At 41.4% G+C, this 71,571-nt stretch overlaps 1 protein-coding gene and 1 pseudogene across 8 annotated transcripts; one reads left to right on the top strand and one right to left on the bottom strand.

The window, feature by feature from the left end:
* Positions 1-46,571: 46,571 nt before the first annotated feature.
* On the bottom strand, positions 46,572-70,309 carry LOC138922832 (disks large-associated protein 5-like). Of its 8 annotated transcripts, none has more exons than XR_011435958.1 (10): positions 68,924-70,307; positions 67,599-67,676; positions 65,642-65,913; positions 64,790-64,905; positions 64,246-64,369; positions 61,030-61,187; positions 55,740-55,832; positions 50,579-50,795; positions 47,849-48,030; positions 46,572-47,204 (listed from the first exon to the last, which is right to left on the bottom strand). XR_011435958.1 is itself a non-coding variant. In XM_070259191.1 (10 exons), exons 5-10 carry the CDS (start codon positions 64,286-64,288, stop codon positions 47,160-47,162), a joined length of 603 nt encoding a protein of 200 aa, XP_070115292.1. In that variant the 5' UTR covers positions 64,289-64,369; positions 64,790-64,905; positions 65,642-65,913; positions 67,599-67,676; positions 68,924-70,305; the 3' UTR covers positions 46,572-47,159. The 8 variants fall into 8 exon arrangements, 7 of the variants coding, with proteins under 7 accessions (XP_070115292.1, XP_070115291.1, XP_070115293.1 ...); XM_070259191.1 differs by lacking the exon at positions 47,849-48,030 and adding an exon at positions 49,144-49,190 and having other exon boundaries at positions 68,924-70,305; XM_070259190.1 differs by lacking the exon at positions 47,849-48,030 and adding an exon at positions 49,144-49,193 and having other exon boundaries at positions 68,924-70,303.
* Positions 50,791-56,121, top strand: LOC138922833 (PWWP domain-containing protein 2A-like; annotated as a pseudogene).
* Positions 70,310-71,571: the final 1,262 nt, after the last annotated feature.

Genomic DNA, 71,571 nt, shown 5'->3' with positions numbered 1-71,571 from the left:
GGCCTTTTGCCAAAGCAGTGAGTCAGCGACCTAAACCTGCGCAAGCGTCCCACAATAATGACCTTTCCCTTACACATCTGTTCATAACAGGTTCCTTCATAATGTTTCAAACTCCCAAGGTCCCAGGCTTGCTCCTTTTGAGGAGCTGATAAAACATTCTTGCTTGCAAGCAATGTTTTTCCTGGGGCCTTTTGAGTTTACCAGGCAGAACATTCTGTTTGCAGAAAAGTCCAGCCAGTCTTGTGGATGCCTCTCGTGCAAGAACAACCACATTTCATGCCAGGTTTCCTTCAGTTGCACTTGTAAATGGGATTGTATTCTTGAGTTCTCTTTCTGTTAGTTCATTATTAGAGTATAGAAATGCAACTGATTTTTATAAGTTGATTTTGTACCCTGCAGCTTTGCTGTAGTTCTTCATTATTTCTAGTAGTTTTCCAGTGGATTCTTTAGGATTTTCTATATATAAAATCATGTCATCTGTAAACACTGAGTTTCACTTCTTCATTGCCAGCTTGGATTGCTTTTCTTTCTTTTTCTTGCTTCTTGCTTAATTGCTCTTGCCAAAATATCCAGTACTACATTGAATATTAGTGGAGATTGTCTTCTTCCTGTTCTTAGAGGATTGGTTTTCAGTTTTTCCTTGTTGAGTATGATGTTGGCTGTCAGTTTGTCATATATGGCCTTTATTATGTTGAGGTACTTTACTTCTGTACCCATTTTGGTGAGAGTTTTTATCATAAATGGCTCTTGGATCTTGTCAAATGCTTTCTCTGTGTCTGTTGAGATGATCATATAGTTTTTATTCCTCCTGTTGTTAATGTGGTTTATCACATTGATTGATTCGCAGATGTTGAAGCATCTGTGCATCCCTGTATAAATCCCATTTGATCATGGTGTATGATGCTTTTAATGTATTGCTGCATTCAGGTTGCCACTGTTTTGTCGAGGACTTTTTGCATGTATGTTCATCAGTGATACTGGCCTCTAATTTTCCTTCTTTGTGTTTTCCTCATCTGGCTTTGGGATCAGGGTGACAGTGGCCTTGTAGAATGTGTTAGGAAGTGTTCCATCTTCTTGAATTTTTTGGAAAAGTTTGAGAAGGATAGGCACTGACTCTTCTTTGAATGTTTCCTAGAATTCTCCAGAGAAGCCATTTGGTCCTGGACTTTTGTTTTCTGGGAGGCTTTTGATTACTGTTTTAGTCTCTTTGCTTGTGATTGGTCTATTCAGATCCTCTGTTTGTTCTTGACTTAGTTTTGGGAGGTTGTAGGAGTCTAAGAATTTATCCATTTCTTCTAGATTGTCCCATTTGTTGACATACTGTTTTTCACAGTCTTCTCTTATAATCCTTTGCATTTCTGTGGTATTCGTTGTAATTTCTCTTCTTTCATTTCTAATTATATTTACTTGAGCCTTTTTCCTTTTTTCCTTAGTGAGTCTGGCTAAGGGTTTGTGAATTTTGCTTATCTTCTCAAAGAACCAGCTGTTAGTTTCATTGATCCTTTCTACTGTTTTTCTGATTTCAGTTTCATTTTTTTCTGAACTTAGTTTTTATTATTTTCTTCTTTCTGCTGACTTTGGACTTTGTTCTTCATTTTCTCTGTTTAAGATTGCTTATGGGAGATTTTTCTTGTTTACATGGTGGACCTGGATTGCTGTGAATTTCCCTCTCAAGACCTCTTTTGCTGCATCCCATATGACTTGGTATGATGTGTTTTCATTTTTATTTGTCTCCAGATATTCTTTTGATTTTTCCTTTGATTTCTTCAGTGATCCATTGGTTGTTCAGTAGCATGTTGTTTAGTGTCCACATATTCATGGCTTGCCCAGCTTTTTTCTTGTAGTTGACTCCTAGTTTCATAGAATACAGTTGGAAAAGATGCTTGATATGATTTCAGTCTTCTTGAGTTCTTGAGGCTTGCCTTGTTTCCCAACATATGGTCTGTCTTTGAGAATGTTCCACGTGCACTTGGGAACAATGTGTATTCTGCAGTTTTTGGATGGAATGTTCTATACATATCTATTAAGTCCCTCTGCTCTAGTTTTTCATTTATATCCCATGTTTCCTTGGTGACTTTATGTCTGTATGATCTATCCATTGATGTAAGTAGGGTGTTAAGGGCCCCTACTATTATTGTTTTGCTGTTAATATCTCTGTTTAGGTCAGTCAGTAGTTACTTTGTGTACTTTGGTGCTCCTGTGTTAGGTGCATATACTTAAAAGTGTAGTGTCCCTTTTATTATTATATACTGCCTCTGTTGTCTCTGATTGCGTTTTTTATCTTGAAGTCTACTTTATCTGATACAAGTATGGCAAGACCTGCTTTCTTTTGTTTTCCCTTAACTTGGAGTATTGTCTTCCATCCCTTCTAAGCCTGTATTTGTCTTTAGAGCTGAGGTGTTTCCTGGAGGCAGCATATTGTTGGGTCTTGTTTTTTTAATCCATCCAGCCACTCTGTGTTTTTTGATTGGAGAATTCAATCCACTTGCATTTATAATGATTATTGACACATGAGGGCTTAATGCTGCCATTTTATCACTTGTTTTCTGGTTGTTCTGTATTTCCCTTGTTTCTCAATCCGGTGTATTTCTGACTGTGAATTAAGTTTGGTGACTCTCTATGAGGGTTTTCTCAGTTTTGTCTTTATTTATCATTCGTGTCTCCGTTCTGAGTTTTTGTTTAGTAGTTATCGTGAGGTTTGTATAAAAGATCTTGTAGATGAAATAGTCCATTTTCTGATAGCCTCTTATTTTCTTAGTCTGAGCAGGTTCCATCTCTTCCTTCTTCCCTGAGTTATTGTTGTCACAACTTAATCCATTTTGTGAGTTTTGGTTAAAATGAAGTGATTATAGTTATTTTTGATGTTTTCCTTCCCTTTTTCTTTAACGTTATAATTGTTTGCTAACCTGTTGTGATAGAGAGTTGTAATATTCTGTTTTTGTCTGTCTATCTCCTCGCTCAAGGCTTGGTTAACCCTTTTTTTTGAGGTATGAGGGCCTTCGTGATCATTTCTTTTATGGGAGGTTTTGTGGCAATGAACTCCTTCAGCTTTTATTTATCTGGAAAAGTTTTTATTTCTCCAACATATCTGAAGGATATTTTTGCTGGGTAGAGTATTCTCGGCTGAAAGTTTTTGTCTTTCAGAATTTTGAATATATCATTCTGCTCTCTCCTAGCCTCTAAGGTTTCTGCTGAGAAATCTGAAGCCTGATAGGGGTTCTGTTGTAGGTTATTTTCTTCTGCTTTGCTGCCCTTAATACTTTTGGTCTTTGACTTTTGCCAGTTTTACTAATACATGCCTTGGAGAAAGTCTTTTTATGTTGATGTAATTAAGAGTTCTATTGACTTCATTTACTTGTAATTCCAGCTCCTTCCCTGGCTTTGGGAAGTTCTCAGCTATTATTTCTTTGAACAAGCTCTCTGCTCCTTTCTCCCTCTGGAATACCTATTATCCTTATGTTACGTTTTGTAATTGAGTTGGATATTTTTTCATTTGTTTTTAGTCTTACTTCTATCACCTCATCCTCCTGAAGCATTTGCATGTTTCTTTCTTCTGAATTGCTAATTTTGTCCTCCATAATATCAGCTCTGTTTAAAGACTCCAAATTTTTCTTTATCTTATTCATTGTGTTTTTCATTGCCAGCATTTCTGATTTTTTTTTCTATATCTCATTGAGTTTTTTTGTGATAGTTATTTTGAATTGTCCGTCAGTTAGATTGTAATTTTCTGTGGCTTCAGGATTGATTTCTGGGTCATTTACTTTCTGGTCTGTAGTGGTAATATATCTCTTCATACTATTTGATGGGGTGGATTTGTGCTGTTGCATAGTGGTAGTATCTAGTCACAGCTTCCACTTCCCACCACTGGAGGGCCGGGCAGAACCTGTGTATTCTGAGCCCACTGCAATCCCTGGCAGGTGTGCTTGTCCTTTGGAAGTTGTGCTGACAGGGCCCATCTGCATTTGCCCACTGGCCACCGCTGCTTTACACACATAGGTGTGCAGGCGCTCTGGTGAGAGTCCCTTGCTCTGGCTGAGCTGATGTGCCAGGCAGGAGAAGGCCGCTTTCTTTTGCTGCGTGATCCTGGGGGTGCTCCTGCTCTGTACTTGCTCTCTGCCCTTCTGGGCTGCTCAGCTTGGGGAAGACGCCCCCGTGATTGCTAAGCCTCCTCTGTGTGGAGCGTTGCCACAGGCTGGGAGACACCTCTGAGATTGAATGCGTTCCCCTGGAGGGCTGCCCTTTCCCCCTCTCTTCTCTCAGAGCCATGCATGGTGTTATGCTCTAGATTGCTGCCGTTCGAGGGGGGACAGGAGATCCCCTTACCTCCTTCCACTGCCTCCTGTGTGGTCCAGCACCTTCATCTTCAGACATATGGCTGTGTGGATCTCTCAGACATCTCTTGTATTGTGTCAGTTTCCTCTGTTGGTTTATGAGTGCCCTTTTCATTGTATCTTAGTGGGGGAGAGTGCCTCACTCTGCCATGATGCTGATGTCACTCCTTTGTTTCTTATTAGAATTGCCAAATTGCTCTCCATAATGACTTTATTAATTTACACTTCCACTGGCAGTTTGAGAATTTTCTTGTTCTGCAGTTCTTTATTGTGGCCAGTGTGTTTTTGTAGACACCTATAACTTAACACTGAAGTTTTTAACAGCGCAGACAAGCATTGGTAATTCTTTAAGTGAAGATAAAATAAGTGTCACCATATTTTTCTCAGTGAATCTTTTGTAATAGTTAATACGCATAGCCCTTTTTTTTGTGGTACTTATGATCTGAATAAATAAAAATTGATTTTAAAATTTACCAGCTGTGCTATATATCCTATTAGTAGGCAGCTGCAATTCTTACAATGAAAGCATATCCCTCTTTAAGTGCTGTTAGCTTGAAAAAAATCTTATGGCATCTTTACATGATGGAATACTATGCTGCCACTAAAAATTATGTTTTAGAAGAATATTTAATGATGCAGGAAAATATTTACAGTATATTAACGGACAGGAAAGGTTACAAACCAGTAGAGTAACCATTCAGTTTTGTTAAAACCAAATGTGTGTTAACATTTTCCCCTACGATTATCTCTGGATGGTGGGATTATAGATGACATTCTGTTTTGTACTTCACACTTTTCTTTATATTTCACTTTCACTAGTGGATTTATCATCAGGGAAGAAGGATGTGGTGGAGAGTCCTTAGTAACAATATGCTACAACTTCCACACCTGGACTATTGTTATAGAAAAGATAAGTGAGTAAATGAGCTGTAATTGTTTTCATTTTCAAAGACAAATTAATGCTTTTCTTTTATTAAATATCAGGCTTTCCTTAAGATGCAAATGGAACCAAGCTATATTATTGTTTACCCGTTGTTTTTCCAGTATTAGAGGAATATTTCAAAGAATATCTCATCAATTATTTAGGGATTGTCATTTAACTTAAGTAAGAGGTCTATTTGCATTTGGTATTTTCTCTTCTCGGGGAAAGGAAATAGAGGAAAATCGATTAATCTCCAATCCTTTGGAATACAATTCAAATAGTTTGAGCTCTCCTCTCAACTTGCTTTCATTTGGAATTACATGATATAGCGATAGATTTGGGTTCAAATCCAATTCTCTTGCTTTGTAACTTTGGGTGACTTTGGAAAGTGGGTTTTTCATCTGTGCAATGGAGACAATAACACCTAAATGAAAATCTTTATAAGATGTTTAGCATAGTGTAAGCTCTTAACAAAATTGACTCGCTTTCTTTTTTTTTTTTGAGGAAGATTAGCCCTGAGCTAACATCCGTGCCCATCTTCCTCTACTTTGTATGTGGGACGTCTACCACAGCCTGTCTTGCCAAACAGTGCCATGTCTACACCTGGGATCCGAATCGGTGAACCCTGGGCCTCTGAAGCAGAATGTGCACACTCAACTGCTGTGCCAATGGGCCGCACCCCCCCTTTCTTTTTCTTAAGATTTTATTTTTCCTTTTTCTCCCCAAAGCCCCCTGGTACATAGTTGTGTATTTTTACTTGTGGGTCCTTCTAGTTGTGGCATGTGGGATGCCGCCTCAGCATGGCTTGATGAGCAGTGTGCCATGTCTGTGCCCAAGATTCGAACCAGTAAAACCCTGGGCCACCAAAGCAGAGCCCGTGAACTTAACCACTAAGCCACGGGGCCAGCCCCTTGACTTGCCTTTTTTGCTCCTTTTCTGTTTTTTGGAGTGGATTTACTTAATAGTTGGAGGGAGAATTGATTAGGTATGAATTCTATGAAAAGAGCTATGAATAGCTGTGATGTACATATCCCAAAGTATGGAAGTTACCATATAAGTTGATTCTGATTTTTCATACCTTCCTCCTCAGGTGTCTATCACCTGGAGTATCGAGTTCACTACATTCTAAAGACGAGCTAAACACTGTTTTTTCGAAGATGATCTAATGTGTTTATACGTCTTTTGCCTCTGGCGTGATGGTTTTATTGCTTGTGTAAAAAAGTTAATATTATTTCAGAGCTTAATTAATATTTTTCAAAACTCTAGTTAGCACTTGTGTTGCAGATTTTATCTGATTCAGTTTTTATTGATTAGGGAAATAAGCTTTGTTTTTATCTGGAGAGATTTGCTTTTTAGCACTCTCTCAAAATTGAGTAGTAGTCCACAAATTAAATGATTACCATAGTAGCTTGTGGATGGGCTTAGTTATGACACTAAATATTTAGCTATAGAATAGGAACATGTGACTTTTGTTTTCTCTCAGGAAATCTAGATTTTGGTTTTCTCCACTTTTTTCTTTACCAAAAGAGAAATAAGGCTTTTATTTAAACTGGGTTTAAGTACTCTTTGTATGACAATATATAGGGATATAAATTCACTCTGAATCAAGTTCTAGAGGAAAATAGATTTTGTTACAATGAGTAGAAGTAAAATTGTATTTCTGCTTCATTTGAGGGTAGTTTGTCTTTTAACTTACTTAAATCTAAATTCATTCCCTTTGAGCTAAAATAAACTTCATCCTGTTAAAAACCTCCTAAAGGTTTCCTTTTTTGAAAGAATTTAGTATGCTTTTGTAGAAAATAAAGGCAGTAATACTTGTTTACTTTTTGTGTTAAAGTGAATAGAATGTATTGAATTTAGGTAGATTTGCCTTGAATGGAATGGTAAATCTAAGCTTTGCAAATATTTACCAGCTTCAAGTGATCTACATTTTCCCTTGACTTTATGTAAAACCATTACACCTTTCTCTTTTGATACAGGAAACATTTGTGGTTCAGTGTTTGCTTTTCCAAGGTATTCTTTCAGGAAATTCCTGACCCTCTAGCAAATTTTGGTTCTTAAAATGGAGGTTAGCAGTTGTTGGAAATAAGGTAAAGAGTTTTAACCCTAAAGGAAGCTATATAAAAATTAGATGTAGTCAAAGATTTAAAAAGCATTAGGTAATTCATAGTTATAGGGATGGACCCCCCTTTCTTCCCTAGATTACTCCTGGGCTACTTAACAGCCTTTTTTCACTATTAGATTGTGAGTTCCTTGAGGTGAGGTCTTAATATGTTTTTTATTCCAATACCAAGTGTCCAGAATAGATTCAGCATTTGGTAAATATTGTAAAATGACTAAGTGAATCTAACTCCTCATGAATAAGACGTGAAATCTGACTGGTTAACTGGGGTTAAAACCCTTATCAATTCGGGAAGAGTTTAAATGGAAGTTTTCCAGGCAACAGATATTTGTGAAGGTGACCTGAATTGCCTTTGCTTTGTAATTTTAATGCTACATGGTTACTTTAAAGGATTTTCAAAAAAGCATCAGCCATTAGAAAGTTATATCTATTAGTCTTGTTTCCTTATTATATTGTTACTCCTAGATTATGACTCATCTTTCCCCTGAGGCATCAGCCTGCTAAAGCAGACCCATATGACTTTTTCATGTGTTAAACCAGACTGGAAAATTCGAAACTCAGGATCTTTGGCCATTTCTGAATCTCTTTTATTAATCATAATGGAATTATAAGAAAACCATTTAATAGTTAAAGAAGATAGGCTATTTGCATTCTGGGAGTGGTATTAATTTTAGTTTTCTGAGATCGGTGCCATCAGCTGAAAAGAAATGAATGAGGAAGTTTAACCAGAGGGACAAGGAATGGGTTGTAGTTTTGGGTGGTCAGACGAGAATTAGGTTTTACGTACAGGGCAAGATGCTCAACTATCAGAATGAGTACACACAGACTAGGAACTCTAGTTGTCTTGAAGTAGGAGAATTAGAGCTGATGTTGGACAGGTTTGTTGGGTTGTATTCTACTCCTCATCTATCAGAATTGCAGAACTTACTGATTTTCTCTTGTTTCTTCTTAGTTGAGTCCTCTCTTTATGCTAATCTTCATGTAACTTTAATGGTTAGGCACGGCGTACAGAATTAGTTTGCTTCTGATCAACTCATTATGAATTCTTCCGTTTACTTCTGCAAAGTCTTAAGATGGCTTCTACAAAATGTAGAACCGCTATTCTGAGTTTTTACTCAAATGAGTTAGATCCAAGGTTTTATGAAAAAAAGGATCGCCTCCTTTTTGTTTTTAGAGAAATCTTCAGTGGTATTCAAGAGATTTTCCGTGGCTCTTTGTATGCAGGATACTTATTTATGAAGGACTACCTTTTAATGTATCTTGTGTGAGGACTCAAAGAGAAGGTCTTAGGTTTCAGAAATGCCATGTTGGTTGTGGTAAACTTTGGATGCTGTCTTTAGAAAAATAAAATTAATCTTCTAAGATGACTATTCTGTGTTACCCATGCTGGTATGACCTGTCGTCTCACATACTTAATTTTTATATCCTTAGATGGCTGGGAGGCCTGAATGATTTTTTTGAGATGATGTAGAATAGACACCAGTCTTGTTTATTTCTTGTTTCAGTATTTTTTCTTCCCCTCCTTTTTTTTCTTTTTGAAAAGGAACAAAAGTTTGTTATATTTCCAGAAATTTTTGAAGTTTAAGATGTTAATATTTCTCAAGGGTCAAGAGAAGCACATGGGTTTAAAAAGTCTAGGTCTTTTAGAGGATCTCTAGAGAGATCTCTGAAGAATTAAAAAGGGAAGATACCATTTGACTTCCCTTATTTGTGGCACAGGCTTCCTGCCAGACTGCCTGGTACCTTGGTCCTTTCTGTGTCCCAGTACAGAATTAATATTAAGCAATTAATGTTAAATAGAAAGTAATATAATAATAAGATTCAAGTAGAGTTGAAGGCCAAAAAAATCTTATTATAGAGAATAGAAATTGTAAAATCACATTGTAAAAACCTTGGGCCCTTGATGAACATAAAGTGTGGACACTTGGTTTTTTTCTTAATACTGAATGTGGAATTTTTCAGAAAGCAGAGCTTCATTAAAGACTTGATATCCTAGGGTGAGATCCTTGGTGGAAGGAACTTGTGCTGCTTCTGCTCATTTTTAATATAGTCAATCAATGTTCACTACTGCTTGGCCTCAAAAGGCAGCAAAATAATTGTCTTGACAGATAAGTTAAAAAATATGTATATTTATAACAGATTATTTTAATTTCTATTTCCATTCTATAATTTTATAATCTCTGCTGAAGCAAAAAATTCAAGCAATTACAGATTGATTACTTCCTATTTATTCCTTTTAAAGCTCAAGATTCAAATAATATTTTCAGATCATGTTAAATCTTTTAGTTTGAGTTAGATTTTTCCTCCCTCGTTCTTGTTTGGACTAGGAATTGTATTAAAGGACAAAATTCCAGTGCAATTACTATCAAAAGATCTATCAGCAATTCAGTTAATGTGCGTCATTTTTTTTAAATAACAGCTTTATTAAAATAAATCACATTCCACACAGTTTACCCATTTAAAGAGTACATGTCAGTGGTTTTAGTATATTCACCACAATATTTATCACTCCAACAAGAATCCCCATACCAATTAGTGGGCACGCCTCATTTCCCCTCGCAACGTCTACCCTGGATCCTAACAACCGCTCTTTTACTTTCTATCTCTATGTATTTGTGTATTCTGAATATTTTATATAAAAGGAATCATACATGTCTTTTGTGACCAGCTACATTCATTTTAGCATAATATTTTCAAGGTACATCCACGTTGTAGCATGACTTAGAACTTCATTTCTTTTTATTGTTGAATAATATCCCATTCATCATTTGACAGATATTTGGTTTGTTTCTAATTTTTGGTTATTATGAATCAAATTATGAGTGTGTATAAATTTTTGTCTGGGCATATATTTTCTCTTCTCTTTGGTGTATACTTAGGATTGGAATTGCTGGGTCATGTGGTAACTCTGTTTATCTTTTTGAGGAACTTTCAGAACTGTTTTTCAAAGTGACGATACTATTTTACATTCATATCAGCATTGTATCATGGTTCCAATTTTTCCACATGCTTACCAGCACATCCTATTGTCCATCTTTTTTTATTATACCCATTCTAGTGGATGTGAAGTAGTATCTCACATTTATTTTTATTGTGGTAAAATATATCTAACATAATATTTATAATTTTAGCCATTTGTAAATGTGCAATTTAGTGACATTAAATGCATTCGCAGTATGTAACAATCACCACCATCTATACTCAGAGCTGTTTTATCATCCCTGACAAAAACTGTATACCTTTCTTGATAGTCTCTTCAGTGAATGGTGCTGGGTCAACTGGATATCCACATGCAAAAGAATGAAGATTGGATCCTTACCTTATACTTTATACCACAATTCACAATGGATCAAATACCTAAATTAAAGAGCTAAAACTCTAAAACTCTCAGGAGAAATCATAGGGGCTAATCTTCATGACCTTGGATTTGCCAGTGGTGTCTTAAATAAGATGCACAAAACACAAACAACAAAAGAAAAAATAGTTTGGATTTCATTAAAATTAAAACCTTTTTTCACATCAAAGGGCACTGTTAAGAGAGTGTAAAGATAATCTACAGAATGGGAAAAAATATTTGCAAATCATATATCTGATAAGGGTTTAATATCTAGAATATATAAAAAACTCTTACAACTCAGTGACAAAAAGACAAACAACTCAATTAAAAAATGGCAAAGGACTTGAATATACATCCCTTTACTTTTCAGAAAAATATTGTGGTGAACTACCCATACATAACATAATATTTACCATTTTAACCTTTTGTTGTTGTTGTTGTTGAGGTAGCTTCACCCTGGCAACGTCTGTTGCCAATCTTCATCTTTTTGTATGTGCGGCACCACCACAGCGTGACCACTGACAGACGAGTGGTGTAGGTCTGTGCCTGGTAACTGAACCCAGGCTGCCAAAGTGGAGCGTGCCGAACTTAACCACTGGGCCACCGGGGCTGGCCCCCATTTTAACCTTTAAATGTACATTTCAATAGTGTTAAGTACATTTACATTGTTGTGCAACCAATCTTCAGAACTTTTCTTCTTGCAAAACTGAAACTTTATACCCATTAAACAACAAGTCCCCATTTCCCCCATCATCCCTTTACTTAAAATCACTATGGTTGTGTTTATTTTTATTTATTTATTCATTTATTTGTTTATTGAGGAAGATTAGCTCTGAGGTAACTGCTGCCAATCCTCCTCTTTTTGCTGAGGAAGACTGGCCCTGAGCTAACATCCATGCCCATCTTCCTCTACTTTATATGTGGGACACCTACCACAGCATGGCTTGCCAAGCGGTGCCCTGTCTGCACCCGGGATCCAAACTGGCGAACCCTGGGCCGTCAAAACGGAACGTGCGAACTTAACTGCTGAACCACCGGGCCAGCCCCAATATTGTTATGTTTCAAGTGGGTTTCTTGTAGACAACATATAATTGAGTCTTGTTTTTTAATTCATTCTGACACCTGATTGTATCCACACTGACAGTCTGACACACTCTGACTCTTAGTTGATGTATTTAGATCATTTACATTTAAAGTGAATTTTTATATAGTTGGATTAATATCTGCCATGTTTGTAGCTGTTGTTTATTCATTGCACTTGTTCTTTGTTTTCTTTTTATCTTCCCCGTTTTGCCTTTGGTTTTGAACATTTTATATGATTTCATTTTCTTTCCTCTTTTAACTTATAAGTGATACTTCTTTAAAACAATTTTTATTGGTTGTCTTACAGTTTGCAATATACATTTATAACTAGTCTGAGTCCACTTTCAAATAAAACCATACCATTCACAAATAGTGTAGGTACCTGATAATAGAGCGTTCCCAATTCTTCCTCTTATCTGTAAGGGGATCACACTCACCCGATACATTTTTGCTATTAGGTAAGTTAAGAATAAGAAGCATAAAATATGTTATTTTCCCTTCATTTATTCCTTCTCTAATACTCTTCCTTTCTTTATCAGATCTGTGTTTCAGACCTATATAATTTTCTTTCTCTTTGAAAAACTTCTTTTAACATTTCTTGCAAGGCAAGTCTCCTGGCAACAGATTCTTTCAGTTTTCGTTTGTTTGAGAAAGCCTTTATTTTTTTTCGCTTTCAAAGGATCATTTTGCTGGATACATTGTTCTTGCTTGGTGGTTTTTTTTTTTTCCCTTTAAACACTTTAAATATTTTATTCCGTGCTCCTTCTGCTTGCATGGTTTCTGACCACATGTCAGATGGAATGCTTATCCTTGTTTCTCTGTAGATAAGGTGTCTTTCTTCTGCCTTCTTAAAATTTTTCTCTGTCTTTGGTTTTTTGCCTGTTTGCATATGATATAGCTCGGTGTAGATATTTGGTATTTATCTTGCTTGATACTCTCTGTGCTTCCTGCATCTGTGGTATCTATCATTAATTCTGGAAGATTTTCCACCCACCATTATTTCAAACATTTCTTCTGCTCTTTTCTCTCTCTTTCTTATTTCATTATGTGTATGTTACAACTTTTGTAATTGTCCTATAGTTACTAGTTTTTCTGTTTCCTTTTTTTTCTCTCTTTTCTCTTTTGCATTTCAGTTTGGAAAATTTCTGTTGACGTATCATCAACCTGACTGATTCTTTCCTCTTCGAGCTCATTGATTCTTTCCTTGCCTGTGTCCAGTCTATTGATGAGCCCATCAAAAGCATCTTTATTTCTTTTACAGTGTTTTAGATTTATAGCATTTCCTTTTGTTTTATTTAATAGAGTTTCCATCTCTCTGCTTATATTACCCATCTATTCTTGCACGTTACCTGCTTTTTTTTATTGGAGACCTTATCATACTAGTCACAGTTATTTTTAATTCCCCTGTCTTATAATTCCAAAAACCTGTGTCTTATCTGAGTCTGGTTCTAATGCAGTCTTTGTCTCTTAAGATTGTGTTTTTTCTTGCCTTTTAGCATGACTTGCAATTTTTTTTGAAAGCCAGATATGATATTTCTGGTGATAGGAACTGAGGTAATCAGGCTTTTGGTGTGAGCTTTTATGTTAATCTCGCTAGGAACTGGGTTGTGTTTAATATTTGCTGTACCCGTAGGTGACAGAGGCTTCATTTTCTTCTAATTTCCTTGTTTTATTTTTTTCTTCCTGTTTTCTTTGGATTTCCCTAAGTAAAAACTCCTTCTTAAACAGAGTCTGTTATCTTGCTGCATTCTCACTTGTAATTCACTGTTGTTATGGTGGATCCCTGTTGATGGGGTGATAAGCAGTTGGGGAGGGAAAGTGTTCTGTAATCTTACGATTAAATCTCATTTTTTTCTAGTGGTCCTGAGTCCCTGGACTGTGACCTTCAAAAGTGTCTTTTAGCCCTCCCTCCCTCCCCCAGCTTCGGTGAGACAAGAAGGCTGGTGGAGGCTGAGGTTGCCTACTTGCTCTTCCTCCAGGTAGATGATGCTCTGCTAAAGTAGTTTATCTTCAGGGTGTGACTTTGTTAAGAAGAGAATGTTCTGGGCATATTTCAGTATGGTTACTTTCCCCTTCTCCTGCTCAAAGCAGAAGAGGATTTTCCTCAGATCTTCATTGTGAAAACCTGAAAACCTTCTAGGGTTCCTGGACGTAAAACCCAGGAAAGTGTGGGGCCCCCCCTAAATCTGGGACCCCAAGATATTTTAACTCTCAGGCTAATCCATACTTGGTCTCCTACAGTTTGTCAATTACTGTTGAAGTGTTCCCACTCCAGATAAGCTGTGATTCTCTGTATCTGCCTGTCTCCAGTGTTTTCGGTGGTGATTTGCCCTGTGACCTCAGTTTTCTAAGATGTTATTGATTTACAGTTTCTTTTATCTTTTTTCTTGTTGTGAGCATAGGAGTGAGGACTTATAAGCTCCTTATGGGCTGTAGCTGACTGGTTAGTGTTTTTTTTTTTTTTAAATGGTCCTATGTGAAATGCCATAGCTGTCTGTGGCTTTAGTTTTGGTACTCTCCTTTGTTTGAAATGCTTTTGTAACGCCTGTCAAGTCTTGGTCTTTGTGAGGATCGGTTCCAGTTTTAGTTGGAAGTTTTAGGAATTGATTTTAAAATGATTTACTTTTCTTATTGTTAGTGACTTATCTTTAGTTGCTGCTGTGTCCAAGTGAAGATAGTGTGGTAAGCACAGTGGCTTAAGCATGAGCAGTAAAGCCAGAGAACTCAGGTAATTTCATGTGTCCGTAAAGTGTCTTATTAAAAATGTAAATTAAATCAATGAGCGTATATAAAACGATAACAAAGATAGCAATGAACAAAGATGAAAAACTTTGGAAAAGTATGCTCTAGTAACTGAAAGCACTGTAATGGACGTCTTAGTTTGTCCATAGTCCTTTTAAGTACAGACGGTTCCCAACTTAATGATGGTTCAACTTAACGATTTTTTGACTTTACAATGGTGCAAAAGCGATACACATTCAGTAGAAACTGTACTTCAGATTTTGAGTTTTTTGAGGATTATCTTTTAGGGTAACTACTTTTTCTATTCATTGAATTATATTTGTCACTGTGCCTGGAGTTCCCCTAAGGGATGCAGTATAGCGTAGGCTTTGGTTGGAGATAGAATTCCTAATTTTCCATTTAGTAGCTGTTAAGTGCAAATTATTTAACTCCCTTATTGCATTGAGCAAATAAGTGCCTTTCTGAGCCTCAGTGTCCTGTAATAAAGTTCTCATGAGGTTTAAATCAGGTCAGTGTGCATAAAATGCACATGTTAAAATTTGGTGAGGTTTTGTAAGGAAACCCAAGACGTGGACCCACTGAGAAAAATTCCACCATTTACCCTAACAACCGGAAGCAGTGGTAAGTATTCAGCAGCATAGTGGAAACCTGTATGGGCCTGTATCACATTTGTGACTAAAATCAAGGCATAAAAAGTTTATAGACAATAAGACTTTATTTTATATGCTTACGTAATTAATACTTGGAAGATTTTGATAGGATTTCTTATAATTTTACTTGAATAAGGAGATAAGATTTCTAACACTAAAGCAAGGAGTAAACTTGTAAATAAAAGAGGTGTGAAAAGAATCTGTTGGATTAGTGAAAAGCTAAGTATCAAATACTGTTTGATTTATAAGTGAAGTTATGGATACTAACAAATAAATGAGCTGTGTATTTTATAATGCATTGTAAATAGATATTATAATTTTAAAACTAAAAACACATGCACATATGAGTAATTCCTTGAATGGGAGTGGATTACCTTGCAAAATCTTAGGAAAATTAAGTTTTCAACTTTTAAGTTTAGTTTAACTCATACATCTCCAATCTTCATTTATGAACTATAAAAGAAAATTACATGAATTAAAAAAGAAAACAAAGCTTTTCCAGCATAAAAGCGATAAATTTATACCATGAAAAGATAGAAAAAAATCACCTATAATATTATCATCTAGATAACACCTACTGTTAATATTTCTGAGAGTATTTTACTGTAATAATTTTATTTTATTTTATTTTATTTCCTTTTTTTTTTTGGTGTGTGTGAGCAAGATTGGCCCTAGCTAACATCTGTTGCCAATCTTCCTTTTTGCTTGGAGGAAGATTGTTGCTGAGCTAACATCTGTGTCAATCCTCGTCTATTTTATGTGAGATGCCGCCACAGCGTGGTTTGACAGTGGTGCTAGGTCTGTGCTCAGGATCTGAACCTGTCAACCCCAGGCTGCTGTGAACTTAACCACACTATGCCACCAGGCTGGCCCCCTATCGTATTTTCTTTTGTTGAGGAAGATTGGCCCTGAGTTAACATCTGTTGCTTATCTTCTTCTTTTTGCTTGAGGAAGATTGTTGCTGAGCTAACGTCTGTGCCAGTCTTCCTCTATTTTGTATGTGGAACACCGCCACAGCATGGCTTGATAAGTGGTGCGTAGGTCTGAGCCTGGGATCTGAACCCATGAAACCTGGGCCGCTAAAGTGGAGGACGTGAACTTAACCACTATGCCACTGGGCTGGCCTCATGTGTTTTTAAACATAGTTGTGATCATATTTTATCTACAACTTATAGCCTGCTATTTTTGGTTAGCATTGTAGTGTGAACTGTTTTCCATATTATAATTGAACTTTTTTGAATTATTTTTAACGGATGGTATGATATTGTATGACTTTTATGCATACCTGTTTATTTAGCCATTATTATACATTTTAATTATTTACAGTGTTTTCGCTGTTGTAAATAACTCATAGATCAGTATCTTTTGTGAGTAAAGTTATTTATTTTCTTTGTATAGATAAAAAGAGGCAGAATTACTCAAGAGATCAAAGGCTTATTGCCAAGTTGTTTTCTAAATCCTTTTATTACCACTGTCCATATGTGAGAGTGTCTACTTCAGAGTAAGTTGTCCTATAATGTGTGGTCTTTTTTTCCCTTAAGTATTTGATAAGTAAAAAAAGATATACATTTAACACTTTTTTTTATTGAGTTAATGATAGGTTACAATCTTGTGAAATTTCACTTGTACATTAATGTTTGTCAGTCGTGTTGTAGGTGCACCACTTCACCCCTTGTGCCCACCCCCCACCCCACCTTTCCCCTGGTATCCACTAAACTGTTCTTAGTCCATAATTTTAAATTCCTCATATGAGTGGGGTCATACACAGATTATCCTTCTCTCGCTGGCTTATTTCACTTAACATAATTCCCTCCAGGTCCATCCATGTTATTGCAAATGGAATGATTTTGTTCTCTTTTACAGCTGAGTAGTATTCCATTGTATAGATGTACCACCTCTTCTTTACCCATTCGTCTGTTGCTGGGCACTTAGGTTGCTTCCGTGTCTTGGCTATTGTAAATAATGCTGCAGTGAACATTGGGGTGCATAGGACATTTGGGATTGCTGACTTCAAGCTCTTTGGATAAATACCCAGTAGTGGGATGGCTGGATCGTATGGTAGTTCTATTTTTAATTTTTTGAGGAATCTCCATACTGTTTTCCATAGTGGCTGCACCAGTTTGCATTCCCACCAGCAGTGTGTGAGCGTTCCTTTTTCTCCACAACCTCTCCAACATTTGTTACTATTAGTTTTAGATATTTTTGTCATTCTAATGGGTGTAAGGTGATATGTTAGTGTAGTTTTGATTTCCATTTCCCTGATGATCAGCAACGATGAGCATCTTTTCATGTGCCTATTGGCCATCTGTATATCTTCTTTGGAGAAATGTCTGTTCATGTCTCCAGCCTATTTTTTGATTGGGTTGTTTGATGTTTTGTTGTTGAGTTGTGAGAGTTCTTTATGTATTATGGATATTAAGCCTTTGTCAGATATATGACTTGCAAATATTTTTTCCCGGTTAGTGGGTTGTTTTTTTGTTTCAATCCTGTTTTCATTTGCCTTGCAGAAGTTCTTTCATCTGATGAAGTCCCATTTGTTTATTCTTTCTATTGTTTCCCTTCTCTGAGAAGGCATGGTGTCCGAAAAGATCCTTTTAATACTGATGTCAAAGAGTGTACTGCCTACGTTTTCTTCCAGAAGCCTTATGGTTTCAGGTCTGAGCTTTAGGTCTTTGATCCATTTTGAGTTTATTTTGGTGAATGGTGAAAACGAATGGTCAATTTTCATTCATTTACATGTGGCTTTCCAGTTTTCCCAGCACCATTTGTTGAAAAGACTTTCTTTTCTCCATTGTAGGCCCTCAGCTCCTTTGTCAAAGATTAGTTGTCCATAGGTGTGTGGTTTTATTTCTGGGCTTTCAATTCTGTTCCATTGATCTGTGCACCTGTTTTTGTACCAGTACCATGCTGTTTTGATTACTGTTGCTTTGTAGTATGTTTTGAAGTCAGGGATTGTGATGCCTCCCATTTTGTTCTTTTTTCTCAGGATTGCTTTAGAAATTCAGGGTCTTTTGTTGCCCCATATGAATTTTAGGATTCTTTGTTCTAATTCTGTAAAGAATGTCCTTGGGATTCTGATTGGGATGCCGTTGAATCTGTAGATTGCTTTAGGTAGAACGGACATTTTAACTATGTTTATTCTTCCAATCCATGTACATGGAATGTCTTTCCATCTCCTTATGTCGTCATCCAATTCTCTCAGAAAGGCCTTGTAATTTTCATTATATAGGTCCTTCACTTCCTTAGTTAAATTTACCCCAAGGTATTTTATTCTTTTTGTTGCGATTGTTAATGGTATTGTGTTCTTGAGTTCTTTTTCTGTTGGTTCATTACTGGAGTATAGAAATGCTACCGATTTATGCAAATTGATTTTATACCCTGCAACATTGCTGTAGTTGTTGATTACTTCTAACAGTTTTCCAATGGATTCTTTAGGGTTTTCTATATATAAGATCATGTCGTCTGCAAACAGCGAGAGTTTCACTTCTTCCCTCCCTATTTGGATTCCTTTTATTCCTTTTTCTTGCCTGATTGCTGTGGCCAGGACCTCCAGTACTATGTTAAATAAGAGTGGTGATTGAGGGCATCCTTGTCTCATTCCTGTTTTCAGGGGGATGGCGTTCAGTTTTTGCCGATTGAGTATGATGTTGGCTATGGGTTTGTCGTATATGGCCTTTATTATGTTGAGGTAGTTTCCTTCTATGCCCCTTTTGTTCAGAGTTTTTATCATAAATGGCTGTTGGATCTTGTCAAATGCCTTCTCTGCATCTATTGAGATGATCATGTGGTTTTTATTCCTCAGTTTGTAGATGTGGTGTATCACGTTGATTGATTTGCGGATGTTGAACCATCCCTGTGTCCCTGGTATGAATCCCACCTGATCATGATGTACGATCCTTTTGATGGATTGCTGAATTCTGGTTGCCAAAATTTTGTTTAGAATTTTTGCACCTGTATTCATGAGTGATATTGGCCTGTAGTTCTCTTTTTTCGCGGTGTCCTTGTCAGGTTTTGGTATCAGCGTGATTTTGGCCTCATAGAATGTGTTAGGAAGTGTTCCATCCTCCCTAATTTTTTGGAATAGCTTGAAAAGGATAGGTATTAAATTCTCTCTGAAAGTTTGGTAGAATTCCCCAGGAAAGCCATCTGGTCCTGGGGTTTTATTCTTTGGGATGCTTTTGATGGCTGTTTCAGTCTCTTTCCTTATGATCGGTCTGTTCAGATTGTCTGCTGCTTCTTGAGTGAGCTTTGGGAGATTGTAGGAGTCCAAGAATTTATCCATTTCCTCTAGGTTATCCATTTTGCTGGCATATAGTTTTTGTAGTATTCTCTTATAATCCATTGTATTTCTGCAGATTCTGTTGTTATTTCTCCTCTTTCATTTCTGATTTTGTTTATTTGAGCTTTCTCTCTTTTTTTCTTTGTAAGTCTGGCTAGTGGTTTGTCAATTTTATTTATCTTCTCAAAAAGCCAGCTCTTTGTTTCATCGATCCTTTCTACTGCCTTTTTCGTTTCAATAGTATTTATTTCTGCTCTGATTTTTATTATTTCTCTCCTTCTGCTGACTTTGGGCTTCATTTGTTCTCTTTTCTCTAGTTCAGTTAGATGTACTTTAAGGTTGCTTATTTGGGATTTTTCTTCTTTGTTAAGATGTGCCTGTATTGCAATGAATTTTCCTCTTAATACAGCTTTTGCTGTATCCCATATGAGTTGGTATGGCATGCTATCATTTTCATTTGTTTCCAGGTATTTTTCATTTCTTCTTTAATTTCTTCAATGATCCATTGCTTGTTCAGTAGTGTGTTGTTTAGTCTCCACATCTTTGTGCCTTTCTCAGCTTTTTTCTTGTAATTAATTTCTAGCCTTATAGCGCTATGATCTGAGAAGATGCTTGTTATTATTTCAATTTTTTTAAATTTGTAGAGGCTTACCTTGTTTCCCAACATATGTTCTATCCTTGAGAATGTTCCATGTGCACTTGAGAAGAATGTGTATTCAGCTCTTTCAGGGTGAAGTGATCTATATGTGTCTATTGAGTCCAGTTGTTTTAGTTTTTCATTTAGCTCCACTGTTTCCTTGTTGATTTTCTGTCTGGATGATCTGTCCATTGATGTGAGTGGGGTGTTGAGGTCCCCTACTATTATTGTGTTGTTTTTAACATCTTCCTTTAGGTCTGTTAATAGTTGCTTTATGAATCTTGGTGCTCCTGTGTTGGGTGCATAGATATTTATAAGCGTTATTTCTTCTTGATGAAGTGCCCCTTTGATCATTATATATTGTCCCTCTGTGTCTCTCTTTACCTGTCTCATTTTGAAATCCACTTGGTCTGATATAAGAATTGCAACACCTGCCTCTTTTTCCTTGCTATTAGCTTGAAGTATTGTCCTCCACCCCTTCACCCTGAGTCTGTGTTTGTCCTTGGGGCTGAGGTGTGTTTCCTGGAGGCAACAAATTGTTGGATCTTGTTCTTTAATCCATTTTGCCGCTCTCTGTCTTTTTATTGGAGAGTTCAGTCCGTTTACATTGAGAGTGATTATTGATGCCTGTGGACTTAATGCTGTCAATCTATCGCTCATTATCTTGTTTTCCCGCGTTTCTTTTCCTGTGTGCTTTAGACTACCCATTTAATACTGCAATTTCTTATGCTGGGTTTCTTAGATTTTTCCTTATTTATGATTTGTGACCCTGTTCTGTACTTTATTTTAGTGTCTACCTTGAAGTTTGTATTTTGAATCTTGTGTATAATATAGTCTATTCTCTGGTGGTCTCTTACTTACTTGACCAATACTGATTTAGACCCTTTGCTCTTCTCCTCCTAAATAATTATTTTCATTTTTATTCCAACTCGTCTTATGAATTTGTAGTTAGAGTGATAAGATCGTCCTTGCTTTGGTAGTTTCCTTACCTTTACCTTAATGCTATAGTTGAATATTTGATTTCCTGTTCTGGTTCTATCCGTTGGTCTCCCTAGTCTGTGGATTCTGTCCCATTTCTCCCTTTTTTCTTTCAGGTATGAGAGCCTTCTTGAGGATTTCTTGTAATGGAGGGCTTTTAGTTACAAATTCCCTTAACTTTTGTTTGTCTGGAAAAGATTTAATTTCTCCCTCATATCTGAAGGAAATTCTTGCTGGATAGACATTCTTGGCTGAATATTTTTATCTTTTAAAGCTTCGAATATGTCACTCCATTCTCTCCTTGCTTGTAAGGTTTCTGTAGAGAAATCCGCTGACAGTCTGATAGGGGCTCCTTTATAGGTTATTCTCTCTTTTTTTCTTACTTCCCTGAGTATTCTTTCCTTTTTGCCAATTTTACTACTATGTGCCTTGCAGTAGGTGTCTTTACATTGACAAATCTAGGAGATCTGAAACTTTCCTCTACACACATTTCTCTGTCAATCCCTAGATTTGGGAAGTTCTCTTCAATAATTTTGTTAAGCACACTTTCTGCTCCATTTTCCTTTTCCACATTCTCAGGAATTCCTATGATCCTTATGTTCTTACTCCTCATTGAATCCGTTATCTCTTGGAGATTTTCCTCATTTTTTTAAATTCTTAGTTCTCTTTATTCCTCTGTCTGGAGCCATTCAGTCTGTCTACCTTCAATTATGTTAATTTTCTCTTGTATGGTGTCTACACGGGCGTTCAGGGAATCCGTATTCTGTTTTATCTGGTCCATTGTGTTTTTCATCTCTAGTAATTCTGTTTGATTCTTCTTTATGATTTCAATCTCTTTGGTGCAGTAACTCCAGAACTCGGCTTGTTTCTCTATCTTTCTCTCTACCTCATTGAGTTTTTTGATTATAGCTGCTCTGAACTCATCATCACTTAGTTTACCTAATTCCAAGTCCTCAGGACTTAATTCTATGTTTTTACTGTTTTCCTTCTGGTCTGGGGCTTTTATAAATTGCTGGATGGTGGAGGAGCGGTTTTTTCACATGGTGGTAGAATTCGGTTGCAGTTACAGCCTGTCGCCACTAGGTGGGCGTCGAGAGCGGCATGTTATGAGCTCTCTGCCTTGGGGCAATATGGCTGCGCCCACTTGCTTTGCCGGGAGGATGGGGCTGTTACTCTCACGCGCTTGTCTGGGTTCAGATCACTTCTGTTCTCTGGTCTCCCGAGGCCCTTGGTTTATGGGGTCCCCACGGACAGAAGCTTTCCCCCCGTCAGCAGGTTTCCACTGAACCAGCAGCAGGAGTCCTGGGTGATCCCGGGTCGCGCAGCCCCTACCGTGCTCCTTCCTGACCCGTGCAGCAGCGATCGCAGACTCTAGGGTAGGGAGCGATGTTCTCTCCTACCGTTCCAGCGCCTCCAAGGCTGTAAGTAGGGTTTATGATCTCCGCCTTCTTGGTATTGTAGGTCTCTCACGTGCTGGCATTATGTTTATTCTCTGAAATTCAGTTTTTCTAATCCTTTGTTGTATTTTGGAGGGGAGAGAATCCCGGGTCAGCTCACCCCGCCATTTTGCTCTGCCCCTTTTGACATATTCAATTTTCTTAATAGTTAAGGTTATATTCAGATTATCTGGGGTTTTTTTGAGAAATTGGTCCATTTCAGCTAAGTTGTCAAATTAATGTTTGTAGAATTGTTCATAATATTCCCTTGTTGTCCTTTTGATGTCGACAGGATATATAGTGGTATTTCCTAATTTTAATTTGTGTCTTCTCTCTTTTTTTTGGTCAGTCTTGCAAGAAGTTTATCAATTTTATTGATCTTTTCGAAGAACCAGTTCTTGGTTTCATTGATTTTACTCTTTTTCTGTTTCAGTTTAATTGGTTTCTGCTCCTGTCTTTATTTCCTTCTTGGTTTGGGTATATTTTGTACTTCTTTTTCTAGATTCTTGAGGTGGGAGCTTACTGATTGGAAACCTTTCCTCTTTTCTAATGTAAGTGTTTTAGTGCAATAACATTCCCTCTCAGGACTGCTAACTTCTGTGCCAGTCCTCCTCTATTTTATGTGGGATGCTGCCACAGCATGGCTTGATGAATAGTGCTAGGTGTGCACCCAGGATCCGAACCTGTGAACCCTGGGCCACTGAAGCGGAGTACATGAACTTAACCACTGCGCCGGCCCCCAATATGTCAGTGTTTTTTTAAATCTCCTTTGAGGTTCCTTCTTTGACCCAAAGATTATTTAGAAGTGTATTGTTTAGTTTCCAAATGTTTGAAGATTTTCCTGTTACCTTTCTCATACTGATATCTAGTTTGGTTTCGTCGTGGTCTGAGAACGTTGATTTTAGTTCTTTGATTCTATTGAGATTTGTTTTATGGCCCAAGGTAGGATCTGTCGTGGTCTATGTTCTGTGGGCACTTAAAAAAAAAGTATAACCTGCTGTTGTTTGGTGGACTGTTCTAACAGCTATCAATTAGATTCTGTTGGTTGATGGTATTGTTGATTGCTCTGGTTCCTTGCTGATTTTCTGTCTAGTTATTCTATGAACTATTGAAAGAGGAATGTTGAAGTCTCCAACTGTAATTGTGGGTTTATTTTTTTTTCCTTCTAGTTCTGTCAGTTTTTCTTCACAGTGCTTTGCAGATCTGTTATTTGGTGCCTATACATTTAGGATTGCTTTGTCTTCTTGATGAATCGAGCCTTTGTTATTATATAATATTCTTTCTGTCTCTTGTCATTTTCTTTATTTTGAAGTCTACTTTGTTACTAACATAGCAACTTTGCTCTCCTTTAATATTTGCAAGATGTTTCTTTACCATTCTTTTACTTTATCATGTCTGTATCATTATGTTTGCAATGAGTTTCTTGTAGACAGTGTATAGTTGGATCATTTATTTTCATCTACTGTTTCAGTCTTGGTCTTTTAATTGGCATGTTTAGACCATTTACATTTAATATAATTATTGATATGTTAGGCTATAATTGTTTTTTATTTGCTGTTTGTTCTCTTTGATTTTCATTTCTCTTTCTCCTTGAATTTTTTTTCTTAGGGTTTGATTTTTTTATGATAAATTTTATATTTATCTATAGTGATTTTTTCAGTATAGATTTTTTAGTGATTCCTCAAGGCATTACGTTTTATACATATATATATAGTTTATCGCAGCCTACTAGTGGTGTCATTTTACCTGTTCAAGGAAAGGGAGTACCTTTTACGTTCCTTTACCATTCCCCATGTAAGTGTCTTAAATGTTTCCTCTACATAATTTAGAATGCACCAGACACTGTTGTAAGTTTTGCTTTAGTCATCAAACATAATTTAGAAAACTCAAGAGAAGGGAAGCCTGATGACATGCATTTTTGCCTCCTGTATTCTTGCTTCCTTTATGATGATCCAAGGTTGGTTCTTTTATCATTTTCTTTCTGTTTAGAGAACTTCCTTTAGCCATATTTTTTACGGTAAGTCTGCTAACAGATCCTCTCAGTTTTCCTTTGTCTGAGAATGTCTTTATCTCCCTTTCTTTTCCTTAAGGGTGTTTTCACTGGGTGTGGAATTCTTGACAGTTTTTTTCTTTCAGCACCTGAAAAGCATTGTGCCACGTCCCGCTGGCCTCCGTGGTTCCCAATGAGAAATCTGCTTTAATTATATTTGGTTTTCTCTTATCTATAAGCTGTTGTTTTCTCTGACTACTTTCAAGATTTTATGCTTGTCTTTAGTTTTGATATTTGTTTTTGATATTAATTAAATTTCTGTCTTGGTGTGGATTTCTTTGGAGTTTATCGTTTGGAATTCACTCAGCTTCTTGAATTTATAGGTTGCCACTCTTGACAAATTTGGGGAGTTTTCAGCCATTCTTTCAAGTGCTTTTTCTGCCCTACCCCCCTCTCCTTCCAGGACTCTGATGACAGAGTTCCACAAGTTATAGTCTCACAAGTTCCTAAATGCTGTTCTTCTCATATTTATTTATTTTTTTCAGTTTGTTTTCTCTCAGCTGTCTGAGTGGGTAATTTTTTTTTTCAAAGATTTTATTTTTTTCCTTTTTCTCCCCACAGCCCCCCAGTACATAGTTGTATGTTCTTTGTTGTGGGTCTTTCTAGTTGTGGCATGTGGGATGCTGCCTCAGTGTGGTTTGATGAGTAGTGTCATGTTCGTGCCCAGGATTCAAACCAACGAAACACTGGGCTGCCTGCAGCGGAGCACATGAACTTAACCACTCGGCCACGGGGCCAGCCCCTGAGTGGGTAATTTTTATTGTTTTGTCTTCCAGTTCACTGATTCTTGCCTTGGCTCCCATCATTCTGCTGTTGAGCCCATCCATTGTGCTTTTTATTTCAGTTATTGTATTTTTCAGTTTCATAATTTGTTTGGTTCTTATATCTCCTGTTTCTTTACTGAAGCTTTCTGTGTTTTCATTTATTTCAAGCATGTTCATAATTTCTTGTTGAAGCTTTTAGCATGGCTGCTTTAAAATCCTTGTCAGGTGGTTCTGACACGTCTGTTACCGCCATGTTGGCGTCCATCGAATGTCTTGTTCGTTGACTTTGCAGCCTTCCTGCTTCTTGGTATAATGGTGATTTTTCTGTTGAAACCTGGACATTTTCACGTTATGTTGGGTGACTCTGGATTGCGTTTGATCCTTCTCTTTGAGTCAGCTCTTTCTCACACTGCTCCAGCAGGGAAGGGGGACCACTGCCTTTTACTTTCAGGTGGAGGTAGAAGTCCAGACTCTCCACTTGGCCTGCACTGACACCTGAGGTGGGAGGTTCCTTGGTACTGCCAGGGGAGGTGGGAGTTCAGCTCCCCACGTGCCCTCCTCCATCATCACCCCAGCAGGGAAAGGGAGGGGGCCTCGGATCTGCTGGGTGGGAATGAAAGTCCCAGCTCCCTATCTGGCCTCCTGACCCTTCCCTGGCAGGGATGCTAGGATACCTCTGAGCTGGCAAGGTGGAAGTGCAGCCCTTGCTAGTCAGGGTGGAGCTGCATCTTTTCTGTGGTGTGTGTCTGGAGTAGGATGGCTGTTGTCTGAGAGTTCTCTCTCTCACCCAGCTGTCCCTTGCCTGGTGCTTCAGTCAGAGAGAACAGGCTTTTATTGGGGCTTCTTTTTATCTGTGCCTGTTGGCACTTTTAGGTTGCTGGCTCCTGCAGTCCCCAGTCTGGGACAATGAGGCAAAAAGAAAACCCAGGACACCATACCTCCATGTCGTTTCTCAGGTTCCAAGGTTCCCAGCCCATCTGCCTTTGTCTCTCCACCTTTCAGTCTTCTTAGGTTTGTCTTATGTACTATGTCCAGGGTTTTATTCGTACTTAGTAGGAGGAATGGACAAAATTATGTCTACTCCATCTTCCAGGAAGCAGAAGTTTCAGGGAACCATTTTCGAAAGGGCTTTGGGGTGAGGAGTATGCCCGGACCGCCAGCAGCCTCTTCCCGGAGGCCAGCCAGGAGTGCAGCCTCCAGTTGATTGGGTCTGTGAGGGGAGGCCGAGTTTAACTGAAGGGAAGTAGCTCAGAGGACACTCTTGTGTGGTCACTTTTATGTGGGATCTGGACCAGTGTGCTTCCTCTGGGGTTGCCTGCTTGAAACAGAACTCAGTCCTGTCCTTTGGATCCTTACTGCTCAGCTCCTCGGTATCAACAACAGATCCCTGCTTCTCCTGTCCCCGTCTCTCCCTCAAAAGACAGAAACAAAAACAGAAACCCCAGCCACCCTGTCAGAAAACAACAAAGCTAGCATACCACTAAGAGTTTCTAGACACGCTCCCCAGTGCCAGCTTCCTTTTGGGTTGTCTGTTGAGAGTCTGTGTGTCTGTCATTATGGGGCTCTCAGGAAGAGAATGCCTTCAAGCCTGTCAGAGGCCCCTCTCCAGGACAGACGGTGAGGCCTGAGAGGGAGCAGTGCTGCCTTACAAACTGCTTGTGAGCCTCTGGTCCTGTGGGGACAGTGGCTCTGGGGGGCACTTCTGGACTTAGCGCCACGGCCAGGCCTGCTGCTGGCATGTTTAGACAGTCAGAAATGGTGGGAGAAGCAGCAGCACTTCCTGGGAGGCCCTTCCCACGCCTGTGGGCTGAGGATAGGGTGGCCGGCTCAGGACCACAGGCTGTCCTGGTGCTGGGCTCTCGGGCATGTGGGGTGAGTTCCAGTCCTGGGGCTCGCAGTAGAGGTTCTGGGGAGCTTGAGGAGGGAAGCAGCAGGAGCGGCTTTGTGTGGTTAGGTTGGCTCCTTCCTCACCAGCCCCTCAAATGCAGTCATTCCTGCCTCTGTGCCTTTGCTTTAGCTGTGCCTGTGCCCAGAGAGTCCTTTCCACCTCAGGCCGCCCTCCTGTGTGGTGGGGTTGGAGGTCCTCACCTCCTTCACGATCATTTGCTCAGTTGGATGGCTGTGCAGGGTGGCAGGTACCTCCCTGTCTCCTGAGGAGGTAGAATGGCACAGTAGACATCTGGAGGCTCTTGTCATCCAGCTGTGGGCACCAAGTCGGCCCTTTTAGGAACTCTTTGCTCCACCCTCTACCCCGTCAGCCTGCGCCTGCTGCCTCTTGCTCCCTCTCTGGCCTCTGTGCCTGGCACGTTCCAGCTCTCTTCCTACAAACCAGTGGACTGGGTCACTGCCCTTTGGAACCTTGTCCCTGTCTCTTTGAATGAAGTTTCCCAAATCTGGCTGTGGGGGCAGAGTCACTTGAAGACTTACATAGTGACCCCCCCAGTACCTCCCCAGATTTGGCTTCCTTAGGTTTGGGAAAAGGACTCTCTCTATTTCCTTTGGACTGTGAACCCATGAAGGTAGGAGCAGTTTCTCATTTATCTCTGCTTCCACAGACTTTTTAAACAGCTTTATTGAGATGAAATTCACATATCATACAGTTGATCCATTTAAATTGTACAGTTTGGTGATTTTTAGTATATTCCCAGAGATGTGCAACCATCACCACAATCAATTTTAGAACATTTTCATCATCCTGGAAAGAAATCCTGTACCTCTTAGCTGTCATTCCCCAATCCTTCCATCCCCCTGGCCCTAGGCAACTGTTGTCTGCCTTCAGTCACTGTGGATTTGCCTTGGAAAATGCTCTTGATAGAACATAGCCACTTCCCAGCCTGCTCCTCCTCCCAGAGCACGTGTTTCTGGCCCTATGCCCGGTGTTGACCTGGCCTTCCTACGTTTCTATACAACCTGCCGACCTGGAAGGGTCTCCCTTGGGGTGATCTGTATAAAGAAGTCATGGCCAGGGGCCAGCCCCGTGGCATAATGGTTAAGTTCAGTGTGGCCGGCTTCAGCGGCCTGCGTTTGTGGGTTCCAATTCCAGGTGTGGACCTACACCAGTTGTCAGCCATGCTATGGCGGTGACCCATATATAAAGTGGAGGAAGCCTGGCACAGATGTTAGCTCAGGGTTAATCTTCCTCAGCAAAAAAAAAAAAAGAAAAGAAAAAAATCATGGCCAATCGAGGTGGGTGCTGGCAGGCTCCCTGCTGTACAGCACATGGGGGCTATGCACACAGTCAGCTGAGTATATGTTTGTTGAGTGAATAAGGACACCATTGGTGGGCCAGGGTGAGACCAAGACTGGGTTCTGAGGGAACTTGTGCTAGCCCTTGGGTCTCCCACTGCCGCTTTTAGGGAAAGCCCAGATGTGGCTGATAATGTGAAGCTGTCTCAAAGCCCTGCAGCCAGAGACTGGGAGGCTGATGTACAATAAAAGCTGGACAGAAATGGAGGAGACATGACCTCGTCGTCTAACTTCCTGGTTTCACAGGTCACGGAACTGCAGGCTGAGGGGCAAACTGGGGAAGTCACCTGGCCCAGGATACACACAGGGGGTTGTCCTGCCCCGGTGCTGACCGCTCCATCCTGTGTGCAAGCTTTGATGGGGTCTGATAAGTGTGTGAATCCCTGAGTGGTGCGGGAGAGAAGCCGAGCGTGCTCACCTGCCTGGGGATGGCTGGGTGCTGCTGGTGTTTGCTGAGAACAGACCTCTACTCTCTTTGCTTCTGCTTTCCCAGGCAGAATTTCATTCCACATACCCCATGGCCCTCCTGGATTGTGTCCCTCTAACCCCTGGTTACCTGCCAGTGCCCACTCTTGTGTCCATCAAAGCCAGTCTTTCACTTTCTTCAGGCCTCTCCATGCCCCTTGCCCGAAGCCCCTCCTTACGTGCCCTGTTCACATTCACAGGGAAAAACCATTGCTTTCCTGGGGGGCCTTGAGGAACCTGCAGAAGCCAAGAAAAGAGGGTTCTTCTTGGCAGATGGTGTGTGACCTCTGGCAAATGACCTTTCCTCTCTGAGTCCACAGATTCCAGGCTGCCAGCTGAACAGGTGTGACAGGGCCTCCTGGTTTGGAGAGCGTTGAATAAAAAGCACTTCCAGAGGAGCCCTTAGGCTCACCCGGAGATCACTGTGTGTGTCGACAGCAGGCAGAGGGTTTGGTCTTTATTTGTGTCCTGCCCTCCAGAGGGCAGTGGACAAATTGGCCTGGTTGTGCCTCCCCCGCCCTTTCTCTCCAGCTGGCTCTGGCTGAAAAGGGGGGTGGAGTCAGAGTGGCTGTCCAGATCTTTAGCTCACGCTGAGCTCCGACTGCCATGGTCTTGGGGGAGGAGAAACTCTTTGGATATAAAAAAATATAATCATAGCTAACATTGATTGAACTCATAGACCAGACACTGCTTAGTGTGTTTTTCTGCTATGATTTTTTTTGAGATATAATTCACAGACTGTAAAATTCACCCTTTTAAAGTATACAGAGTAGTTTTTAGCATATTCACAAAGTCATACAACCATCTCCACTGTCTAATTCCAGAACATTTTTATTACTCTGAAAAGAAATCCCTTACCTGTTAGCAGTCACCCCGTATTTCCCACTCCCTCCGTGTCGTGCACCCATCAGTCTGCTTTCTGTCTCTGTACATGTACCTGTTCTGGATGTTTCATAGAAGTGGAATCATGCGCCATGTGGTCTTTTGGGTCTACTCTCACTTAGCATAATGTCCAGGTTCATGCATGTGTTAGCATTGTCAGTACTTTGTGCCTTTTTATAGCTGCATAAGATTCCGTTGTGTGGCTAGGCCACCTTTTGTTTATCCCTTCCTCTGATGATGGATGTTGGGGTGACTTCCACTCTTTGGTGACTGTTTAATAGGGCTGCCATGAACGTTCACGTCTGCGTTTTTATTTGAGCACCTGCTTTTAGTTTTCTTGGGTGTATATACCAAGGAGTGGAATTCTTCACTTAACCTTTGGAGGAACTGCCAGACTTTTCCACAGTGGCTGCACTGTTTTCCATTCCTGTGCTGAGTTTTACTTGCATTGTGTCATCAGTCCTCACATAAGTTTCGTGAGGTGTAGATAGAATTGTTATCGCCCCCACCTTTCAAGTGGGAGAACTGAAGCTCAGAGGGTTTCAGCCCAGGGTCGTACAACCAGGAAGTCAACAGTGGTTTGGCCCACGCTGGCTGCCATCACTGAAGGGGTCTCTCTTCTCCCAGGCCCTGCTTTGTGCCATTAGGATGAGGACTTTTGACTGTGTTGTTCGCCTGGCACACATCGGCACTCAGATGGTTATTGAAGAAAATGCCGTTGTTTTCTGATCTTGGTGGCTCGAACAGGAGCTTGAAGGAGGCATCTGTTTCCTAGGAGTTCCTCTAGTCTGCAGTTTTTCAGACTTCCACTGGGTTTTGCATTCTCCTCTCCACACCAGATGCTGCAGACCTCCCACAAGTTTCTTGCTGTCAGACATCTCTCTTGGAGACTCAGCCTGTGGCTAGGGAATGAGATGCATGGAGTGTGCTAAGCAGAGGTGACTTGTGTTTCCAGAGAGTGTTTGTCATTAACTTGGCTGTTGAACCTGTTCTCTCTCTCTTTGGTCCAAGGCCACTGATGATCTGCTCTCCTTTTACTCCTCCAGGCAAAACCCATTTACGCTGGCTGGCTGCTCCTGGCTCCAGATGGGACTCACCTTGACAACCCAGTGCATCGGTCTCGGGTAAGGGCGTCAGAGTGAATTCTCAGGGTGGGAGGGACTGGAGAAGGGCCCATCTAAGGGCAAACTGGCCAAGTGGAAGAGGGAGATAGGGAGCTGGACAGTGGGTTGTGGGATGGCAGGATGAGCAGGGAACCCCCATTTCATGAGCTCATAGGTGTTTGCTTCAAAATGAGGTGCTCTCATGTGGTGCCACCTGTTTCATGGGTCCTCTTGACTGTAGAAACAGTTAAATGGAAAAGGCAAAAGAGCAGTTTGGCAAATGTTTGTATTATGCTAATTAGGTTCCCAGTTCCTTCAGGGCCAAGGCCCTGCCTCCTGCAGCTCCCCTCTTCCATCCGGTGCTTCAGGCTGGGCGCTCAGCAAATGAGCCTAGTGAGGGGTTAAGGGCCTCAAGGGCCAGCATTGCTTTTGCCTCATCTCTCCTGGGCACCCCAGCCCAGGACAGGTCCCTGCTGTGCACAGGCTGCTGGGAGCAGTGAGATGGTCAAACCAACATTGTCCCTGACCAGTGGTTTGTTCCTCTGCCAGGGAGCCCCTTTGGATTTGACTCCAGTTAAAACACATGCTTTCCTTTTCCACGGGCTTGCTTCCAAGTGCTGCCACCTGCACCCTCTAAATTGCTCCATCTCTGCTTCCTTCCCATCCCTGGCTCCTCCAGAGAGCTTCTGCCCTGCCTCTTGGTCTCTGCTGCCCCCAGCCTGAATGCCGCACTCTGGGGTGGGGGCCACAGTGCCCCACAGACCCTGCGTTGTATCTGGGGTGTTTGGAATTCCTTCTGGAATGGATTTTGACTTTAAAACAGCAAGTAGGAGTCTTGAAAATGTTTCTCAAGAAGAGTCCACGTGGCCTCTCCCTGGACACCAAGGGCAGAACCAGCCCTCTACAGGTCCTCTTTGCAAGGCCGTTTGAGTATCCTGTTCCTGCCACCCAGGCGGGAGGACCACAGGGGTGACTGTGTTCCAATGACTTCAGCAACTAGGGAGCAGTTCCCCTTCCTGTTTTATATTTAGGTCATACAGAATTGCCATCTCCAGCTTCTGATGGGAAAATCATTATTATAAATGATATAATTCTGGCCCAAAGCAGAGCATGGTATTTTACTTAGTTCTTGTGGCCTTATTGCCAGAAAAGTACGAATTTTGTTGGGCTTTTTGAAATGTTGAAAATAGGTCATGGATCCTCATAATGATCTTTGGGATTCAGGGACCAACAGTCTCATGTTCTAGACATGTTTTTCCCCCACCAAAAGGAAGGCGTCTATCTTCAGGTCCTTGTTGTTCTGCTGTCAGTGCTGTCGGCCCACTGTTGGCCCCCAGCAGCTGGCCTTTGGGTGGGGAGTAGAGGGGGTACTCCTTGCCGGTTCATCATTCCCGGACGTTGGAGTTGTTCCTGCTGCTCTTGCTCTTTCTCAGGTTTGATTTTTGTTAGTTTGCTCCTCCTCAGTGAGTACTGGAGCCCGGCTGTCTTTTTCCCTGTCTCCCACTCCCTGTGGATCATTGGAACAACGCTTTTATAGCAGATTGTTTCAGAAGTGGGGAATTAGTGCCTGGCATTCTCAGGTTATCCCATATCATGTCAGATAATTCATCAAATAAATACTGACACATGTTAGTCGATGAAGAATACAAAAAGGTGACCAACACACCATCTCTTCTCCCGAGGAGCTTGCAAATTAAAATAAACCAGGTGTCTCGTTAAATCTCCTTAACTCGTGTGGAATCGAAGTGGGTGGTTTGGGCCTCTCCCCTAGCTAGCACATCACCGTTCTTCACCATGGGTCCCTCTTTTCATGCCGTCTGCCCTAGCAATGGAAGCTATGGAACCAGCGTTCCGTAAATACAGATTTGTCAGACACAGGGACTCAGGAAGCAGAGATCGCAGCCAGAGCCCTCCTAACCACTCACTCTATGCTCCGTTGCAGAAATGGCAGTGGCGGTTCTTTATCCTCTACAAGCACGGCCTCTTGCGCTACGCCTTGGACGAGATGGTGAGTGTCCTCCTCTGCCCACTCCCCGTCTCCAGCCTTTGCCATGCCCCTCAACTCAGCTTCATCTGTGTCGTCTCTGAGCACAGCAGCTGTGTGCTCTTCGCTTGGGCTTCTGTTTGGGAGCCTGGAATTTTTTAAGAACTTGTGGCAGCTTGTAGAGATGGTCCTTAGAACTCAGACCTTTAGTTTGAGGCATGTGTAGTGGTTGTGGGTGAGAGTAAGTAGTGAGGAAAGAAGGCCCTTCTGTTCAAGGCTGATAGGAAGTGGACTCGGCAGAGCGCTCCTAGGCAGAGAGAAGTGGAGCAGGCTGTGGACCTGTGGGCAGATGGGGGCTGGCTCTGGGTGTGTGTGTGGAAGTTGAGCACACGTGCATTCACGCACTGTAATCCCAGGACTGCCTCTCAGTTCCGTTGCTGTGATTGGTCTCACTCATCCCATTCGGTTTTCAGAGGCCTCCTGGTCATGGGGTCAGTGTTCTTGTGGTCACTAAGCTGTGGCATGCGGGCTCCTTCCTGCCCTGCTGCTTACTTGGTTTGCTTCCTGCATCCTGGGCTGGACTAGTATTTACTGCTGTTGGTCCAGAGGCAAACCTGAAAACCAAGCAGGTGGAACGTTCTGGCTCTTTCTCCCTCCCCCCCCCCCGCCGCATTTCATCTCCTGACTTTTTCTCTGAAGGAGATTAGTCTCTCCTAACTAATCTGAAGTATGACTGAATTCCAAGCTTTAAAAGGGTTGAAGATGGAAGATTTGATTACCTTTTCCTGTTCCGTTTGAGTGTGTGTGTGTGTGCATTCACGTGGGCAGCATTTTTCAATTGGGACTGTCCTAAAAAACATAGTCACACCGTGTAAAATAGGTTGACTCCCCCACCCCCCACCCCGACGTCATATCTTTGCTGCAGGGTTGAGAGCAGACTTCTGGAAGTGTGAGCAGAGATGACTGTCCTCTCCAAGGACCTTGTGGACTATTGGGACACCTGGATTTTAGGGGGGTTATTAAAGCTCATATGTGAGTAGGCCATAATTGGGTTGTTTCCACACTTGGGTCCTAATCTTTGTGATATGTTGCTTTCTCTGTTTTGTTTCTGGGATGAGTTAATGGGTATGATATCTAGGTATGGAATTAGTAGGTATGATACTCAGTTCTATATCGACTATCACCTCATTGGCTCCTTCTTAAAAAGAATTTTCTTCCTCATTCTTCCTGGTGAGACTATTTCTACAACATGGATGGGCCACAGAGAGTTTTTGCCCTGGAAACACCTGTGGTCTAGAGTAGTTTGAGATGACTGGGTTGAAAGTGAGTGCCTATGGGGTGCTAGAATTCCTAGAGGTGGGAGCAGGCAACTGCTGTGCTTGGACCCTCAGTTCCTTTCGGGGAGGAAGCAGGCCTGGAGGCAGACCCATCGCTGCCTCTCTGTATTCTCCCCACTTGGCCATCCGTCATGTGAGCAGTAGTCTTGGGGTGGGAGCTGGGCTCCTATGAACCTTGAGGTTTCCTTTGTCCTCCCTGTGCCTGGCTGACCCATTCTGAAGTCCCACAGAGACTTACAATAGAGAAGGGGCCCCCAAGTTGACTGGATTGCATCCAGGCTGGGCTGAGCCATGAACCATTCCGAAAAACAGAGTTGCTTGGACTTATCCTTGGAGACTGATTATTCTGGTTAGGAAATCTTTCTCTAGGTCTAACTGGAGTCCAGCGCAATCCATTATTCCCTTCAGCTCAGTTGCACAAGCACAAAGATGGTCGCTCTTGGGGACGCCTTTGTGTCGGCACATGCTGCATCCGAGAGCCACTCCAAAATGATGGAGGCTGCTGAGCTGTGAGTAGGGACACTTGCAGTACACCGTGGTCTCCCAGCAACCTGAGTGTTGGTTGGGTATTATTTCATGTGCTGCTAGAGCAGAGGTGGGACTGTGCCAGCGACGTGGGAAGAGAAAGAAGTCCTAGGAAAAACTGGGACTGCAGAGAGCACATTGGTGGGGGATGCCTAGGATTGAGAGTTTTGGGAGTCCCCCTTTCTGGGAGATGACTTTGGAGCTGAAGAGACTGAATTGGTGAGCCAGTTAGTACTAATCTGCCCAAATTGGGCGGTGCAGATACCCTGAACCTGCAGGGAAGGAAGTGGCATTATTTCTTTGAGTGAAAGAAACAGTGGCAGTTGCATTGAAATACCTTTAAAACAGCGTTTCAGGCATGTGAGGGTTTTCCCTCTTGTGCTAGGAAGGTCCTGTGAGGAAAGTTGCAAGGAAGCATCTGGGCTGCACTTGAAGAGAGGCTAGGTGAAGGAGGCAGTCAGATACCAGCTGCCCAGTGGCCAGTGTTAATGGCCATTGCTGTAGTGCTTGTGGGCAGGCTCCTTCTTGCAGGGGCTGGAGGGGCCTTTGCCGCGCCAGTGCTCGGCATCAGGCCTTGTTCTTCATGGCCGCTCCCTGGATGAGCACAGTCCAGAATCCTGGAGCTCCAACCCCGCGGTCAGCTCTCCTAAAGCCTAGACTCCCGCCTTGGCCTGGCCAGCAGAGTCCTGAGACCCGGAGCAGGAGAACTTTTCAGGCAGGCTTGTGTGTGAACTGAATTCCAGCCATGCTGGAGGTTTTCTCTTTGAGTGCCCAGAAGTAGAAACATGATCCTCAACTGGGGATGTTGTGCCTCCCAGGGCCACCTGCTAATGTCTGGCGTCCTCTTTGGTTTTCACAACTGCACAGTGGTGGAGGGGGTTGCTACTGACACCTAGTGGGTCGAGGCCAGGGATGCTCTTAAACATGCTGCAATGCACAGGACAGCTACTCACAACCCAGAAAGATCCAGCCCCAAATGACAGCAGTGCCAAGGCTGAGAACCCTGCGTGATCTGGTCAGTGGCTTAAATTATTTTTATTTTTAAAAATTAAAATATGTTTGACTTGCTATCACCCGTTCTTAACAGGTGTGGAAGGATTCACCGTCAGATTTCTGGGAGAGAGGTGGGTGATGGGGCAGGGTTAGCCTGTTGGCTGGTGTGCTAAGTGCCTGGTGTGGAATGGGGATGGGCCTATTCCTGGCATGGAGGGGTTTCTCTGGGCTGTCCCTGCACATCCGGGTGACCACAGGGCTAGCAGAACTGCTTATGTGTGCTTTTACCCAGGGAGCATGTAGGTACCACTCACGTCCCTTGGCATGCTCAGACCACCATGCCTATATAATGGCCCCATCTTGGGTTTGGTCTCCGAGGGCAGCAGCTCTGAGCAGTCTGTAGCTACTGCTGATCCTACCTCTGGTGACAAGCTTAGCTCCAGCCCTCCCCCTTCCCAACCCACTCATCCCTCTTGAGCTGATCTACTGCAGTAATAAATTGTAAGATTTTGTGGCTGGGCTGTTCCCTTAAAGCTTAGTTATAATCTGTTTCAAATTGTTGCTTGACTTTTGTACAATGTTACTATTTGTTTTCATTTTATTTGTTTAAATGTTGTCTTACTAACTAGTTTGTGACTTCTTTTCATTGTTGGGCCCTCTGATAGTTCTTGGTATCTCTCTGCGTTGTCTGGGCTGGGCTTGGGTGGCACAAACCTAGTAAGTATTTGTTGAATTGAACTACTCAACTTTGTAAATGCATTGCTGCAGAATTTCTGCGTTCATTGTGGGGTGAAGGTGGGACCTGGGATGCTTCTGGAAGAGAGGTTAGGTGCGTCACATGTTGCATCTCTTAGTGGTTCCTCAGCTGAAGGGAGAGTGACCTCCAGAGGGTTCCGGAGAGCAGAGTGGGGAAGGTTGTCTTTGCAGGGCTGCCCCACCACCCCCCGGCCTGGCTGGGACTGAGCGAGGGTCAAGGTGGTTGTCAGAAGGCCCTGGAGGAGGCGCAGGACTGCAGTCCCTGGGGTGGTGCCTGCCGCAAGGGCTGCTTCGAGAGGCCTTTCTGCCTGGGGCCCTCTGCTAGGTCTGGGGCCTTCAGGCCTAGTGTGGCTCCAAGGGCTGACTGTTGCCTTTCTCTTCCAGGAGGCTCTGAGATGGGACTAACCTTTGGAAGTCACTTTTCCTTTTTTGGGAAATTTTTTTCTCAATACACCCACATACCCTGTAACTGGTGGGTGTGGAGAAGAGGCAAATTCCCAAAAAAGGAAATTTCCTAAATGCAAGTTGAGGTGAAGTGGGCTCAGGGCAGCCTCACAGACAAGTGGGAGCCTGAGGAATTTGGCTGGGCCTCTGGTTCTTCAGGAGTGGATGGAGTGAAGAATCTAGAAACCCAAACTGCTGCCTCTCTCCTCTTCTGTTTCTCCCCCTGTAATTTGCCCACTGTGCCAAATTCTGCCACTTCTCTTTGAGCTTTTGGGGGCTGATGTAAAGCTAAGGTCTTAGTGGTCAGAGCCCAAAGGCCACTAGAAGGCTTTCCTGGAGAAGCACCAAGTCCAGAGGGGAAACAGGGCCTCAAGTTTCAGGTGGAGCACGCTGGGCTTAAGGCTCCGAGGCTCCACAGGGGGCTGCCCCTGATGCGCTCTGCGCAGCCTGGTCTCTTGCTTTCATGTTCTTTTCCTTTTCCTTCCTGGAAGCCAGGCAAAAAGCTGGTCTAAGGTGTGTTTTTTCAAAAGAATTCTGGTAAAATATATGTAGCAAAATTTATCATCTTAACCATTTTTAAGTGTACAATTCTGTGGCATTGAGCACATTCACACTGCTGTGCAGTGTCCATCTGCAGAACCGGAACTCTGTCCCCATTCACTGCTGAGTCCCCAGCATCTCTCCCCCAGCCCCTGGCAACCACCATTCATTCTACTTTCTGTCTCTATGAATTTGACAACTCTAGGGTCCTTTATAAGTGGCATCATACAGTGTTTGTCCTTCTGTGTCTGGCTCATGTCACTTAGCATTATGTCTTCAAGGGTGATTCGTCTTGGAGCATGTGTCAGAATCTTCCCTTTTGATAAGTTGTGCTGGATCTAATACTCTCGAGCCCTGCCTGCTCTGAAACACACTGACCCTTGTCTCTCTCACGTGGAAACTGGAGAGGTTGTACCCTTGCTTCCGAGGCAGGTGTGTGGTACTGAGGGCTGCCCTTGACTCTGTGAGGCTTCTCTCCCTCCTCTGCCTTGGGAGTCAGGACAGACCAGAGCTGCACGATTTTGTCGGGGCCGTGCTGCCAAGGACCTTAGCTCAGTTCACATCTTCATACATAATAGGGAAAACACTTTTAGCTCTTGGCTGCGTGCCTGTTTGGAGGCGACTGTGGGTTTGTCCGCCCCAAAGTATGTGAAGGTCCAGCTAGAGAAGTTCCTCTGGTGTCTGTGCTCACAGGTAAAGCACGGGCTCGGTCTGCGTGCTCTTCAGAGGATGCCGAGTATTAGCCATTGGGATTCTGGCTCCTTCGGGGTTTGCTTCCTGCAGGAGGGAATCCCTGAGGTTACTTTGATCTTAGGACCTTTGTCCACTTCGTGCTTGATGGATTTCAGCTACTTCTGGTGTTGTGTCAGCCCTGAGTAGCACACAGGTGCCCAGGGCCCTAGGAGTGTGTGGAGGAGGGACAACACAGCTCAGCTCGACTGCCTCCAGGAGCCGTCTTTGAGACTTTCTCCTCCTGTGCAGCCAAGCCCTCCATCCCCCATGTCATCGTTCTGCAGACATACCCCTGCGTAAGAATATCCTGAGGGCAAGGCCCAGGTATCCAGTTTAAATAGCCACTCCCTGTGATTTTCAGGAAGCACCAGCATTTGAGAAGCCCTGCTTTAAGCTCTGGTTTTCTTTCCCCAGTGCAGGCTGATGTGTCTGATTCATTGGTAGCCAGGGTGGCATGCTCTCCAAAACCAGGATTCGCATGCTCTTCAAGGCAGTGGGTGGTTGGGGAGTCACAAAGTCTTCTGGGAGGAAATAAGGGCGTTGGCCACCTTCCTGCTTGTCATGGAGATTGGGGAGGAGCCGCGTGCTCTGCCCGGTGCTCTGTGTTGGCTCTTCAGGCACGATCTCTAATGGGGTCCTCGCAATGACATTGCTTGATAGATATTATGTCCATTTCACAGGTGAAGGAACTGAGGCAGAGAGATCGTGGGGTCACTCAACTTATGAGTGACAGAACTGGGATTTGTAAACAGGCGAGATGCCTTCTAGGAGAATGATGGTGTCTTTTCCCCCAGTGGTCCCGTCCTTCACTGTGTCTAGTGATGGCCCAGCCAGCCAGCATCTGCTGCATGCGTGCAGGAGGGGAATGGTGCTGGCAGAGGGCCATGCTGGGCTCTTGGCATCCTGCCCACCACCTGGCTTTGTCTGTAGCCGCAAACTGGCAGCTACAGTAGTTTTCCTTATGTCTTAAATCTCGTTGAACTAAATTAACTTCAGGCTCGCAGTCTGGGTGTATGAACATATAGTCAGAGGTGTGTAGAAATCAGAACAATAAGGAGTCCTGTGCCTGTCTGAGAGGCAGAGGAACTTCCTCAGTCATGGGGAACTTTCATGTTCAAAGAATCAGGGTGGGATGGGGAAGCAGAGAAGATGTTTTACGGATTAGTCTCATGTTTTCAGAATTACTTTTAAATTGGTTGTGTGTCTGGCCTTGCTCTGGGCTTTGTGCTCTTCCACAGGGTTTCAGCCTCCAGGTGCCAGAGCCCGAGGAGTGTCGAGAGAGAGCGCTGGTTTGAGAGTCCAGTAAACGTGGATTTTAAGCCTATTCCTCTGTTTCTGGCCGAGCGGCCTTGAGCCTGGCCCCTTTCCTGCCTGTTTTCCCTCAACAGGAATCTCGTGGGATGATTGTCAGTCCCACAGTCATCTGCATTTCCTTCTTCCCCCTCTGCTCAGCTGCTCTCTCCAGTCCTGTGCTTGCTGTGGTAGTAATGGGAGTTTAAAAAATAACCCTGGACTCGACAGTGTTTTCTTCCGTATGCTAGCCCCGAGAGCAGTGTGGGGCTGTTGAAGAGGGACATGAACCCTTGAGGCCCTCAGATGAGCATGTGCCTCCGAGGTTTCTGGGTGCTGTCAGACACAGGCTGGAAACCCTCTGTCTTTAAGGGGGATTCTGCACAGAGCTTAATACAAGTTTTAAAACTGATACAATCTGGTGCTACTTTAGTTGAACCCCTCCTTCACACGTACAGCCCTACCCAAGCTGTAGTGAAGAATATGCCCTGACTGGACGGACCTCCTTCTGCAGCTGAATTATCTAGGTGCCTGAAGTGCTGTCCATGTGCCTGCGTGGGCAAGGCACCTCTTCTTGTGTCAACCATTTAGTTAACTTATTTTTGCAAAATAATAAACTTATTTTTTAAACGTTTTCCAGTGTTGGCTGATACATGAATAACACCCATCTTTCTAGGTAAACTCTGAGGCCTATGTCTCAGAGCTGATGAGGAGCTGATGTTTTTGAGGAAAAGTGGAGAGTAGCTGGGAGGCAGGAAGGGGGCCACTGGCCACTCGGTGGGCTGGGCCCGTGTGCTGGCTGTCAGCGATGGCACCGCCAGGGAGTGTTGAGGAATCGGGGACCACCGGGGTGCCGAGAAGGTGATTCAGGGTGTTGAGGTGTTTCACCCCCGCCTGCTTTGGTTTTCTGCACACAGGGGCCTTAGATGAGTCTGTTAGCTCATCGTAGCTTAATCGTGACAATTAACCATAGTTCTCACCTCTTTGGGAAGAATGTTGTAACAACTAATTCCTCCATGACTCTTAAGTATGTGAAGGTAAAATATCTGAAATATATGTTATGGATGCAAGGGCTTCCTTGGCTGGAAGATCAGATACTGATGCAGTCCTGGGGGAGTCGGAGGTAATCTCTTGAAGGCGGTGGGAGTGGATGACAGGATGAGGGCTGGGTGCTGAGGGGCCCTGAGCTTCCTGCAGGCCACTTTGCCTTAGAGCATCTTTGGGCCAACTGTAAGGTATTTTGAAATGTTATAAAGTCGCTGAGCCAAGGCATGGCAAAGGTGAACCAGGTGGGATTGGGAACTCTTCGCAACTGGCAGCGGAATCCTGTTGTCTAAAGTTCGAGGGTCAGCAGTGAAGCAAGTGGTTAAGGTGGTCTAAACTGAAAAAGCTATTGCTTGGTCCTGCAAATTCTATGTGAGGAATTACATGAAAAAAAGAACACTGAAGGCGGTAGAGATGACAGTATCTTGCTTTTCATTGCAGAGGAAATATAGGCATTGGATATTCAGTGAAATACAAATTCTATTGCCATTTGGCTCTCTTCGTCCTTTCCCTGTGAATTTAATCATTGGAAGATACAGTGTGGTGTATGTGTCCATTACTGGGTGAATCAAAATATACAGAGAATCATTGTTAAAAGGTCTAGAGTGCAGACGTTGCTTTAAAACCAGAGCACCTGCTGATTCTGATGTCAGTGCTCTATGGGGTTCGCTGAGACACTGAGGGAAAGAGTTAGTGCTTCGACAGCCAGGACTTGTGTTTGCCTTGACATCCAAGTACAAGAACTTGGGTCAAAAAGCCAAGCAGCACTTTTGTTAGTTCCACCTCACATCATGGAATGTTTATCACATTTATTGTCACGACTTTACAACTTAGCATCAGAATACTGAACTTTAACGACGTTGTCTAGTTCTGGCTGTGTCAGGACTCGGCTTTTGGTTAACTATTAGGAAGCCAAGTATTTGAAAGCTCTTATTTGTGTGACCGGTTTGCCGTTAATAGGTATTAAAAGCAGGCTGGCAGGACAGGAAGGAGGTAACCGTTATTCTCTGCAAAGTAAAGCATAAAGTGCCCTCAAAGTGGCCCTAAACCTCTGTGAGAAAACCTTGAGGAGCTTTCATGGGTAGAGGCAGTAAAGAGGGAATGACAGCTGACTAGAATGACGTGACCAAGACAACGAGGCAAAAAACTCAGCACGTTGTCTTGCTTCCTTTCAGATGCTTCTGTGTTACATCCAGTCCTTGGCCTAATGTACGTCCAGTGTGTTTTCTGTTTAGAAAATCATCCTGTATTTATACAATGAGTTGCTTTTTAGAAAATTGCATGTTCTTCACTTGATACAAATGCACAGCTTGAATCATTTTACTAACTCTGGTCTTTGGTTTAAAACAGGCTTGCTTGAGATTTCAAGAGAGGGCATGATGTCGCCTTCCACTTTAACCCGCGCTTCAGTGAGAACAACAGGAGAGTCATTGTTTGCATTACAAAGCTGGATAAAATCTGGGAAAAGGAAGAAAGACAGGCAGTTTTCCCATTTGAAAGTGGTAAACCAAAGTAAGTTATTGCTACTATGAGATATTGAAAATGTCTGTTGCTCATGGGACTCGCTCGAAACCACAATGCACTTGAAATGAATTTTCATCAGCTCTCCTGAGACACCTAACTAGGACATCTCCTCCCCATCCCAGGGGACCAGGCACTGCAGGCTGGAACAGGGCCAGGAGTGGCTGTCGTGCTTGCGGCCACCACTCTGAGTTTAAGCTCTTCTGGAAATGAGAAAAATATCATCCTTAATAAAAAAAGGCAGAAAGTCTTTACGGTGCAGTTGGACTAAAACTCGCTTCCTTAAATCAACATAGTTGGCACGGCAGTCAAAACTAAAATCTTTTTTTTAATTCTAAAATGAATACATGCCTGTTTTATGAAAAAAATTATACATTTTCAAAGTGGCTAAAAAGTCCTCCATCCTTCATCCCTTCCACCATCCTCACAAAAGTTGCAACTTGGTGAATATCTTTCCAGTATTGTCTACGACACACAGCACACTTTCTGTTTTTAAGTGCTGCTTCAAGAAATATTTCCTAGGCCCTCCCTGTTGGGCCGTGGTTGGCTGTAGAGTGGACAAAAAAACAGCTCGACTGTAAGCTCCTCGAGGGCAGGGAGCGGAGGGACCCTGTTCTATATCTGGTGGACGTCTTTTCCTCCTGAACATTGTTACCCAATGGTATGTCATTGTTTATATATGTGATAATTCAACTGGTACTCTATTGATGAAAATTCGGAATATGGAAAATTCCAAACAAATAAAACCTGGGAAGGTTAATTTATTTATTTTACTGAAATACTGTAATAACTATCCTTATAAATCTTTGCTCCCTAGAAGAACAATTTTATTCAAAGAATAGACATGTTTAAAATGTAGAGAAGACATTGCCAAAGTGCTCCTTCTGAAGGATGTGAGGATTAATGCATCCACGAGCTCCTGGAAGAGTGTGTTTTCCCTGCTCTTGCCCAAACTGGTTATTACAGAGCTTCATGACATTTGCCACTCTATTAAGGATGTCCTACTTTTGTGTTTATTTTTTACTTTTATGTGTTTTAGACCATAAAAAAACTTTGTTTTAATGTAAACTTTATGTTTTTATTAATGTTTTCCTTTATGGCTTCAACTATATATTTTTTCTAACAATTTTATCATTTTGTTTTGTGTAAATCTTTAAATAATCTAGAGTTTATTTTTGCTGTAAAGTTACTCTTTCTGCACTTTAGTCAGTTCCACAAATGATCTTAAAGATGGAACATCGGGCATCCTGAGCTCAGGCAGACTGGTTTTGAAATTAGTGGGCATTTCTAACAGTTCTGTGTATGTGCCATTTCAGATACAAGTGCTGGTTGAAGCTCACCACTTCAAGGTTGCAGTCAGAGATGCTCACTTATTGCAGTACAATCATCGGAAGAGAAATCTCAGAGAAGTCAGCAAACTGTGAATTTCTGGTGACATAAATGTCACCAGTGCTTTGCACACTATGATATAATCTTAAAGGGGCAGATGCTTTTTAAAAAAATGAAATTGAATGTAAACTTTGCACATTTAAAGGGTTTATGTACACTATGAGTGAAAAGTTTTACCTCTATTCATCAATGTCCTACTTGTAAATCATCCATTTAATAAATACTGTAAGAGTTACCTGTCTTCATATGTCATTTAATCATATGTGCATTGATTTTCAATAATGCACAATGGAAAAAGAAATATGTAGCAATATTAATACTGTGTTGGAGTCTCCCAAAGCTTTCTATACTTCCTAAAATATTTTTTAAGACAAGAAATAGAAGTAAATACTATCCCAAAATTAACCTCTCTCTTCCTGGGTTTCATAAAAACCAGGAGATGCCACAAGGAAATCATTCTCCCATTTTCTTACTTCAGGAAATAAAATATATTCAGGAGATGAGAAAAGCAGAAAGAGTTTACCCATAGATGACCCTTGACCCATAGGCAATTACTGTTAGCATTCTATTTCTTTGGAATCCTTTTAAATCCTATTTTGTCTCTAAACTATACTTCACTGCTTTCAAATCAGTATTGGAGACCGACATGAGACTATCTCCCCATAGGTTTTCTTGGTTTTTATGAAATCTCTAAATTTGTAGAGGGGAAAAAAATCATCTTAATTAAACATATATCAGATTCAAAAGTTTAATAGTTCCCATTGTCAACATTCTTAACTATGCCTTTCTGCCCTTCCTTTCTCCCAGCAAGCCCAAAGAATAATAAAATTTCAAAACTAGGTTGTGGTCACACGACTTCATTTTATAGAAAACCAAAATATTATTGTATCTATTATTGTCTCTACAATACCATCTTCTCAAGTACTTTAAATTGCTCATTGTCACAGGCTGGTTTCCCCGGGAAGCAAAGAGATCAGAATGCAAGTGGTTTATGAGGGAGCGCTCTTGTGATCAACTGCTATAGGGACAAGAAGGCACAGGATTGGGCAGAGGAGGACATGGGGCGTGGATGCCTCAGCCCACCCTGCAGGGGAGCTGAAGCTGGGATGATCCTTTAGAGTAGTCAAGAGGGGGACAGGTCCTTATAGCTGAACTCTAGTCAACAAGTACCGGCCACCTGGGAAACAGGGCGGAAACGTGGGTGAAGGGTCTGTCTTCACCTGAGGCCGTTCTCACATGGGATGATAACTGACTGCGGGCTGTCCGCACTTCCGATGACTAGAGGAGTTCATTCCTCAGTCCTTCAGAGGGATTGGGCGGCGCATCACAGCACAGTGTAAAAACTACATAAATCCCTTAACCTAACATCTGGTCTGGACCGCCCTTCTCCTATGGTTAAATGGAAGAACATAAGCTTTGGAGAAGAGAGGGAACTATGTTTACACAAAATAACTCCTCTGAGCCTCAGTTCCTTTGTCTATAAAATGGGCAGTATAGTACATCTTTTGTAGGGTTACTGTGGTTGCTAAATATTGTTTGCAAAGGGGTCGTCATGTAGTAGGTCTTCAATAAATGGAAATGCCCTTTCTTTTTGATTTTGGAAAGGCTCTTGTTCTACTCAAGCAGTTTCCTTCCATTTGGTCTTTAAAGAGTTTTCTCATGCCTCATGATTCTAGAGTCCAATAGCCCAGGAACACTCTTTCTAGTTGTAGGGGACACTGACGGCTGCCTTCCCATTTATTCCCCGTTTCCTATCCCCTACTGACTCCTATTGATCTGCAGATGGGCAAGTGGCATCAGTTGGCCCAACCAAAGGGAAAGGCAAAGCTCTGCTGACCACCCACAGCCATCTTATGACCCTGAAAGGACCCCGCCTTGGAGAAGCCGACACCGAGGGTGACCAAATGAACTACGAACCGAATGTGGACCTTGATGCCATCACTGAGCTGTTGATACTTAAGTGCCTCGAATCATCCTGATGACTTACTGTTAAGCCAGTTTGAGTTCACTTTACTGCTACTTAACAGCCAAAAGCTTTCTGAACGATTCAGTAGTAGATCTTATTAAACCTACCACAGAGAAAAACCTTGCTTACAGACTCTGTCTTACTCTCATCTACTTTATCCTCGAGGGCAAATATTATCTTATGTTGCATATTGTTACTTTGTACTCACCTCTTTTACATGTTCCTGGCTCTGCACCCTTAGTAAACCCTAACTTCTATATATATTTCTTTGTTCTGCACGTCTTGCTTGAATTATTCATTGACAAACTTAATGATTAAAAGCTACCTTAATCTCGGGTAAGACTAGGCATTCTGGGAACATTCCTCACACAGCCTCCCAACTGCTCACATGGACTTGATAATAAACACCGTCTCCCCCACAAGCCGAACACACTTTCCTTTGACAACAGAAGTGGATGCGTTTTCTTTTCTTGTTTGCAAACCCCTAATCTTGAGGGGTTATCCATCAAGTTCCTGCTTGTTTGGTCAACACCTCCAACCCTCAGCCCATTTGCTGACACAAACAACTGGACCCAGGTCTGATCACAAGCTTCAGCTACTCCGAGTCTTCTTGGTGCTCCGTTATTCTGACGGTCCTGCCTTCTACAATCTCATAGGTGAGTCTTATAAAAGAACATTTCAAACCCATCGTGATTGATATAATTCTCTTCAGGGGAAGAAGGCATTTCCTTCAAAGGTTGTCAGTTATGTCAAAGGAAAAAGGCAAAACTTTAATGGGCACCTCTAATAATTTGACCATTTGAAACAGCAGCATGTAAACTGAGTTCAGAATCCAGATAGCTCATCTAAAGAAACGCAGTACACCTGGGAAATGCAGCCTGCAAAGCTGCTCAACACCAGCAAATTTAAGAGTTCAAACTAAGAATAGCGTATGAAAGGATGTAAATATTCCTGTCAAAGTTTAACATATTTTGATTAAACTGAAGAATGTTCATAAGCTGTGAATATACTTAGCTTAAAGTTTTGTTTTTTTTTTTTAAAGATTGTCAACAGTTATCTCAGTTGCCAATGTTTTTTTCTTCTTTTGCTCTTTCTCCCCAAATCCCCCTGTTACATAGTTGTATATTTTTAGTTGTGGTCCTTCTAGTTGTGGCACATGGGACACCACCTCAGCGTGGCTTGATGAGCGGTGCCATGTCCAAACGAGTGAAACCCTGGGCCACCGCAGAGTAGTGCACGAACTTAACCCCTCGGCCATGGGGCCGGCCCTAAGCTTAAAACATTTTAAACAAGAGAGGCTAGGCACAGTGCATTTTTTATTCTGCATAAAGTAAAAAATATCCCCACTTCCCCTGAAAAACAGTGTCATATCTAAAACACATGATAGTAAATATTAACAATTAAGATGTTACATAACAATATATACATGAACATGAATCCATATTCTTTAACTTTTCAGTATTCGAAGAATACACTGCAGCATGGAGATTATGACAAAAATGTTTTGCTTTTACTAATTCACAGTTCTTCTGGTTGATTTACATTAGGAGGCATTCGAGGTGAAAAGGCACTTAAGCCCCCACCAAAGGAAGCGTGCCTGGCGTGGTCCTGTCACTTCTCCACCTGCGTGAAGGGATCACTGCACCCCGGGCGTGGCTAGAGAACAAAGTCAGAGAAGTCACTAAAGTAACATTCAAGTTTCACCAACTTAGTCTGCAACATTGCAAGTTAATAGTGGATTAATTAATAACATAACATTTTTGTACCTAATAAAATTATTAACATAATGATTATGCTACTTTCTAGCAGATATAATGTCAAAACTATAGCTTTTTTCATTGAAAGGGTGACTAACATGTAAATAGACTCAGCAGCACATGCAGAATGAATAAAACTGAGGCCACATCTTAAGCCACTTATGTAGAGTCCACAAATCCTAACCCATAGAGCCGCACTTAATATGCCTTTTACTAGTCGGATCCTGTGGGATCCTTTCCTCTGTTCCCCCTCAAGCCCCAGTTCAGGCTCAAATGATGCCATGGAGCAAGTCATAATTTGGGTGTGAAATGGACAGGGGGGACCAACAAAAAATATATCAAAAAATCAAAATTCTAATATATACAGAAGTAGAAAAGAATTCACAAGGAGAGTAAATTATAAGGTACTAAGATTTATCAGCAAGATAATGTATAGATAACTGTGAAGTACTTGTAATCATATTACTAATATATGAAAAACAGAATATTGTGATTCATTAGCTTCCAGATTTACTTATAAGATCATATATTATCAGAACCTACCATTCTGAGTTCAGCTCTAGGAACAAGATGAAGTCAAGTTTCTATAAATGGGCCTTATGCCGAAATGCCTGACCCTCTGGTCTCAGCCTGCGATTAAAGGTAGCTGGAACCAAGAAGGACCAGAGTGTGGGTCACAGTAACACACTTCTTTCTGCCCCGGAGACACCAGGCCACCCAGAAGCCTGAAAACCAAGAAGGCATCTTTGAGAGCCAATGAAAGCCAAGATAACAGAGGTCCTGAAGGAACTGGTGGCTTCAGGAAGCCAAGCATTGGCCAGGCTTCATGAGGTTAACAACAGCTGCTGCTGTTTGATCCCACACTTGCCATAATGAATTGTTTACATTCTGAAATCAAAGATCAACAAACCAAGGCCATTCCCTGAGCCATTTTAGCAATTGCCCTGGAAAATTTCAAGGTAAGGCTGTACACCAGAGTTTCAGCCGGGCTACACATTAAAATGACCTGGCACAGGTCTACCCCAGATCGCTGAACTACAACCACGTGGAAGGGCAGAAAGCCAGGGCAGCAAACACTCAGTGGGCAAGAGAGCACTGCTGCATCGTGCCCGTGCCAGTGGCCCTGAACACGAGGCAGACGCTCTGCCTGAGACAGGCCCAGGGTGGATCAGGGAAATGGAGCCCTGAAGTTACAGCATGCTTTAGGAACATAACACATTCATATCCCTCTCCTCATAAGAGATTAAACGTGTGCAGCTGTGCCTGGACATGAGGCAACACGGGAGAGACGAGAGCGTCCACGGGAAGGCTGCCCAGAGGGCTGATGCTGGAGCTGGAGTTAGAGGCAAGAGGTCACCAAAAGTAAAGGCTGGGGGCTTCCAAATAAAATGGAACATAATTAGAGTAATCTAAGCAAATTAAAACGAAAACAGCCAGTGACACCTGAAGCTAGGCTAGACATCGTGTCCCCAAGCACATGCTTCAGATGGGTGGAAACCTTGCCTTACACTTTCCTGCATCACTTAGAAACACCTGCATAACCCGGGCCACATGTTCGATATTCATGTACTCAACCGACTTGTCACAGCACATTTGACACATGAGTCACATAAGGAAATACACCTTCAGAGCTTAATACTAAAACAAACTATATTTTAAAGTATGTAAACACGAAATTTTGTTCCCATTTTGATAAAAATGAATAACAAATGGATTTCAGAGTAAAAAAATAAGATGTAAATTTTAAACTGCATTTCAATTAAAAACTGAGTAATATTCATTTTATAAAACAAGTCTAGAATATAAAAGAACTTTTCAGATTAAGTTGGAAAACTTACTGAATCAAGAAGATGGCATTCAGTCATGAGATTTTTATTATCAAATACTGCTGAAAAAAAATTTTTAACTTTTTAAATATTCTCACAGTCAAGGGTTATTAGAAATGGACAAAGCTTTGAAAGATATGAGAAGTTCCATATATCAAATGCTAAGACAAAAATATAGGTCATCTTATGCTATAACAGTTTTTCAAAATTCTCATCCTTTATTTCAGCATAAAAAGGGACTTCTCCAAGCAAATCTCATTCTTGTAACATTAAAGGTGCCCAAAAGAATCTCAATGAAGAACCCAGCTGGGGAACATGAAATGTCCAGCCAAGGTGATGTTTATTTTGCGTTAGGCACCAGCCAGAAGAGCACCACAGAGCAGCAGAAGAGAGGAGGCAGAACTATCACACGCTATATTATAACAGAAACGCAAGAGCCCTTTCCTAATGCATGACAATCACAACAAAGTAGGTAGGAGTAGGCATTAGGGAAGAAAAATTGGTCATTTGGAAGAAAGGTTTGACGATGTGTGTTGAAAAGGAGGAGAACTAATAAAACTTTAGGGAATTTCTCTAATTCTGAGTCTTCACAAACAATGAAGGATCCCAAATAGTTTGGTCTAATGTAAAATGCTACTTATATCCAACATGGATTAGTATCTGCTGTTGATTTTTTTTTTTTTTCTTTTTTTGGTGAGGAAGATGGCCGCTGAGCCAACATCTGTGGCAATCTTCCTCCATTTTGTATATGGGATACCACTGCAGCATGGCTTGATGAACAGTGTGTAGGTCCGTGCCCAGGTTTCAAACCTGCAAACCCTGGGCCACCGAAGCATAGTGCAGAAGCCCAGCCACTATGCCACCAGGAAGGCCCAGCCCCTGTTGTTGATTTTTAATAGGTCTACCACAACCGGGGTCTACCTCAGCTGATTTCCTTGGAATATTTTGAAATTAGCACATTTACTGTTTCAAAAGTTCTGGGCAAAAGTTTTGATACAAATGAAAATAAAACCAAACCCAACTTCCATAAGCATCATTTTTTAAGCACAGCCAGAGAAGTGTGATGGTTTGGTGCCTAAGCTTCCTTTGCATCTGAAATTCTCATCCAGCCTGGCACCAACCTGAAGGAAATCACCTCACTCCTCATCATCTCCCTTCCCTCTTGGGACCTGTGACCTTTCTCCCAGGACCATGGGGTTAGGGGCTAATAACAGAAGTGAAGTCACTTAGCAAACACAGAAAAGCAACTTCAGGAGATTTGTCACTTCAAGTAATCTAATCCCATCCATCAAATGAAATCTGCAAGTGTTTGGGGGTGAGGATGTCATCTATTTTCCAGAAATCACAGACAGCTTATATCACTTCCTGTGAAAATTTTTTCACCTGCTGTACAAGCTCCCATCCAACCCAAATACTTTTCTTAAGCAGTCTCAGCAGAAAAACTAACCTGAGAACGATTTAACGGGACTTTCGATTCTAAAAGATCCAGCGTCAAACATTATATGATCAACTTCCTTCGGCACCGCAGAGCCCACGGCCTCAGCACGCTCTCCCGGCTGCATCCTCTCTCTCACTGCCTTCTTCACAGCAGCGAGGCGACCCCCGTCTGGGATCCCAGCACCATCCTGTTTTGGTTCACTCGCTATACCTGAAACAAATTTGTCCTACAAAGAGAAATTATGACATTTACTAAAGCAACTCGTTACCACCTTATAAGAAAAATAAATAAAGCATACCTGAAATATTTCACACATCCGTCTTATACTTATCAAGTTCCTAGTATGTGCTAAACGTGCTGGGGGTCAAAGGTAAAGGACAAAGTTCCTGCCCTCAAGGAGTTAGTCTAGGCTGTTGTCATTTAATGTAAACAAAGACAAGACCCCTCAACATGTCTAAAAACTGATGGAAACTAGAGAACGAGGCTAACTGATGGGAGGAGAGGTCAATGAATAAGAGGTCTGAGGGAATGGTTTCAAAGTACAGATAAAAGATTAGTTTGATTTTACCTGTTCAGTAATCTTAACAGTGGCCTATAAAGTAAAGTAGGAGAGGACCAGGAGGAGGGAGAAGCCAGGAAGAAATGGCGGCAGCGCCTGCAGCGTCCCCCGGGGAGGCTGAGCCGGAGATGGAGCCCGTCCCCGCAGCGAGGCCGTCACGGACCCCCTCCCGGTCACGGCCACTGAAGCCTCGGTGCCTGACGGCGAGGCCGACGGCCAGCAGTCCTCTCCTCAGGCCGAGCCGCCGCCGCCGCCGGGGGAGCTCGCCCGCAGCCCGGAGGCGGCGGGGCCGGGGCTGGAGGCCGAGGAGAAGCCGCCCGCCCGCCGGGTGCTGGAGCCGCGGCAGCCGCGCTCAGGAAGGGCCGACCCTCGCCTTCCCCTGCCCGCCGCCCGAGAGCCCCCGGCCCCCGAGGAGCGCCCGGAGCCGCCGCGGCCCCAGCCCGCAGCCCCGCGCTCGTGCCGCCGGCGGGCGGGACTCCGCGCTGTCGCAACTCATCCCCGCTCAGAGGTGCGGGTCACGCTGCACCCCGTCATTGAGGACGCGCTCGTCGTGTCGTTCCGCCTCGGGGAGAAGCTCTTCTCCGGGGTCCTCACGGATCTGTCCAAAAGATAGGAAGTGCAGAGACTCCCTTTCACGGCTCTCCATTCTGTTTCCTGCAACAGCACACACTCCGATGGTTTGGGCCCCGTGGGACCCTTGTGACAGTATTTCCCAAAAGGGAATAGAAGGATAAACCCGAAGCTATGCAGCTTCAAAGTAACACATTCCAAGAAGGGACAGAAGTCCAGCGTGAAGCGAATGGTGCTGTTCCTGGGGATCCCCGTCCTGTCCCGCCTCCCCAGCCGAGCTTGGCTGAAAGCCTGTGGACTTCCAAACCACCTCCTCTCTTCCACGAAGGAGCACCTTATCCTCCCCCTTTGTTTATCAGGGACACATATAACCAATCAATACCTCAGCCACCTCCGTGGAAAATTAAGCGACCCAAACGAAAGACCCAAACAGGGAAGAACCTACTTCAATAATGAATGCTATTAAACTACGGCCCCGGCAAGTCCTGTGTGACAAATGTAAAAACAGTGTTGTTGCTGAAAAAAAGGAAATTAGAAAAGGCAGTAGTGCAAGTGACTCTTCTAAATACGAAGATAAAAAACGGAGAAATGAAAGCGTAACTACTGTGAACAAAACACTGAAAACTGACCATAAAGTGGATGGGAAAAACCAAAATGAAAGCCAGAAAAGAAACGCTGTGGTTCAGGTTTCAAATATTGCTCACAGCAGAGGCAGAGTAGTCAAAGCTTCTGCTCAGGCCAACACATCAGAAGCTCAGTTAAGTACCAGAAAAGTGCTCCAGAGTAAGAACATGGATCATGCAAAAGCTCGAGAAGTGTTGAAAATTGCCAAAGAAAAGGCACAAAAGAAGCAAAGTGAAACCTCTACGTCCAAAAATGCACATTCAAAAGTCCCTTTCACACGCCGCTATCAGAAGCCTAGCTCAGGTTCCCTTCCACCTCGGGTTCGTTTAAATTTACAAAGGTACAGGAATGAAGAAAATGACTCCTCTCTGAAGACAGGACTTGAGAAAATGCAGAGTGGCAAGATGGCACCCAAGCCCCAGGCTCGCTGCACCTCTACCCGCTCAGCAGGTGAGGCCCCTTCAGAAAATCAGAGCCCCTCAGACGGCCCTGAAGAGGCCAGCTGTGCGGTTCAGGACACAAACGAAGTGCTTGTGCCTGGTGAGTAGGAGGAACCACAGACACTGGGCAAAGAGGGCAGCAAAAGCAATATCTCTGTTTACATGACCCTAAATCAAAAGAAATCTGACTCTTCCGGTGCGTCAGTGTGTAGCATTGATAGCACGGATGAGCTGAAATCCTCCAACTCTGAGTGTAGTTCTTCTGAAAGCTTTGATTTTCCTCCAGGCAGTATGCATGCACCTTCCACCTCCTCCACTTCCTCCTCTTCAAAGGAAGAGAAAAAGCTCAGTAATTCCTTGAAAATGAAAGTCTTTTCCAAAAACGTCTCTAAATGCGTCACACCAGATGGCAGGATCATATGTGTAGGGGACATTGTTTGGGCCAAGATATATGGCTTCCCTTGGTGGCCAGCCCGTATTCTTACTATAACTGTGAGCTGGAAAGATAACGGCCTTTTAGTTCGACAGGAGGCCCGTATTTCATGGTTTGGGTCTCCAACAACATCTTTCCTTGCTCTTTCGCAACTCTCCCCCTTTTTAGAAAACTACCAGTCATGCTTTAATAAGAAGAGAAAGAGCCTGTATCGCAAGGCTATCACAGAGGCAGCTAAGGCTGCCAAGCAGCTGACCCCTGAAGTGCGGGCTCTGTTGACACCGTTTGAAACGTGAACATGGACAGGAAGGTAGGCAAGAACCATTGGAAGGCACCACAGATCTCCTAATTTAGTTAGGAGTAACTTCTATGAAATAGCCTGGCCAAATTGGAGAGAGAAATTGCACTCAGCTGGCTGCTTTTTTTTATACTTACCTTATAGCCATTTTTAGACTGAGAAGCTTAAACTGAAGAAGCAATCAAATTTTGTCTTAAGGAAGTGAGAGTTTAGCAGTATTTTTGAGTTTTGACGTCTAAAACCATCCCAAGGCAGAGGAGCCATAGCCTCAACTGAAAATGAATCTTTTGCAGGGACTGTTAATTGCCATTTGTACCTAGTACTGTGTGTATGTGTGTATATATATGCGGACACGTACATATGTGTGTGTGTATATACACATATATATATATGATATAGCCTGTCACTATGTGACACAGGTTGCATATTCGGATTGCAGTAAGGCTGGTGAGCTAGGGGGAATAGTGTGGATATTTAATGACTACTTGCTTTTTAATTAACGAACACTTAGCCTTTCTATGTGCATAATGGTGCAAGAATGGCGCATAGGTGTCTGAAAAACTGAGATGCTTGCTATTATTCTGTTGCAGACTGGGTACCTAGCCCAGTATTTGAGACTGAGTCTGTCACAGCTGGCTAGGTTTGAATCATCACTCTCTCTCTTCCGTCCAATGGTTATTTAACAAAAACTTTCAAACTTCTGGGTTGGGAGTTTAGATAGCTTTGTCTTTGGATATGTAAATAGTCGATTGCTGAATTTGGTCAGATTTCCTGACTGGCTGTTCCTAAATTCCTAGGATACGTCCTAGTAAATTACACTTTATGAATTAATTGTCATATGTGTAATTGTTGCATTTTGGATGTACCTAATTTGATAATTTTTAAAAAATATTTTCATTTAAGGTATCTGTTTGCAGGTCAGAAAATGAGAAAATGAAATTGTGTAATGCTCTGAAATGTAAAAAAACAAGCTGTAAATAAAATCAACTAAATCCAAAAAAAAAAAAAAATAAAGTAGGAGAGAAACACTGGTGGTAAGGGGCAGAATTACAAGGCTCTGATATAATGCTATCTTGACACAGCCATTGTCTGCGTCGCTGGTGGTGTTATGTTCCCAGGACTAAGCACCGGATAAAAAATGCCCACAGGAGGTCCAAATGTCCCAGCATCCTTCCTGCTTAATAGACTTGAAATTCATTCAATCAATCTCGTCACTGTCCTCAGGGCCTTTGTCATTAGTAAGACATTACCAATGTCTTACTAAGACATTACTTCATTAGTAAAATAAGGAGACTTCATTAGTAAAAGAATCCTACAATAATCCTTTAATACTCTAACATCTTAAACTCCTAAGACAGAATTCAAAACAGAGTTTTTATTTAGATTACACAGCATAATAAAGTACCAGTTTAGAAACCTGATTTTACAACCAGAGGTGTTTTTCTAAAATCTAAAAGAAAAAGTGACAGGGCTCCAAGGTGGCTTGAGAAGTAGCAATCTGAACCAAAAGCTTGGAGTTAAAATATTTTAGGAAAAAAATTACTACAAATAGATAAGAATGGAATCTATCATGTCAACAAAGCCAATTTTACAGAGAAAATAGGAACTTTTCCATGATAAAATTTGGGAAGAAGAGAGAGAGTCTAAGAGTCATTGTTCCTCTTTTCTCCTTAAAAAGTTCCTTCATTTTGAAATACATCATGCACAAGAGTATAGAAAGCAGAGATGGCATAGCCTGTGGGTTAAGAACATGGGTTCTGGAGTGAGAAACCCAGCTCCACCCTGAGCATGTGCTCGAGTCTTCCTGGCCTCAGATTCCCCACCCGAGGATAACGGCACCCACCTCACAGGACTGTTGTGAGGATTAACTGAGTCAATGTGTGTGAGGGCCTGGGAAGCATAGTTGGCACATACTAAGCATTATATAAATTATTTACTACTGTTATTATTACTACAAAACAATGGTTAGGTACAATCTAAAGAATAAAACACACTGGTACATACCACTGCTTAGCAACTCAGAAGCTCTCAGGGGGACCAAATCCAATCTCAGCCTCCACATCCCCACCCAAGAAATGAACATCCTGAATTTTGTGTTGACCTTTCCTCACTCTTTGAAGACAATCAGGACATTGTAAGTAATAGATGACACGTTTTGTGAAATGATGAAAAACCTGAAGCTAAATGTTTCTAAAGCTTAAATTCATTAAAGTAAAAGAGTCTATATTAGAAATCCACAAATTTACCTGAAACACATCTTTGCTCGTACTGCAGGCTTTCTCCCATCCACACTCCTCAAGTATGGTGAGACTGTTGAATTTGTGGCGCAGATCCTGTATCTGTTAATAAAGCACAAGTTTATCAGATTAATGCTAACCATATTAAATTCACAAACTAATGAACAAAAGTTTCCCAAAAATTGACGACTGGGACTGGTGACATAAATTTAGACTGTCATTTTCAATTTAGTATTCAAATCACTTCTTATGGTAAAATTGCTCATTGTTATTTTATGTTATAAACCTCAAAAATCTACATAAAGGATGTCATATGTGAATAACTCTCCTAAATTATTTTGATGACTAAAATGGTAGGAGAGATATCCTAAATTATACAGTGTGAACACAATCTCTCTCCCTTTTGTTGTTCTTGTTGTTGTTTTTTACAGTTTATTTATCCCTTCTCCTACTGAGGAGCATATTCGTTGCTTCCAAGTCTTGGCAATTATGAACAAAGCCGCTATAAACTTTTGTGTGCACATGTTTGTGTGGACACAGGTTTTCAGCTCATTTGGGTAAACACCAAGGAGCGTGACTGCAGCATCATATGGTAAGACTCTGTTTAGTTTTGTAAGAAACTGCCAAACTGTCTTCCAAAGTGGCTGCTCCATTTTGCACCCCCATCAGCGATGAATGAGCACTCCTGTTGCTCCACATCCTCACCAGCATCCGGTGCTGTCAGCGGTTTGGATCTTTGCCACTCTAATAAGTGTGTACTGGTGTCTCATCGTACTTTTAACTGGCAATTCTCTAAGGGCATATGATGTTGAGCATCTTATCTTTTCATACACTTACTTGCCATTCATCTGTCTTCTTTGATCAAGTGTCTGTTCAGGTCTTTTGCCCATTTTTTTTTAAAGATTTTATTTTTTTCCTTTTTCTCCCCAAAGTCCCCTGGTACATAGTTGCATATTCTTCGTTGTGGGTCCTTCTAGTAGGGGTGTGTGGGATGCCGCCTCAGCATGGTTTGATGAGCAGTTCCATGTCCACGCCCAGGACTCGAACCAACGAAACACTGGGATGCCTGCAGTGGAGTGCGCAAACTTAACCACTTGGCCACTGGGCCAGCCCCCTTTTGCCCATTTTTTTAATCAGGTTGTTTGTTTCATCATTGTTGAGTTTTAAGAGTTCTTTGTATATTTTAGAAAACAGTCCTTTATCAGATAGGTCTTTTGCAGAATTTTCCCCCAGTCTGTAGCTTGCCTTCTCTTTCTCTTGATGCAATCTCATTTTATTTTTATTTTTTTGGTGAGGAAGATCGGCTCTGACCTAACATGTGTTACCAATCCTCTTCTTTTTTGCTTGAGGAAGCCTAGCCCTGAGCTAACATCTGTCCCAATCTTCCTCTATTTTGTATGTGGGTCACCGCCACAGCATGGCTTGATGAATGGTGTAGGTCCATGCCTGGAATCAGAACCCGCAAACCCTGGGCCAATGAAGTGGAGTGTGCCAAATTTAACCACTATACCACTAGGCTTACCCTGACACAATCTCATTTTAAAGGATTCAAATAATATACATACTAGGAGGATGGGAATATATGATCCCCATCCTTCTGGTATTTCCAATCTCCTCCAAGTGGTAACCACTGTCAACAGTTGGGTAAATATGCTTTGAGTCTCCGTACTATGCATTTATACAAATAGGTACTCTCAATCTCCCTCTCTCTAAAAAGTTAAATGTCAAAAAGACTCAGGATTACACTTATGACTAATTGATTTTTAACAAAAGTGCCAATGCAATTCAATGAGGAAAGGATAGTTTTTTTCAACAAACAGTACTGGGAAAAGTGGATATCTGCAAGAAAAAACATGAATTTGGCCTCTTTCCTACACCATACACAAAAATGAACTCCAGAGCCAGCCCTGGTCAAAGTTCGGTATGCTCTGCTTTGGCAGCTCAGGTTCGGTTCCCAGGTGTGGAACCACACCACTTGCCTAGTAGTAGCCATGCTGTGGTGGCAGCTCACACAGAAGAACTAGTAGGTCTTACAACTAGAATATACAATTATGTACCGGGGCTTTGGGGAGGAGAAAAAAAAAGAGAGGAAGACTGGCAACAGGTTTGCTCAGGGCAAACCTTTCCTAGCAAAATTAATTGATCACAACTTAATTTTTTAAAAAAATGAATTCCAAATGGGCACAGACCTAAGTGAAAGAGATAAAACTTTCAGAAGAAAATATAAGATAAAATCTTTGTGACCTATGTTTAGGCAAAAAGAGTTCTTGGAAATAATGCCAAAATCACAACATTAAAAAAAATTGATAAACTGAACTTCATCAAAATTAAAAACATCTGCATTTCAAAAGATACCACTAAGAAAACTAAACAACAAGCCACACACTGGGAGGAAATATTTGCAAATATTTCTGATAAAGGACTTGTATCCAGAATATACAAAGAACACTTACAACTCGATAATAAAAAGACAAACCCAATTAAAAATGGGCAAAAAGATTTGAATAGATATTTCACCGAAGAAGACATATGAATGTCTAATAAGCACATGAAAAGATGCTGATCATCATTACTCGTTAGGGAAACATGAATCAAATCTACAATAAGACAGTTCAAACCCCACAGGATGGCTCTACTGAGAGAGACAGGAGCAAGCACTGGTGAGGATGTGGAGCAACAGGAGCTCTCACACACCCCTGTTGGGCACATGAAAGGGTGCAATCACTTTGGAAAGCAGTTTGGCAGTTTCTTAAAAAGTTAAACACAAATCTACTACATGATCCAGCCATATCTTCCCAAGCGAAAGAAAACATGCCCATATGAAGATTTGTAAGTGAATATTCATAGATTATTCGTAATTGTGAAATAGTGGAAACAGCCTATATGTCCATCAACTGGAGAATAAAGAGTGATGTCTCCATGAACTGCTACTCAGCCATGAAAGGAACAAAGTACAGGCACGCCCTGCAACACGGAGGAACCACAGAGACACCACGCCGAGGGAAAGAAGCCACATACAAAAGACCGCATATTGGGTGATTCTACTGAGAATGAAACGTTCAGAAAAGGCAAATCTACAGAGACAGTAAGGAGACTCGTGGTTGCTTGGGACTGGGAGTGGCAGTGGGAACTGACTGAAAACAGGCAAGAGGCATCTTTCTGTGGTGATGAAAATGTTCTAAGTTTGGATTGCAGCGATGGTTGCACAACTCTGTAAATTTACTAAACATCATTGACTTTTACACTTAGAATGGGCACATTTTATAATACGTAGATTATTTATTCTCAGTACAGCTCTTCAAAATAAATAAAAGCCCCAGGGGCCAATTTGAAGAGGCTCCCACTGGCCAAAGCTGGGAAATGAGCATCACTAAGGATAATGACTGTAAACGATGCCAACACAAATACTTTTAAATCCATAAAATAATTATGATACTAAGAAAGACAAAATTATTTGGTCACCATTGAAGGATGCTAGTGAACCAACTCATTATTATGTCAACTGGTCATAAAGTAATGCTGACATTATTCTGACTCCATAAACACTATTCACTTCTGGGCCATATAATTACCAGGATATTGTGTTTCTTCACATTTTTCTCTAGACTTCATCATTGCTTTGCTTTTTGTTTGCTTAGTTTTTTAATGTATCTATCATCAATTTGCCTCTAAACTCGGCACAGTGTGTATAAATCCCCTCTTAATACAACTAGAAAAGCGAACCAATCGGGTATTCTATTCCGTTCAGCCTCAGAGACAGCATCTTGCCGAGCCCCAGCCTCCTGCTCCAGTCTGAACTGAACGGCTGCTTCCTAAGCCCGCTGCCCACCCTCTTTACTCACCTCAGCCACAATTCCCTTAGACTTTTTGGGGATCTGTCCCAGCTCCTTCCCCTTTCTTGGCTTACTCCCTCATTTTTGTGAGGGCCGTTTTCAATTTCCTGAGAAAGGGTGCATGGGAGGTAAAGTTTCAGACTGTGTGTGTCTGAAGCATGCCTTTCCACCCTCAAGCGTGACTGGCTGGGTATACAACGCCAGGCTGAGTGCTCTTTGCCCTGAGAAGTTTGAGGCCATTGTTCTCCCAGCTTTCGATGTCGATGTTGAGAAATCTAGGGCTATTCTGATTTTTGACCCTTTGGATGAAACTTGTTTTGCTCTCTGGAAGTTTCTAGATGTCTCTCCTCATCCCAAGAGTTGTACAATTATATTTCATTGTGCATTGGTGTGCGTCTACTCTGACTCACAGTGCTAGGCACTCAATGGGCTCCTTCAATCTGGAATTCAGGTCCTCCACTTCTCGAAAAATGTCAAACTATTTCATTGATCATTTCCTCTCCGCTATTTTTTCTGTTCTCTTTTTCTGGAATTCCTATTATTTGGATATTATACTTCCTAGACTGGTCCCCTTAATATTCTTATCTAGTCTCTCCTATTTTCTCTCTCTTTTTGCTCTAATTTATGGGAGATCTCAGCTTCATATTCCATCTTTCTAGTGAATCTTACATTTCTGCTCTTATAGTTTTTAACTTCAAAGAGCTCTTGTTGTCGTTCTCTGAATGTTCTTTTTTTCATAGCTGTTCTTATTTGGCAGAAAAAATGCCTGGTCTCTTTGAGCATATTAACACTTGCTTTTAAAGTTCCTTCTCCTGGATCAGCCCACGGCCTCATCCAGACAGCTTCCTTCCTGTGCTGCTGCGGCCCCTTCTTCCAGGTTTCAGGCTGTCTGCAAATGTCTCACAGTTCTTGGCCACTGGTTCTTGAAATAGTATTTTATATGCTTATTTCTAAAATAAGCTCAAAAAGCCAGAAAGTGTCATCTCCTCCCAACCTTCACTGATCTTCCTAGTAACTGCCTCTATCAGCACTTTTTACACCAGATTGGAATGACGTGCTATGTCTGACTCTGATAAAACTATAAACTCCTCTGGGGTAGAGAATGTGCCTTATTTGTCAGCTCCTCGTCCAATGCCTGGCACACAGCAGGGACAATAACTGCTGGATGGACCCAGCTACTGAAGACTCGTCCTCATTTTCTCACATGTGGAATAATCACAGACTAGGCAACAGCTGAATAGAATCTCAATTTCCAACCCTGATAGAAATTATCCTGACAGTATGTGGGAGGAGGGGACAGCAGCCATAAAATTTAGACAGTGCTTTACAGTTTGTAAAGGGACTAATATCTCATTTAATACTACAGATACCTAAGCAGCCTCTACTACTCCCATTTTACTACTGTTGCCTCACTTCCAAAAACATGCTACTCGAAAGTTAATCCATTCCAAATCCTGACCACAAACCTGAAAGCTGGCCATGTCCCAGAATCCATCCAGGTCTGCACAGGTGGTATCCTTTTCGCTTTGTTTGTATTCCAAGTTGTCCACCAGTTCTTCAAACTGTTTGAATATTTCTGCCTTAAGGAGCCTTTTTTGACCAGCTGCGAGGGGAATGAGATCTTCTGCTAAGGGAAAGATGAGATTTTCAAAAGCGAGAGAACAAAACAGGACCTTGATCGCAAGTCAGCCAGCTGATAGGACGACCTCACCCCAAATATCCTGGGGCTTCCAGAATCAAACTCTTACCTTAAAGCAAAACAAAAAAACATCGACTACAAAACTTTGTCATACAAATACTGAGCATTAACTGTCTGCTGCTGTTCCCACTAAAACGTAGCCATATTCATTCTCATATATGTTGCTACATAGTAAACAGCATTCTGCTCACCTTGTATTTTACAAGAATTCAACCTCAAACAGCTCACTGTACATCAGCATCTAAGGACTTCACACGGCACACAAGTGATTTTTTCTAAAAAGCTTCTCCAAATAAGATTAAGGAAATATCAGAAAATTTGTTCCATATTTATTTAGGTCATTTTCATTCAGAAAATATTTTGCATAATTAAACAATACTACATATAGATGTCACTCAAAAAGTCATAAAAAAAAATCTAATAATAAAATAGGCAAACGTTTAACTCCCAGGAATGATGGCTAACATTCTAATTACTTACACCTTATAAGTCATCTACCATTTTAGCACAGAGATACTAGTGAACATATGTTGAGATATGAAAATTCTTGCTATTTTGAATAACAAAACTATAAAGTTCAGCAACACTAGATTTTTGTTTCAGGTAAATGTAAACATATTAAAATAAACAATGCGGAGCCAGCCTGGTGGCCAAGTGGTTGGGTCCATGCACTCACCTTGAGCGGCCCAGGGTTCGCTGGTTCAGATCCTGGACACGGACCTACACACCGCTCATCAGGCCATGCTGTGGTGGCATCCCACACAGAAGAACTAGAATGACCTACAACTAGTATATACAGCTATATGTCGGGGCTTTGGGGAGAGGGAAAAAAAGGAGGAAGACTGGCAACAGATGTTAGCTCAGGGCCGATCTTCCTAAATACATACATAAATAAAATAAAATAAACAAAGCTAAGACAAAAAACATAAATGTTCCCTCCCCTTTATTTGGAATATATGCTTCAAGCTTCCTTTCCCACTCAAGGCAGTCGGTCAGTATTAATTCCTCTCTTTCATATTGGAGAATCTTTCTAAAATTATGACATATGTTTCAGTTTTACAAATGTTTCTCAAACTAATATCTAAGTATTAGCAATATGACACTTGTACAATAGTAATTTTCCAGAGCTGATGCTTATTTTATGAACTGTGATATATTAAAATCCATAAATACAAGTTGATATCCTATATATGTCCATCTTTCTACACCTAAAACTTATGTGGATGGTTAACGCCAAGAGCCACTCTCCAAGCTAATATTTCTAGTTCTTTCTGTTCTTATTTATCACAGATGAAACAGAAAGAACCAGACATGCCTGAGTTCTGTCTTTGGTTCTGGTATTGCCCATGGAACTAAGACCAACCCAACTCCCCAGAGTAAGTTGAAGCTAAACCCTGTAAGTCTGGAATTACAGTGTTAGGGCCTCACAGATTCTAATCAGTAGGTTTTGCTTGTCCAAGCGCAGTAGTTCTCAACACGGGTCAATTTTGCCCCCCAGGGGACATCTGGCAGTGTCTAGAGCACCTTTGTCACAAACCAGAGGAGTGCTACTGGTCTGGGATGTTACACAACATCCTGCGATGCAGAGGACGGCCCCACAACAACAATTATCCAATCTGAGTGTCAGTAGTGCCAGGCGAGAAACCCCGGCCCAAGATAAATTGAATCTGTCTCTTTATAAAAAGCATCTTAGCAGGAGAAACTGAGGATAGTTTTTTTCTTAGAAGAAAAATTTAGCTGTTTATATCTAATGAGAACTTAATTAATGAGAGAGGAGACTTGGCTTAGATCCGACATTATTTAGTTGGGTAAATTGTTTATTATCTCAATGTCTCAGTCCAACAACACAGTGGACTAGCTCATCTTTAAAATCCCTTACAATCATAAAACCTTATGTTCTACAAACAACTGAAGTGGCTCTGAAATATACTCATTCAGGATAGAACAAATGAGTATTAAAACTATAGGAAGGTAATATTTCTCCTCTATTTGATTGTCAAAGACCAAAGAAGTGGTTAGGACTGCATTGGAAAAGGTGTGAGAATTTTCTTGCTACATGCACTAAAGGACATAGTATGTCATCATTTCCTGTGTGATGTGGAGTGTTGGGGCCTTTCTCCAGATGCAGTCCTCTGATCTGTGACCAAGGCATTTAGGTGACATGGCATTTAGGTTCCCAAACAGGAACTCTAATTTTCAGTCTTCATAGTTGGAGAAACATAATCCTATTTCATGATTTAGTGGGCCAAGGAGCCTCCAATCATCTCCCTCTATCCTTCTTTTACAAAATAAACATTAACTTAGTTTCTTTATTTGAGAAAAAGAAAAGGTATGATAAAATAGGAACTCCCATATTTTGCTGAGGGAATGTAAATTGAGGTCTTTATTTATTTGCACAGGAGAGGATTGAAAAGCATCCAAGCTTGTTCTTTGCAGGCTTGACAGTAATACTACCAGACTGAACTCAATGGAAACAACCAGAATAGGGGCCTACTAAGTAAATCGTGGTGTATCCATACAATTGGATACTATGCGGCCATTAAAACACACAAAAAAACAGCATGAGAAAGTTCTTAAGGTACTAAAATGGAATATCTCCTCCATTTAACATTAAATGAAAAGAGAATAGTATACTTCTGCTTACATTTAAAAAATGTTTATCTACATATGCATTATGTATCTCTGGAAAAATTCACAAGAAATGAGTAACACTTGCCTCTGTGGAAGGTTCGAACTGTAGGGTTGGGAGCACAGTTGGAAAAAGGGTTTCTCACTTGTACCTCTTTTTATCTTTTAAGTTAGGAACCACAAGAATGTACTAGCCATTGAAAAAAATTTAATTTAAAAGATAAATAAAAATCACTCAATGTCAGTTTCCTCCTAATTCATCTACGTATTATATTAAGGTTCAAATAGTTTAATTTTGGTTTTAAATGTCTAGACATTAATACAAAATGCTTACACTGGGAACAAATGCACAGACCTGAAATGCAGCACATGTCGCTGCTGAGATGTCTGATCCTCATCTATTTCAAGTGTTGGGACTTCTTTTATTGGAAAGCAATGTAAATTTTCAGTAGTAGTTTCATTTTTATTTAAGACACGATCTATAGATTAAAGAAAACATTACATATACATTTCAAAGCAGCAACTCCTATGACATCCCCCACAAGACAAATTCCTTAAATCCTTCAATTTTTTCAACATTGAAATTGAAATTTTTAAATAAATTTAAAATTTAAATAAAATTTTATTTCTGCTTCAATGATTTCATTCATCAGATCTCCTTTTACAGTGTCGCTCAACGTTCTTCATCTCTTCAAATTTACATTTCGGTCCCCCTCTCAGTCTGTAGTCCTCATTCCAGCTCTGTCTCCAGATAGCCCTCCCCATGCTTTTCCGTTTCTTCTGACCCTGAGATCACACCCTGAGCTACATGGTGAGACATATGGTGAAAAGGGCTCGAAATGATCTCTGATAAATCATAACCCAGAGAAACAAGTAAAAAATTCATGAAAATACCATACCTGTGCTCTCAACTGTCAGAGAACTCAAAGGACGTCGTAATTCATCGGAATCTTAATGTACTGAAGTTTTACTTTTGCGTGCCAACATTTCTTTTGTTACTTCTGGAGCCTCATCACTAAACAAGAGCAAAAATACACTTCATGAAACATGAACCCCATATATCTCATTGAAGGATTTCAAAATTATGTTGTTTTTTAAAAACATGGGATAAAATAGAAATATGTTTGTTTTTTAAAACTTGTCTAATCTGGAGGGGAAAACCGTAAACACCTCCAGTGGGAAGGCCCGTCTCTGCTCCCTGCGATGAGATCCACAGATGCGAAGACCTCTCAACTGGACATACACACTTAGGAGTCTCAGATGCCGCAGAGCAGTTCCCAGTCAATCTGCCGCCAGCCGGCCTTTGGAAAGCAACCTTGCCATTTCTTTTAAAGATTCAAACTGATTTTTTCTCCCCACTTTACAGGTTAATCATTTTGTCTTTTGAGATAGCTTTTATAAAGTAATACTCAGTAAAAAAAAGACAAACAAAAAAATCCAAACCATGTCTGAACTACAGTATAGCAATTTCTTCTTTCTAAAAATTTATTTCTAAGTGTTACAATTAAGTCACTTCTTAAAAGCAAAAAAAACCCAAATTGAATCATGAAAATAATAATGCACAGAAAATATCAAACCTGTCAAATACATTATTGTAGCCTTCTGAAAAATTTTTTGGAAAGGTCAAATTTTCATGATTTATAATGAACATAGTTTACTAACTAAATGACTTAAAAAGCACAGGCCAAATCTAAGAAAGGCATTCGTCATGCATCTCAGCAAGGAATTCATTAATAACATCTCATTCTTACACTTCTGTTTTTAAAGAGATGCAGCTGTAACTGGCTGTCAAAGTAGCGGTACTTGTTGGAGTCCTAGGTGTTACGTCACAACTCTTCAGACCATCTGGCGGCCGAAACAGAAAATCTACTGGTGCGAAGGATGGCCTCCCTTTCATTTTTGCAGGATTTGTCTTACGTAACGTTTCCACTTTTGATAAGACTCCATCTGTATCCCTTCCGTTTGTCACACTGATTTGTGATTCCAAAGTATTTACTTCACTATCAACTTTAAAAGAAACGACCTGGATGTGAATAAACAGAACAGAGTGAGAGTCTCTCTTCTGGGGATATATTCCCCCAATGTTTTAGGCCCGAAAATGTGAAAGTTAAGAGATATGTCCCATGTACATAATTTAAGAAACAAAAACAAATACAATTAAATGTTTACATGGAGTCAGAAGACCAGCTACATAAACCATTGCTATGGTCCAGAAAGAGGGAGAACCAATCCATATTAAAAAAACTATATAATAGGTTTTAGGTATTACCAAAAATTAAAATATGTGAAAACTAAGGTGGAAAAATTCACTCACCTAACAAATACATATCTTTTTACTTAAATTATGTTGATAATTACAAAGGTTTGAGAATCAGAAATCCAATGTTTATTGGATTACTACTATTGTCAAGGACAAAATCCTTTTTTTAATAACTTTGGATTATTATAAATAACTTCATCATATGAGCAAAACCATTTTTCAATGTGACACAGTAAGATTAACCATATAAAATGTGAAGCGTATTTTCTTTTTCAAGTCAATTTGTTATTTGGTATTTTTTTACTGCAATATAATTGGCATACAACATTACATTAGTTTCAGGTATACAACATAATGATTCAATATTTGTATATTGTGCAGTGATCACCCCAGTAAGTTTAGTTAACATCCATCACCATGCACAGTTACGAATTTTGTTTTCTTGTGATGAGAACTTTTAAGATCTACTCTTAGCAACTTTCAAATATACAACATTATTAACTGTAGTCACCATGCAGTACATTACATTCTCTACTTACTTATTTTATAACTGGGAGTTTGTACCTTTCGACCACCTTTGCCAATTTAACCCACCCATTTCAACAGAATTTTTAGAGGTTTCTACGTCTCTGAGTTTTAATGAGATATGAATTGAAAGCAGAGTATTTCTACTCGGACGAGAGTTTAAGGGTAACACTGTCCCTGAGGCCTGTGTGGCTGCAAAGGTAGACACTAGTGATAATCCTTAAGGAGAAAACCAACCTTGAGGGAGGAGTGTGAGGTCCAGCTGCTCGCCTGTGAAGATCACCCTGTACTGCCTTCCTTGGAGGATCGATGTCTGATTTTTGGTAAGAATCTAGCCAGGTTTCTTACGCTTTGGCATAACTTTTTTTTTTTTTTTAAGGCTAAGGAATTGTAGCATGGATTATAAATTAAGGGACTGGGTCCTTGAAATGGTGGCTCTTTTTGAAGACTCTACCAGGCACTACGCTAGATGCTGTCAGAAACGTCAGGTGATTTAATTCTTGAAACTACTCTATGTAGATATTACATGTTACAGCTGGGAGAACAAACTCATAACTTCCCCAAGATTATATAGCCAATTGGAAGTGAGACAATAGGCAAACTCAGGCCTAGCTGAATCCAGAGTCAACGCATTTCACCCACTGCACCCGTCTCCTAGCCGATGCTCACATAAAGGTTTCCGTCAGCTGTGTTTTTATTTTCTCTCTTCTGTTAACCAAACTACACATTCTCTACCTATAAGGTTTTGAAGATGAGACACCTCATAAACCCTAACAGTAAACCCTCTTGATGCTTCCTTGTGCTTCAAGAGGTTTTCACACACGTGGAGGTTACCCTCTTGAAGCAGTTCTGTAAGCTTAATTTCAGCTTCATGAAAATCGCAATGAGATTTTCCAAATGTCTAGACATAAACAGATACTTACACTCTACCTTGCCTGGTTCTTCTTCGATCTTTTCGGCACGCCTTCCTTGATTGGGTACTTTTCTTTCTGTTTCATTATCTAAAATAAAAATGACATAACAGATCCATTTTGACTAGATAGAAAATTCTGCATTAAAAGTACTAGGTAAGGAGCCGGTCCAGTGGCATAGCAGCTGAGTTCATACACTCCACTTCGGTGGCCCAGGGTTTGCTGGTTCAGATCCTGGGCATGGACCTCTGCACTGCTTATCAAGCCATGCTGTGGCAGGTGTCCCACATATAAACTAGAGGAAGATGGGCACAGATGTTATCTCAAGGCCAATCCTCCTCAAAAAAATAAAAACGTCCTAGGTAATTTGGGAAAGACAAAAAGGCAACAATACGAATCTATGCCTTATAGGATTTTATGATTAAAAGTCATTTTAAAATATCCTATTTAAAAACGATAAAAACAGATATAACTTCCTGCCAAGTATAGGATATCTGTTTTCAAAACAAAAGGTGCTAATGTATTTTACCTTTTGCCTCTATCAAATGCATATTTATTATAGAAAATCAGGAAAAGAAAAGCATAAAAACAATGCAAAAAAAAAATCACCCCAGAGGGGCAGGCCCCGCTGCGCAGCAGGTAAGTTCACACTGCTGCTTTGGCAGCCCAGGCATTCAGATCCCGGTGAGGACCTACCCACTGCTTGTCAAAACCATGCTGTGGCGGGTGTCCCACATATAAAGCAGAGGAAGATGGGCACGGATGTTAGCTCTGAGCCACTCTTCCTCAGCAAGAAAGAAGAGGATTAGCAGCAGATGTTAGCTCAGGGCTAATCTTCCTCAAAAAATAAACAAATAAAAATCACTCAAGATGACATTATTCAGAAATCATCACTGCTGACACTTCAGGGTATGCTTTTTCAGTTTTTTCCTATGTTCACATATTCACATACATATTTTAGAATTGTGATCACACTGTTCAGAATTTGACCTGTTTTCTTTGCCCACTTAATATATCCTGAACCATGTCATGAAGTGTCTTTCACAGGATCGTTCTTAAACGGTACACTGTATTCCACCAAACAAATGGGCTGTAATTTACTGGGGCCATTAATCTTCACTTTGTGGCGCTGCCCACCGATGCACGTACTCCACCGCTTGAGCGCCCACTGTGTGCTAACTGGATGGTGGGGCACTGAACCTGTCTTCGGGACCTGGAATCTCCCGTTTCCTCCTCGCCTCCTCAAAGACGTACACGATGACTTTAAAAACTGAACACGAAAAACCTCAGGGACCAGAGCATTCTACTTCAGCCACTGATGAAGGAACAGTTCTCACCACGCGCCGCTCGCGTGGCCGGCGCAGCGGAGGCTGCTCCCGCGGAGGCTGCACTGGCGGCGCCTGCCCCCGAGGTCTGCTTCGCTCTTTGAGTCATCGACCGAGTGGTTCTCACGCACGTGGGCATTGCAGGCTGCCCTGCTGCGGGAACTACGAAATTAAATGCTTTCGGCAATTACTCAAGCATTGTTGCGGCAACATCAGAGCTTATAATAATTGCTAACACCCCTACCTTTTTTCTCGTTGGACACTTTCTTTTCAGAAGTTTGTCTTTGACCAGATCATGTTGCTTGAACATCACTCCTATTAATGATCTATTTAAAAGATTAGGTGGTACGTGATTTAATTGCTTAATGAATCAAATTACCACATTTTCAATCCGTATTTTGACCCCTCATCTGAAATCTGACTATTGTAAAGGACCCAGCAAAAAATCCACCACCCCAAATAAGATGAGATGAAAAAAGTTTTCCATTATATAGATTTCCTTACAAGCTTTTTGTAGAATCCTAGAATTTTGAAAATGCTAATAGCCTAAGCTATTCAAAATAGCTGACTATAATCTTCTGAGAGTCCTTAAACATACCAGCATGTTTTCGCTTCAAAACTTTTGAATTTTGTCTGGAAAAATCTTCTCCTGGATAGAAAACTCTTCCCACAGTGCACTCTCCAACTTCCTTGGAGACTTCATTCAAAATGCCACTGTCTCAGCGAGGCCCCATCAGAAGCTCACCCTGTACCAGCTTCAATACTCCCCATCTGCCTTCTCTTTTTTTTTTATTTCCCGCATAATACTAATGACCATCACATACTATGTATTTTTCTTTTCATTGCCTATCTCAGATGTAAGCTCCATGAAAACAGGGAAGGTTGCTTTATTCATTACTATATCCTAGAGACTAGAGGAACATGGTAGTGACTCAATTTATTGAATACATGAAACAGAGCCTTCTCACCTGATAAAGAGACATGCTATTTACCTCCTTGCCCACTTCACTTTATTTTAGTAATCGTCCTATTAACTTTGTTCATAATGGTGTTCTGAAGACCCATAAGTTTATCCCCCACCCTACGTGCTTTATATCCCTATCTGCATTTTATAATGACATGGATGCATAATAGAGCCCAGTAAACAAACAGAGTGACACACAGAGTTGGTATAGATCTCATAAGGGATGTTTGGCAATGAATATTTCAAGTGAGTACTTCCTTAGCATCTAGCCAAAACTGCTCTATGTCACCATACCAATAACAGGGAGTTTGGTACTGTTAACTCTAGGAAAATAATCACTCTGATTGAAGCTGATAATAGATTTAAAATGAATTTACTTACTCTGAGAAAAGGAGCATGATTCATCATTTTAGTAACAATTATCTCCTATCAACTACACCCTAGTCAGCTCCGTTTGGGCTTTGGCCTTTGACCTGGCAATCCATACAAGATGGAACAGCATTAAAACAATCAAAAGAAGATAAAGTTAAAAAAAGGAACTGCCATAATTTACTTCCATGTCTCATTACAAAATAAAGTTTCCATTTTAAAGTTAAATTTTACCCATAGCCATCTAACCCTTATTCATTTATGGCAAAAAGATACTTGCCAAAAAGATACTTGCTAACTTAAATTACTCTCTTTTCTGGTTCTGGTTTGATTTAAATTATGCTTAAAAGCCTCAAAACGTACTCATATTTCTCAGTGAGCACAAAGGAGAAATTTCATACTATGTTTTCCAGGTATTAGAATCCTTGTTAATATGATGAACTGGAAATATTTGGAAGGGGTCGATGAAGAGACTAGAGTATTAAGATCTCTTCTCTCCTGTTTATGAAAAGATACTGCACAGCTTACTTTCTTAGCTTTGACAGTTTGCCTTCAAATCCAATGATTATGCACTTCTCCTCTGTCCTTAAGAAAATGGAGACCTGATCAGAAAGCAAGGAAGAAATCCAGCAAGAGAAGGATTGATTAAAAGTGATAAGATATTTATCAACTCTAAAATTCCTGAAGAAGCACAACCAGACTTCTCCTCTAGATTAGGAGCCACTTGCTTCTCCAAATCTCAGGGAAGATCTAGTGCTGAAGAAACGAGGCACAAAGTAAACAATATTCAGCGATGGCTATTGTCTAAGTAGAATAAAAAACTACTGGTGAATCGTGTTATTTAACACAACAATGTGTGTCTTTTTCCCCCCTACATATAACACTTTGTAAATAGCTGTTTACAGTTTAGACCAATGACTGGTGCCTTACATACTCTTGAGAAGCCAGATTAAATTCAGCCCCTTCCAAGAGGTCTTCTCTGATGTTCCTCCAAACAGAAACAATCTCGCCCTCCTCGAACACATACACACCATATTTTTCTGTATCTTTCCACCTTGAGCTACATTCTACTACTTTTGGTCACTTCCATGTTATCCTAAGGTCACACGCAGAGTAATCAAAGGTCTCTCAAATAAATCAATGACATTCCTGAAGCAAACAAAAACAGGCGATATCTTGAGCTTTTATGTTATTCACTTCTTATTTAAATCAGGAATGAATACACAGCCAACAAGAGACTACCTTGAAAAGAGCAAATCACCAGTGACTACCTAATTTACAAATCCAGCTGCCTGTGTTCAAACTTCATCCCTCTTGACTCATGGAT

This window comes from Equus caballus, unplaced genomic scaffold (assembly GCF_041296265.1).
Source record: "Equus caballus isolate H_3958 breed thoroughbred unplaced genomic scaffold, TB-T2T haplotype1-0000016, whole genome shotgun sequence".
Lineage (NCBI taxonomy): Eukaryota > Metazoa > Chordata > Mammalia > Perissodactyla > Equidae > Equus > Equus caballus.
The sequence above is the reverse complement of the archived record's forward strand: the minus strand, read 5'-3'. Positions and strand labels throughout refer to the sequence as shown.

Bases quoted from the DNA above. Each gene is read 5' to 3' on its own strand.
- LOC138922832 (XM_070259189.1), bottom strand. From the start codon at position 64,288: ATGAGGATCAGACATCTCAGCAGCGACATGTGCTGCATTTCAG. The intron at 49,191-50,578 runs GTTAGTTTTTCT...TTTTTTCAGCAG, and splicing joins TCCCGTTAAATCGTTCTCAG to TATTTGATAATAAAAATCTC. The intron at 48,031-49,143 runs GTAAGTTTTCCA...CTTGGTTTTCAG, and splicing joins AATGCCATCTTCTTGATTCA to GCTTCTGGGTGGCCTGGTGT.